Raw genomic sequence first — 72,089 nt, forward strand, 5'->3', positions numbered from 1 at the left:
TTTTTATTAATTTCCCTATCATTATGGTATATCCTGATGACTAGAAGTTCTTCGTTTTCATCATGACAAACTTACTAAGCTTTTCCTTTGTGCTTTGCACTTCTGTCTTTAATAAATCCATTCCTACCCAAAAGGCAAGAAAATACTGTCTTTTGTTAACTTCTAAAATGTTATAGTTGTATTTTTCACATTTAACCTAACTGGAATTGTTTCTTTTCCTTTTTTGGATACATTGTGAATTAGCAATCCACTTTCTTTCTTATTATTTATTTTGTTTTGATTATCAAAAACACATTTTTCTCACTAAATTTTCAGTGGACCTTTTGACAGAGTCCAAGTTTCTATATTTGTGGGGTGTATCTTCCTTTAAGATCACTAATCTCTTGCATTAATCATCTTGTCTGTACTGTGTGTGTACTACACAATGTTTAAATATTAAAGCATCTTAACAAATCTTCACGTTTGATATAGCAATTTCCACCAACTTACTCTTAGTTTTCAGTTTGTTATTACATAAAAGACATTTGGGATCAATGTGTCCATTCCACATAGACACACAAAAATACACATAAGTGAAATTTTCTATAAAATCGCATTGAGTCAGTAGATCAATCTGAGGAGAACTGACATGTTTACAATATTTAGTCTTTGAATCCATGTACTTGGAAAGTATCCCTCTTCGGTTTTTCTTAAATATCTGGAAATAAAGTTTATTGTTTTATGTATGAAATCTCTGTACATTTTTGCCTATATTTATTCTTAAATACTGCACATTATTATAGCTATTGTTAATTGCTTACCTTTTTTTTTTAAAGATTGGCACCTGAGCTAACATCTGTTGCCAATCTTTTTCTTCTTCTTCTTCTTCTTCTTCTCCCCAAAGGCCCCCAGTACATAGTTGTATATTCTAGTTGTAAGTCCCTCTGGCTGTGCTTTGTGGGACGCCACCTCAGCATGGCCTGATGAGCGGTGCCATGTCCATGCCCAGGATCCGAAGCGGCAAAACGCCAGGCCGCCATAGCAGAGTGGGGGAACTTAGCCCTTCGGCCTCCAGCCGGCCCCCTATTTACCTTTTTAACTTGTGTTTCCTAATTATAGTTTACAAATGTGTAGAAATTAAATGACTTTTTATATATTGATTTTTGAATCACACAATATTGCTAAAATCTCATAAAATTCTAATAGTTTCTCTTAAGAGTCTTCTATGGTTTCTATGAAGACAATCATATCATTGGTGGATGAATATTTTGGTTTATCTTTCTACATCCTCATATTCTTGCTTTCGCATTTCTTGTAATGTTCTGCCAAGAATCTCAAGGTAAATACAGAAAAGAAATGCTCATAATGGCCATCTAAGACCATGTTCTTGCTTTTTGGGGAAATGCTTTCAATGTTTCATCACATAATATAAATCTGTTGTCTAGTTTTTGGTATGTATTTTATCATTTTCTATGAATTCTTCTCATGAATGGGTATTGAATTTTATTGAACACTTTCTTTGAATTTAATGATATTTAGTCTATGGGTTTCATTTTAATGTGAATTACATTTCTAAATTTTGCAATGGAAAACCATCCTTGCATTAGAAAATAAGTACAGCTTGATAAAATGTACCATAATTTTATACATTGCTGGATTTGATTTGTTCATATTTTGTTTGCGGGTTTTGCCCTTATATTAATGAGTGAGATTGGGGCCAGCCCCGTGGCAAGGGGATAAGTTCTGTGGCCCACTTCGGCAGCCCAGGCTTCACCGGTTTGGATCCTGGGTGCAGACCTAGCACTGCTCATCAAGCCATGTTGAGGCAGTGTCCCACATAGCAGAACTAGAAGGATCCACAGCTAGAATATACAACTGGGTACTGGGGGACTTTGGAGAGAAGAAGAAAAAAAAGAAGAAGATTGGCAACAGATGTTAGTTTAGGGCCAATCTTTAAAAAAAACAAAATTCAAAAAATCAAAGGAGCAAGATTGAGCTGTATATTTCATGTCTCTCACTATATGTGCCTTGTTTTGTGACAAAATGTATACCTTAGCCAATATATTTTTCTGGAATATTATGTACAAAATTGAAAATGTTTGTTTTAAAGAAGTGTTACCTATACAAAACCTGGGTCTGATATTTTGTGAGGAAAGGAATACCTTAACTACTAATTAGATTTTGTTCGTATTTGTGTGATTTATTTAGTTTATATTTCTTGTTTCAGTTTGGGTTCCATTTTTGTAGAGGTTGTTCACTTCATTTGAGTTTTCTAATGTTTGGCAAAATTTCTTCATAATAATATCTTTCAAACTCTGCAGCCTCTGTAGTTGTGCCCTTCTTCCTAACATCCTTTTTGTGCAGTTACTCTCAATTTTCTTACTTAATCTTTTCTACATTTGGCTGATTTTACTGGTTTATTCAATAAGCCAGTTTAGCTTTATGATTTTCTATCTTAAGTGTTCATTTCATTTTTCATAGTGTCTTATTTACTTTTATTATTTCTTTTCTTCTACTTTTTTAGAGGATTTCCCCTCTTCTTCTAATGTCTTTCCTTGGAAATTTCATTCATAGTTTTCATCATTCTTTTTTTTTAAATATAGCAACTAAGTCTATAACTTCCCCCGTATAAGCTTAATCTATATCCTATAAATTTTGATATGAATTATCTATAATTTATTGTTGAATATATTGTAGTTTCCATTTTGATTTCTTTTCTATCCCATGAGTAATGTAGAAGTTGATATTAAAACTTAAACATATATGGAGTTTCCATATATACTTCAGAGATATAATCTTTGAAATTTGTTGTTATCTGGAGGAAGGATCTTCTAAACAGAGGGAACAGCAAGTGAAAGTCCCTGAGTATGAAAGTACCTGGCGTATTGGTGAGAAATTCAGGCTAACTAGAGGAAAGTCAACAAAAGAGTAGAAAATGTAATCAGAAGAGTAACGCAGGGTCAGATCCTGTCAGGCCTTGAAGGTCATAAAATTCTAATAGTTTCTCTTAAGAGTCTTCTATGGTTTCTATGAAGACAATCATATCGTTGGTGAATAAATATTTTGGTTTATCTTTCTCCATCCTTATATTCTTCCTATATGAAGGCCTTAGCATTTTCTCTGAGTGAGGTAAGGAGTAGTGAAACGATTTTAAGAAAATCTACATTTTGGCAGGATCACTGTGCAGTGTTAATGGTAGGCAGGAGTGGGTGGGGTAAGGGCAGAAGCAGAGAGACCAGTCAGAAGCAAAATGCAATAATCTAGATAAAGGATGCCGGAGGCTCTGACCAGATGTGGTGGTACAGACAGGGTAAAGATCAAAGTGTGGCTATATCTTGAAGGCAGACCTGGAGAGATTTTCTGCAACACTGGAAGTGACTGTGATAGAAAGAAAAGAGCCAAGGTTGACAGCAAGATTGTTAGATCGAGAAACTAGAAGAATATAATACTAATCAGCTCAAATGGAGAAGACTACAGTGGGGACAGCCCAGTGTTCTGAGGTAATAACTTTGAAATGCTTTGGACATCAAATGGAAATGTGGTGAAAATCATTGCACATGCATTTCTGGAATCCAGGGCTTGGGAGTCATCAACATTGAGATAATGTGTAAAGCCACGTGACTGAAGTAGATAACTTAGGTTGTAAGTGTAAATAAAAGAGAGAAGATGTTCGACTACTATACCCTGGGACACTCCAATATTTAAAGATAGAGAAGGTGAAGAGGAGCCAGCGAAAGATAATGAGAACCAGTGGCCACAGCAGTGAGAAGAAAACTGTGCAAGTGTGGTGTTGGAAGCCAAGTGAAGAAGATGTTTCAAGACAGACATAGTGATCAATTATGACAAATGCTACTTGTAAATCAAGAAGAGTGAGAAATGATCATTGGCAATTGAAGCTCACTGCTGATCTTGATAAAGTGCAGGTTTAGTGAAATGGTATAGGAAGAAACCTGATGGCAATGAATTCAAGAGAGAATGAGAGGCGAGCACAAGCAAGGGCGATTATTTTAGTCTTTTTCTTTTAAAAGAGGAGACAAAAACTGATGTGATAGCTGGAGGGAGATACAGAGTCAAGACAATATCATTTTACGATGGTAGTAAAAAAAATCATATTTGCATGCTGATGAGAACGATCTAGAAAAAAGGGGAAAGTGATGATGCTAGAGAGAGGTGAGACAATTGCTGGAGTATTATCCTTGAGTGAGTGAGGGAGAATAGGATCGCGGGCACAACAGGCAAGTTGACCTCAGTGAAGAGTGTGGAGGGTTCATTCACAGTAGCAGGGGCAGTGTTGTCTCCATGAACTGAGCTTTAGTCACCTGAGTAGACGTGGTGCTTGGAGCTCTTGGAAATTTTCTCCCAATTTCTTCCATTTTTTCAATGAAGAAAGGAAAACAGGTTATCAGCCGATAGTGGGGATAAGGAAAACAAGTTACAAGTGTGAAGAGAGGGGAGAAAACAAGGAGTGTGAGAAAAAGAAAATTGACCAGGGATATATATTCTGATCAATAGGGAGCATGAAGAAACCTCTTAGTTTAGTGATCATAAATTTAAAGTGAGTCAGGTAAGCATCTTTTATTTTGTTTTCTGTTTCTTCTCCAGTCACAGTCCAGGCACAGAGTATGCAGAGTGGTACTTAAACAATGATTTGGTTTTCCAAAGTGAGTGTGATAAAGAGCAAGAAAGTTGAGGGTTTGTTATATGCTGCTCCTTTTCAAAGGTCTTTGGTTGGTGATATGATTTTTTAAATTACAAATTCATTTGCAACCATCATTAAATGGAGGGAAGAGTTTTTGACATTACACATTTTCTTCATTAGCAAAAAGTAAAACAAATATCATGGAAGACAAGGAAATTATTCTCAAAATTACTTTGAATCACAATATTGAAGCGTATTGAAGACTAAAAATAAGTAACTTGTAACATGAATGGAAATTTCCTTTTACTATTTCAAAAAGAGTTTATATAGTAATAATAATAAATGATACAATCCCTGTGACTTAAAGCATAAAATTTAAAACACTATCACAAAGAGATGATTATGGACTAATTTCGGTCTCTATCAATATGAAGCTGCAAATTTATTTGTTTTGTACTTCAGAAATAAAATTTACTTAGCATAGAAGTCAAGAAGATGAAATTCTTTTATCAGCATGCAAGAACACATTTTAAAGTGATGGATACTAGAGACAATGAATTTATTTCAAGTAAGTTTTTATGGGTAAGATAAAGTATATACCACGTTTTTGAGTCAAATGACTGTAATAGATGGGTCAGTAATTGCCAGCAACTTCCAGAAGCCCCCAGCACATGTTCTCCCCCATAATTCTCTTATAGCCTCTCTTGTCTTCCTTTTTTATACACCTGTAAGAACGCATTCCTAAACACAGTGGTTTATTTAACTTATTTTTGAACTTTATGTAATTTGAATCATATAGTGTATATTTTTTGTATCTGGATTCTTTCAACAATATGTTTATATTATACATCTATTTTATGCCATGTTTTTGTCTATAGCTTAAGTTCATTCATTTTCCTGAATAGTATTCCATTGCAATTGTAAACCACAATTCATGTGCCCACTACATGATAGACATTTACATTATTTCCAGTTTGAACCTGTGATGAATAGTGTTACTGTGAAGATTTGTGTGCATACATTTCTGGTGAAAAAATCCAAAGTGTAGCATCTATGAGCATTAAGGTATGCATATCTTCAAATTAATTGATGTCAAACTGGTTTCCAAAGTGGTTGCACCAATTTCTACTTCCAGTAATCCTGTAGGAAAGTTCCTGTTGTTCCATACCCTTGCTAACACTTGGCGTTTTCAGGCTTTTTAAAATGTTGGACATTCTGGTGATGTCTAATGGAATCGAATTGTGGTTTTATTTTACATTTCCCAACTACTATTAATAAAAGTAGTACTATGTACTCTACTGTGTAATTATTCCATGTGTGATCATCTGTTTTACAAATTGCCTGTTCAAATTCATTACACATTTACTACTAGGTAGATTTTTTACCTAATTTATTTTTATGAATTACTTATGAATTCTGGGCTATTTATAGTTATATGGGCTGCAAATAACTTCTATTATTTGGCTTGATTTTCACTTTCATAAAGGACTATATTAAGGAATGGAAGTTTTACATTCAATGCAGTCAAAATTATCCATTTTTTAGAACTTTTTCTCTTCTCTTTCATGGATTTTCCTAATTTTCCAGTACAATATTGAAGATAAGTGATAGTAGCAAACATACTTGCCTCGTTCCACTCACTCTCAAAAGGGAAGCTATCAACATTTTACCATTAAGCATAGCGTTGGCTTTAGAGATTTGGGTTTGTTTGTTTGTTTGGATACCCTTTATTGTGTTAATTAAATTCCCTTCTTGATGTTATAAAAGCTTTTTTCGTGAACAAATGTTTAATATTATCAAAAGCTTTTCTACAGCTGTTTCAGTGGCTATGACATTTTTCTCCATAATTTTGTTAATAGAGCGACTGTAGAGAATAGTGTAGAGAATGTTTAACATTGAACAAACTTTGCATTCCTGAAAAAAATGTAGGTAACCTTTCACATGATATAGAATCATATGTTGTTAGATTCGGTTTGTTGGTATTTTACTTAGAATCATTGCATCACTGGTTTTGAGTCAAATGACTGTAATAGACATGAGTCAGTAATGTTCCTGTAAAGTTTTGTTCTCCAAGTTAGGCTGACCTCATCAAATGAGCTCGAGGGTGTTTCACACTCTTCAAGCCTCTGGAAAAATATGTATATGTTGGGTATTATTTTTTCCAAAATGTCAAGAGCTTTCTCCTCCCTGGATCCACCCTTAAGATTCCGCTGACCTCAGCCTCTGTGGAATCCAGGCCCTGTCTCTTCAGCTCAGCCAAATGGGTAACGATCTGCTTTGAATCCCCTTGTCAGTAGGCGCGTAAATTTGTTCTCTGTTACTCCGTCATGACCAGAAGCAACAGTCAAACTATGTAATAGTTTGATGGAGATTATTTTGTGCATTAAATATTTGCCAAGAAAATTATAAACATTATTTTTGGAAATGAGCTTTCTCTCCTTATACTCTGTAAAGAAAAAAATATGATCTATTTCATCCAGTCTCAAATTTTCTAACATAGGAATAAACAATTTAATCTCCTAACATTTGTGATACTTCATCTTTTATTTTGTGCAATCCTGTTGTCTTTCTATTCCTTCTTAAGGACATTGGTGTTTTTAATGAAATTTTTAACCCAGAGAGAATCTGAAAATTGTTTAGAGATTATAATTTAAGACACTTCTACTATTTTTTTCTACATTTTATTTTTTTCTTGTCAATTTTGGTAATTTATATTTTTCTAGAATGAAATTATATCTTCTATTCATTTAGAATTTATTTAATATTTTTTACTGGTCATAAGATAATACATACCTTTAAAAACAATGTTAAGACTGAACTCAAAAATGTTTAATCCTCACTCACAACTAAAATATACAACTATGTACTTGGGGGATTTGGGGAGAAAAAGCAGAAAAAAAAAAAGATTGGCAACAGTTATTAACTCAGGTGCCAATCTTAAAAAAAAAACCAAGTTTAATGCTTTTTCTGATTTGCTGTTATGTCTGCTCTCTTTCCAAATATATTTTCTGCAATTTCTCTCTAAATTGATTAGATTCACCAGAATACATTATGTTGTTTGCTATTTCATGCATTTGAGAAGAGACAACTCTTGGAATTATTCATTATTTAATATACATTTCCATTTTTTTAATTACTTAATTTTTTCCTTTTCTTTCCCTTACATTGCTTTTTAAAAATTTCTCTTGATTCTTCCTTTTAATGCTTAGTTTATTTATTTTTATTCCTTCCATTTACATATTGAAAATATTTTACCATGCATTTATCTATGAATATCACTTTAGCACTGCCATATATTTTTTGAATAGCAATATCCTAATCAATTATTATTGACTATGTGCCATTATCTGTGATTTTAGTTTAATCTCTCCTATTAAGAAGTGATAATTAAGGAGTATTTATGTAGCACAAGATCACTGTGTTTTTTGTTTTTTTAAAGATTGGCACCTGAACTAACGACTGTTGCCAATCCTTTTATTTTTCCTGCTTTATCTCTTTATCTCCCCAAACCCCCTGGTACATAGTTGTATATCTTAGTTGTAGGTCCTTCTAGTTGTGGCATGTGGGATGCTGCCTCAACGTGACCTGACTAGCGGTTCCATGTCCGCACCCAGGATTTGACCCGGCAAAACCCTGGGCCACCACAGTGGAGTGTGCGAACTTAACCACTTGGCCACGGGCCGGCCCCTGTGCTTTGTTTTTTGTCATTTTATTTCTTGATTTGTTGAACTGAAATTAGAAATTGTCCATAGTACAATTGAAATTGTTTCTCAATGTTCTAATAATGATTAATTTTAAGAGTTTTATGATTATTTAAAATTATATGTTTAATTCGACATAAATATATTAGAATATAAATTCAAAATTATATGCATATATTTTAGTTCAACATTTTGTAAGAATCTGATCTTCAATGTCTGTATTTTTGTCATTTTGATATACCCCTAAGCAAGAATGCTATATTAAATTATCTCACTATAATCATGATCTTATATGCTCCACTTGCATACTAACTGATTGGTTTTGAGTGTGTGTGATATTGTGCTCATAATTTAGAATAAGAAGACTTTTATTCCCTTATTTTTATTGTGTATTTTACCTTTTTTCAGTATATAATTACACATTATACTCATCAGATTCAAGTAGGAAATAAACATACCATCAAATTGAACAATTTGAGGCAAGTTTAATTAAGGGACCATTTGAAAAAAAAAAAGTTTGGTGGGGGCAGGCCCAGTGGCGCAACGGTTAAGTTCTCACATTCTGCTTCTGTGGCCCGGGGTTCACCAGTTCAGATCCTGGGTGTGGACATGGCACCACTTGGCAAGCCATGCTGTGGTAGGCATCCCACATATGAAGTAGAGGAAGATGGGCACGGATATTAGCTCAGGGCCAGTCTTCCTCAGCAAAAAGAGGAGGATTGTCAGCAGATGTTAGCTCAGGGCTAATCTCCCTCAAAAAAAAAAAGGCTTGGCAAGGTAGGAAAATCGCAAAGGTTAACACAGACTCCAGAACTAGTAAAAGCAAGTTACAGCCCCAGATCTGAGGGAAGAGAAAGCTGTGTGTAGAGAAGGCCCTGTCCAACAGGGCTACCATCTTCAATGGTGGTTCACAGACAGCTTTCTACAAACATGGACAAAATTGGAGGCTTCTCCTGCTCTTGCTGCCTGATCTTTTGGCTATAAGGATGAGAAATTATTCCTTAGTTAGCTGAAGTTGTATGTAATTCCTCTTTTTCCAAGAAACAGGTGAAAACTAACAAGTTCACCATGCAGACCCAGCTCAAGTATTGCATCCTTAATAAAATTTTCTTTGAACTACCTAGTTGTTTTAGTCACTATTATCCCACCACTAAACTTTAGTGAAAATAATTTTTTGAGGATACTGGAACAGTGCGTGACAAAAGAGCCTGAATCCCTGATTTCAGAGCCATATGCTTGACCTGAATTCTTTCGTAAAAGAAACACTCTACATCTTAATTAAACCACAATTATTTGGGTCTTTCTTACAGAAGTTGAACCTATAACTCATTCAATAAACTCTTTTAGAATTTATTCATCCTTGTCCTTCATAAATTATTGTGTTCTATTTTAGTATTTCCTCCATTTGAAATGAAACTATCTTTATGTAGAAACAGAACAGTAAGAAATGATGCAAATCAATATTTAAAATGTCAACAACAAAAAAACCAACAACCCAATTAAAAAATGGGCAAAAGATCTGAACAGACATTTCTCCAAAGAAGATATACGGATGGCCAACAGGCATATGAAAAGATGCTCAACATCATTAGCTATCAGGGAAATGCAAATCAAAACTACAATGAGGTGTCACGTCACTTTGGTCAGAATGGCTAAAATTAACAAGACAGGAAACAACAAATATTGGAGAGGATGTGGAGAGAAGGGAACCTTTGTTCACTGCTGGTGGGAGTGCAAACTGGTGCAGCCACTATGGAAAGCAGTATGGAGTATCCTCAGAAAATTAAGAATAGATCTACCATACGATTCAGCCATTCCACTACTGGGTATCTATCCAAAGAGCTTGAAGTCAGCAATTCCAAAAGTCCTATGTACCCCAATGTTCATTGCAGCATTATTTACAATAGCCAAGACATGGAAGCAACCTAAGTGCCCATCAACAGATGAATAGATAAAGAAGTTGTGGTACATATATACAATGGAATACTACTCAGCTGCAAAACAGAACAAAATCATCCCATTTGCAACAACATGGATGGACCTTGAGGGAATTATGTTAAGTGAAATAAGCCAGTTAGAGAAGGATAATCTCTGTATGACTCCACTCACATGAGGAATTTAAAAACGTGGACAAAGAGAACAGATTAGTGGCTACCAGGGGAAAGGTGGGGTGGGGGGTGGGCACAAAGGGTGAAGTGGTGCACCTACATACATACAACACTATACAAACATAGGTGTACCTACATACATACAACACATACAAACTTACAACACGAATGACCAACATTAGTGCACAACTGAAATCACACAAGATTGTAACCTATCATTAACTCAATAAAAAAAAATTAGTTAGAAGTAAATTATGATTTTTGTTTCCCAGGCTTTCTATGCTTTTCATGTCATAGCACATACAGACAATAATAATAATATATGTACAGAACACTGGGGTAGGTGGAAACAACTGGTTTAGCTGCAAGGACCGTGGAACTCACGCCACCCTGAGACCCCACTCAGCAACTTGAAGGTGGAGGGCACACTCATAACCCATTTATGGTGCACAGTACATCACTGGTTAGAAAGCTCTGATGTGGGGCACTAAGCACCAAGTGGTTAGAAAATCACTCCAAAGGCAAAAGTAGTTTTAACAGGAAGTTGGATGAGTTGAATCAAAGAGAGAATCATTTAAAACATACTATTCATGCACCTTCCCAGAGGAGAGAAACTGAGAAAATTAAATTCACAAAATGTTATTGTATCTGCATCCATTAGCATTTATTGAACAACAAAATCATTAAGGGAATCAGGACATATGACTTTATACTAGAAATGGTTTATTCCCTAAAGATGCTTTCAATTTGTTTAGCTCATATAACCCTGATATTTTGTGACATTTCAAGTATGTAGTAAGCACAACAATTAAAATTCTATGTTGACATTTTCATGGTTTTTAATGAATTTCTCATAAATTTATTTGAAATGTACATGCAATAAATTAGAATTTAGTGTAAGTAAACCTTTGCAACCTCAAGAAGTGGCAAGTATTACTCGTGTTTCTGGCTTAAAGACTGAGTCAGTTTTACAAATTTGAGACATTATCTCCAATAATGAGCTTCTTACTCAATAAAACTGTATTTATAGCTTTAAAAATTTGACGAGAATGTAAATGTGTATTCAGGCAGAGTGACAGCATAGTAATGAAAGGTTCATATCAGATCAAACAAGCCTTTTATCAAACTATTATATAAACATAATTGTCACTTTATTACAAGTAGAAGTAGTAAGGTAATAATAGATGCCATTTAATGATGCCCTACTAGTCCTTGACAAACATCAGCTCCTTCACTTTAGTCCTTAAAACAATCCTTCAAGGTTAGTTTATTGTCCCTGTTTTACAGATACATGAGGTTTGGAGGGGTTGAGAAACTTGCCCCAGGTTACTGAATTACCACCACAAAGTAGTAAGCTAATTTACAATTAGTCCCCTAACTTTATGTGTCCGAATATCACAGCTCTGTCACAGCTTCTTTAAATAAAAGTAATTTTGTGTCTGAGCCCCCATCGCACTGAGCTAAAGGACATCGCACCTAAGTTTTTCTTGGTTTCCTCCAGAGTTGTAGTCCAGGGGAAGGCGGGTGTCTTCTGTTATCACATAACTTCTTCACAAGTTTCCAGGAGCTGTTCCAAGGGCTCCACCAGGAAGGAACAGGGACCTGCTATTCCCAGATCCACCATTTCCCTCTCTCTTGTCCAGGACTTTTGTTTCCAACCTCAAAAGAAGCCCTTTTTCTGTCCTGCAAATTCGGTTATTTGTAATAAGAATAATTTATGGGGAGGAAAAGCCAGGAATTCTATCCAACTACTACATTCAGCCTTATGCATTCCTTTTTTGAGATAGTGAAACACAAGTCAAGTTGCTTAGATGGTGAAATGAAAATAGAATGAGAAAGAAAATACTAAGTGTACTTAAGAAATTTTAACAGTTAAAAATATGATCCAGCCATACCATGTTCTTCCCAGAACACAACTAGAGGTTATTAAAACATTGCGATGCTGTGTTATCTAGCCTCTGACCATGAACATCATGCAGATGGAACAAGATGAATTACCACCACCAGCGTGACTCATTCCTCGCCCGACCACATCCCATTGTAGGAGAACTAAAGAATTTCATCCTATACTCATAAGAAATTTACTCCTTACCCCAATGTTAAAAGCCTTTTTAGGATAACAGAAGCTTCCATTAAAGGGCAATATAGTTTGTTTATAGAATCGGAAAGAAACCAAATGCTGTTGTGAACAATGGCAGTGCTTTGCTACTTATGGAAACGTTTCCATTCCCAACATGGGGTTAGACCTTACTTCCTTCTTTTCTTTCTTTTTTTTAAAGATTGGCACCTGGGCTAACAACTGTTGCCAATCTTATTTTTTTTTTTGTTTTCTGCTTTATCTCCCCAAACCCCCCCTGTACACGGTTGTATATCTTAGTTGCAGGTGCTTCCAGTTGTGGGACGTGGGACGCCGCCTCAACGTGGCCTGAGGAGCAGTGCCATATCCACGCCCAGGATCCCAACCCTGGGCCGCCACAGCGGAGCATGCGAACTTAATCACTTGGCCATGGAGCCGGCCCCTCCTTCTTTTCTTAAAAAAAAAAAAAGAAAGAAAGAAAGAAAAGAAAAGAATGAGCACTGTCCTTGGGAAATGTGCTGTGCCTGCTCTGCTGGAACAAATAATAGGCTCCACAGATAAGCAAATAGGTGTGCCCACTCTCACACCTGTGGGAATATTGAAAAGGATGAGCAATCTCTAAAACCTGTGGCAGGGAAGAATGCCACTCTTTGTGAGGTTTTTGTTTGTTTGTTTTTTCATTTTGTTTTTTGTTTGTTTTGGTATGAGCACTCTCTAAGGAAGCAGCATTTAATTGCATTTTAAGACAGAGAACACATATAAGAAAAATACAGCGACGGGTTGACTCAGCGCTCAGCCCCTTTTTAACTGACTTCTTGGGAAGAAAGTCAAAGACATTGGGAAGCAGAACAAACACAGAAATTATCTATGATTCACATTAGTGAGTAAACAATGCGGCCTAACTGTAGCCATTCCCAAGAAGTGTCTTCACTCAAGGTAAATGCTAAGTAAACAAAATGCCAACCTGTATATTTGAAGGAAATGTGATGCTGCGATGCTTTCCTGAGAGACATCACAGCAGAAGTCTTAAAACACTGTTGTCCTAAAAAAAAAACCTACGTGGAATTACCTAGGAAAGCCTTCCTCCTCCATTCCATATTTAAAAAGAATGAAATGCTGCTGTGAAGCATTGGATCGGAGACCAGGATCCTGTCCTGTGCACAGGGATGAGTTTCCCATGGGTAGAGATTCACAAAGAGAGCTCTCTAGAAAGGGGCGTGTGGTGGAGGGGTGAGAAGCTGAGGAAGGGTAGAAGGTTAGGCATATTCACAATGCTCCCACTGCCTTTGGATGCTTTCCCACTAGGACACTTGGGAAAGTCCAAGTTGTCTAGAACTTTAGCTATTCATTCCTAAATCGTCATTCTACTATAAAGAGGGAAAATGGTAAGAAGGGAAGTGAGGCATGCTCCCCCTGATTCTTTTTCTGCGATCTTGTGGAGAAGAAAGATCTTTAAGTCAAGAGGTCTATTGGGTGGTGTGATAGTTGTTGACCAGCAAGTGATCAGTATACGGTGATGCTGGGAAGAGTGAGCAGGGACCACAAGTTCCTGAGGAGCACTGTGTGGAAATGCCAGAGAGACAATAAAACTGAACATCCTGCTTATCCCGCCCACATTAGAGAAAGCTGTCCTCCGAAGAGACATACATGCGAACGGGGGTCAGAAATCAAAGTTGCACTTGTTTGCACAAAGGTTATCCAGCAACTCATTGTAACTTCAGTATTTCATTTAAGCTTTCAGCAAAAATGTATTTGGCACCTCCTCTATGCCAGACACTGTGGTTAAAGAGAAAGGACTTCAAAAAATAATCTCTGCTGTACAGATATTAATATTCTAAGCGAGACATAGTTAAACAAGCAGAAAGCATGGTAAGTCCTGTGGTAGATGTATTGTACTTGTTGCTATGGTAGCACATAAGAGAGCAATCTCATTCAGCTGGGAGAAATCGTGGAAGGCCTAACAGAGGAGGTGACACCTCAGCTCAGCCTTCAAGGAGGAGTACAATTTATCCAGGCAAAATTTAGGCATGAGGAAGGTGAGATGGAGTGAGAGGAGAGTTCAAGTTATAGTAGACAATATGCAAAGGAATGGAAGACAGGAACATCATGACTTAAGTGGGGAGTTAAATTTGCCCATCATGATGGAACATAGTTGTAGGCGTGGAATAGGGAAGGATTAAGCTGGAGAGCTCATCAGGGATTGAGTTATGGATGAACTGAGAAGCCACGGTATGGATTTTGGACTTTGACTTATAGTCATAAAGGGATTTGTATGTTCAAAAAGGGTTACTCTGTCAGAAATATAGAGAATGTATTGGAAGCGAATAAAAACTAAAACTGTAGTAATAAGCTCTAGAGGAAATTATGAAGACTTTAGGCAGAGGCAGTGACCACTGGGATGAAGGTAAGGGTAAGATTGGAGAGAGGTTAAAAATCCGAAACTGATATCAACTTGTGATTGATTAGATATGAGTAGTAAAACAGGAGAGGAATGATTGCCTCCTGGGTTTATAGTTTTATCACATGCATGGAGGTTGGTGAATTTAACGAAAATGATGAACTTAATTTTGAACACTTTGAGTTTGATGAGTCTGTATTATGTGTCTGTAGGGCCAAAAGGAAGTTTAAGATGAAAACTACAAGAGACTGCATATACAGACAGAGGCAGGACCATATATGACAAGAGAAGTGTGACCTGCAACCGGTGCAGGAAACCAAACCACAAGCTCTACAGTAATCAGTCCAGAACAGCCAGGGCTTGGGTAATGAGTGTCAGCTTCGCTATTTATTGCTCCTATTTCCAATCCAGGCTAAACTAGAGAAAGTCAAATCTTTCTCCAAACCAGTCCGATAACATGCCCAATTCTAGTTAACCCACCTTCAGCTTTTCCAGGCCAACAACCTTCAATCAGAGTATACCTGAAGCCTTCTCTTTTTCTCACCATAAAGCTTTCCTGTTCCTCTGGCTGCCATTGACTCTCTGCCAAGTGCAAGTGATGGCCGACTCCCTTGCTATAGCAAGCTCTGAAGAAATGGCCTCTGTTTGTTTTCATTTGAGTGGTTTTCATATATTTCCACAGTTTTACTAGAAGTTCCATCGAGATATGGTATGTACTGCCTGCTGCTGCTGACCCGGGCATTTGACTAGGGGCAGTATCCATAGAGGTTCCTTATGCCTTGCTCCTCATGGCTTGTTGAGTCTGTGCTGATGTGATAAGTCAGAACTGGGTCTGAAGTCCACTCTCTTTGGGTTGAGTTCCTCACTAGTTATTCTCAGTTTGGTACCAAAGTTTTGTTATTGGTTCCAATTTGTTTGGCCTCGTTGGTGGTACCAGAACATTCCTTTTCATTTCTTTTTGCACTCTTCTGTGCTTCTGATTTGTGTTGTACTACCTATAAGAGTCATTTGTCATAAGAAGGAGAATCACAGGTGGAAGACAGGCAGAAGAAGACAATACATGTCCTATAAGCCTGTTGTTCAAACCAGCCCCACAGATAGATAAGTTTGTGGTTCTCACTGGCCATTTGGACAAGCTTTGCTATGAGTCACCAATAAAACTGATCAGTTCTTGTTATGCCTCGATTTTTGCCTTGAGAGTTTCTCTTTGCTCCAGAGAGCAGGTTTTCTTTGGTTTTCTACCTGCCAGGGGTGCAGATTTTTGGTGTCGATGTGCAGAGGCAGCCAACCCTCAGGTTGGGGGTCCAAGACATGAAGTGTATACACATCACTTTCACTTAACCATTGCCAGCTCTCATGAGGTCATCAACGTCCAAATCTCCTCACAGTGAAAACTCCTACACATTATATGTGCTCTCATTACACTCCTAGCGCTCATGCCTCCCTCCGTAAAAGGCATAACATTAGCAAGGATTACTGAGCCTTCCATGGCACCTCTGAGGAACATTTGACTTAAACAAAATTGTTCCTTTAAGAAGCACCTTAAAAAGCAAGAGGAATAAGATATCTCAGACTCAATGGGCAGCATTTTTCGAAACAAAATTCTGATTCAAAAACTGCTTCACTAAAAGATTCTTTGGCAAAAGCTAATGAGGAATTTGACAAACTTCAGCAAAAACAAACTTGACTCATTTCTCCAGTAAAGCCCCGTCCCTGCCCTCCTGGTGGCTCCCTCTATCTAGCTCTTCCATCCCCCTTATCCTTCCAGTCTGTCTCCTCTGTACCTCCATCAATTCCTCTCTCCTTGTACCCTGTCCAGACTTCCTGCATTTCCTAAAGCGCTCTCTTAACAACTCCTAAATGCTATTTGCTTCTAAAGATCCTTTTTTTCCAAAAGCAAAGTATTCAAGAAACTGTAGAATTTAAACCCTAGGTCTCAGATGAAATAAGAACTATAATTAAGAATTTACCTAAACCAAGATAAGACTGCTAACTATGCATAGAATAATTTAAATTTGGGGGAGGTGTATACTACCTGGGGTTACCTGGCTATATCAACCTGTGCACATATCGGTCGGAACCACAGATGCTAAACCTGGTGGGCAAAAATTGATTGAACTGACCCAGAAAGGGACCTACAGGATGCCTGTTTCCAAAAAATCAATGTGGGTTCACTGAGGGCAGCTTCCACCATCACCCAGATCACTTGCCTCATTCGCCGGAAGTATTGCAAGTGGATACACAAGCTACATCTTGCCAGAAAAGTGTCCAGGGAAAGGGAGTATAATGAACTCCTTTGTGCCTGAGAATTACTCAAGGAAGATTTACCGAGCAGAATAGGGCAGAGAAGAGCAATCCATTGTCCAGGAGAAGAAGGGGTGGGGACGGGGCATCAGTTCATTCGTATTTTGATGGTTGAAAATGGAAAAGCTGTTCCAAACTGGAAGTCTGAATTTCTGGGGAGGTTAAAAGTGAGGAGTTCCTGGTCCATAGGGAGGGGACACTGCTCCCAGTCCAGGCCCAGCACTTGGGAAAGCTGGGGCCCTTGGAGGTGGATGCTTGTGGGACTGAAGAGCTGAGCCTAAGGATACCCTTGTCTGAATTCCATACAGAGGGAGTAGGATCACACTTCCTCAAAAGACGCCAGCAGTCTGGCACAGCTCTGGATGGCATCCCTGGGAGACTACAGCATGAGAAGCAACCACTATAGCAGACAGAGAGCTCTCCACACTCAGTGTCCACTTCAGAATTTTGGACTTCTCTGGATCAACTGAGGGAAGGCAGTAGCCTCTTTACCTATTTAGTGGGTTGCTTGTTTCTTTGTTTAACAAACACATATAGCATTACTATATGTAGATACTTGCCAGTGCTTTCTAAGTATTAACTTGTTTGATGTTCACAACAAGTATATGAGATAGTGCTATTATTATACCCATTTTTCAGATGAATAAAGTGAGGCACACAGAGGTGGAATGCTTTACCAAAAGTCAGAGACAGGATTCAAACCGGGACTGTTTGCCCAGATTCCATGCTTTTCAACTACAAGTAACTTATTTTTTTATTATTACTTGTTGGAAAAATGAAAGCATTGTCAGGAATCATATCCCAGTTTAATGGAGCATTTCATACCAGCTATATTTCCCTTAATCCTTACAACAACTCTGTGACATAGGTATTTTTATCCTCAATTTATAGATGAGGAAATAGGTTCAGTGACTCATCCAAAGTCAAATAGTTAGAAGGACACAGTTGGCGTTGAAATACAGGTTGTCTGATGCCAGTCAAGGGTACTTTCCACTGCACCACAGTGTCAGTTACTAGAAAGATCTAGGGAGAGTAAGCAAGGAGGCTGCAAGGGAGACAAATAATCTTAAAAAAAAAAAAAAAAAAACCAACAGAATAAAAATCATGATTCAGACCTGCCTGACTGTTGCTGACTGCACACCAGCTTGCATAACATATCATAATCAGCCCTCACAGTGGAAAATGAGTCAATTTGTGTATTACTGTGGCTTTGTCAAAGGCCTCTCAAGGGAACTGGAAGAATTTGCTGAATTCATGTTGCAATCTAGCCCATTATAAGATCTCTACGATCATTAGACTCAGAACCAGAAATTGCATGTTGTCCATCAGCTTGGGAAACAGATACTGGTGCATTACCCAGTTAAGCACCTTCAGTTATTCATCTGTATCATCTGTAACTCTGAAGCCAACAAAACAAGAATCAAACAACTTCATGCTTTTCCAATACACATAGAAATAAGGAGACTGTTGAGAAAGAACAATTCTGACAAGAACAGATAAAAATTAGTTCAAATATTTGAAATAAATTCGACTAAACTCAAAAACAACTCCACACAATCATAATTCTTATACAACAATATCATCTTGATGGTATAGGAAAAGAAGTTTGTAGTCTTAAAGAGTAAGCACTTCCACATTCTTTTCTTTTCTTTGTTCAACATAGATGATTCAAAGCTTTTACTTTCAAAATAATCTTATCACGCTTGTTCTAAACTGGGTTTTTCATACTGTAGTGTCTTTTTCCTTTTCCCTCTGTTGTTTCCTAATTTATTTTTCAATGCCAAAAGAGGCACTTGGTGGAATGGATGAATGAGGTCGTATTTTGAATTAGCCAAATAATTATGAATTTAAAAATCATATATATATATATATATTATATATAATATAAATAATAATAAAAATCATATATATATACATGATATATAAATCATGTATATATAACCTCTGTAAAGAAGAATATTCATTTCAGGAACTATATTAAATATACTTCAGGAACTGCATTAAAAAATAATAAACCACATACCATTACAAATGACGCTAAAAAATATTCTATCTGAATAATAGAAATAGATAACTGGAGGTTTCTCAACCAAAATAGGAGCAAAATGGCATGCTTTGGGTTGGACATCTATAAAATGGCAGAAATTCTGAGAAAACTAGCTTAGGCAAAATACGGACTTCACTAAAAGGATATCAATGAGCCCATGAAAACAAAGAAAGGTTGCAACTGGGACTCAGAATAAAGTGAATCTAGACTCAAACTCCCGGATCATCTCTCTGTCCTCTGCCTTTCTCTGCGCCTGTGCTCCATCAGCCTCGCCTGCAATAGTCTAGACTGGTGTGCTCTGCTTCCCAAAGCTCATGATGGAAAATAGCCACTACAAACCGCCCCCACGTGTGTATTTTCTTTGTTCAAAAGAGTAGCCACACTGGGCTGACATCTTTTCATCCCAGAGCTGCAATCCTCTCTGGGCTGTGTACCAAGAAGGTGACTCCTTTGAGTCCATGTGGATAGAGGGAAGAGCTGTTCCTCAAATGGCAAGACAAAAGGTGAGCAATAGATAAAATAGACACCTACCTACCCTTCAAAGTTTGAAAAGAAAAAGTTTCATAGTCAACCTGGTGAGCATGTCATATTGAAACTCGGAAAACATAATTACTGCTCTAAACGACAAGCACACATATTAGGGAAACTATTTTCAGTCAGTCACACTTGGAGAGCACAGAATACCACATATTGAAGAAGTGTAGACAGTAAAAATGAAAGAAAACAACCATCCAAACTTTTTAAAAATGAAATGCCCTATACTCTATATTCCTTAAAACCTTTGTCTGCTTTTTCCCATTCTCCCAACCCACCCAAATTTCCTACCCATCTCCAAGAAGTCGATTTCCTAAGAAGAGTCACTGTGCTTTGAGAGAAATTACAAGGACATGATGTTCCCTGATTCTTCACTCTTGAAATTCTAATGTAATAGGGAATCACTACTTTCAAAGAAATCCTATCCAACAGTTAATAATATGTAAATGGGCTATCAAAGGTACTGTAATGTATGCAGAAGTAATGTATACAACACGTTAAGCAAAGTTCAGGATTTCATTTCCCAGGAATAAAAAGGTAATATTCAAAATATGTAACACCAGCTATAATCCTTCCATTCCAGAGAAAAAGAGACTGAATTTCCAACCCCTAACAAAAAAAAAAGCCCAAACATCATTATGCCAACGACAGTATATATTATTAGAAAGTTTCCACTCTCGGGTCTACAATGTAAAATTTAATAAAGCAGCTATTTGACACCATAATACTTGCAAGGACACAGTAGTGGGAGATGAAAACAGTGTAAAACCTAATAACATGTGCAAAGTTCCATAAGAAAAATAAATATTCTTGTGTCAAGATGACAGTTAAAATTCAAGGTTGAAGGTACGTCCTTGTAATAATGTGGTGTTATTCATCCACAAAACATTTGCTGCAGAACAACTAGAATTAGTTTCAGTTTTCAAAGAAGAAAAATATAGAAAATATTTTTTTAGGGCCAGCCCAGTTGCATAGTGGTTAAGTGCGCACATTCCTCTTTGGCGGCCCAGGGTTCCCCGGCCCGGATCCCAGGTGTGGACATGGCACCGCTTGGCACGCCATGCTGTGGTAGGCATCCCACGTATAAAGTAGAGGAAGATGGGCAGGGATGTTAGCTCAGGGCCAGTCTTCCTCAGCTAAAAGAGGACTGGCAGTAGTTAGCTCAGGAGGAATCTTCCTCAAAAAAAAGAAAATATTTTTTTAAGTTGTAGGAAAAAACCCTACAGTGAAATGACTGATAAATACATATTCTGTTACTACAGCTAAGAAATTATTCAAACCAAAATTAATTGAATAATACGTTGAGCATCTTAACCACAAATGAACATGAGCATTAGTCTTGGGCTTCTATGTCAGCGATGTTACCTGCTTTCTCAATGTTTTAAGAGTCAAGTGACTTTTAGAGTTTGAGAAATTACATAGGAAATGCAGGCTCCCCAATAAATTTGCATTTCCAGCATCTAAATAATAGAAGTATTTTAGTAGAGCTTTATTTATTTTCTTTATAATAATCAAAATATGATCAGAAAATCTGCCCAGGTTCAATCTGGGAGATCAAGTCTATGAAGCATGAAGTAAATAAATCTTTGGGCTTTAAAAATAAGGAAATTAATACACTGTTACATTTTTAAAACATAAGAGTATTATACAATATTAAATTGAGTATTCCCACTTTTCTCAAATTTAACCTTTACTATGTCTCCCTTTACATGAAAAGAGCAACATTAAGGCATGAATTTTATTTATTTATTTATTTTTTGAGGAAGATTATCTCTGAGCTAACTGCTGCCAATCCTCCTCTTTTTGCTGAGGAAGACTGGCCCTGAGCTAACATCCATGGCCATCTTCCTCTACTTTATATGTGGGACGCCTACCACAGCATGGCTTGCATCGTGGTGCCACGTCCGCACCCAGGATCCCCGCCTGCGAACCCCAAGCCGCCAAACCGGAACCTGCGCACTTAACCGCTGCGCCACGGGGCTGGCCCCTAAGGCATGAATTTTTGTTGACTGATACATGACAGATCCCTAGAACAGGGACAGTTTGGCATGTAGTAGAGACCCAATAAGTTAATATACTTTGATTAATATAGTTTGAATTTTAGGTCAACTCCATTCTTGTTCAATGCCATATACCAGAACAGTATTGTTCACCTTTTTTTCACTACACATTCCTTCTTAAAATTTTTTTTCCAGCTTCATTGAGGTATAACTGACAAATAAAATTGTAATATATTTAAAATGTACAAAGTAATGATTTGCTGTATGTATACATTGCAAAGGGATTCCCACAATTATGTTAATTAACACATCCATCATCCCACATAGTTCCTTTATTTTGTTTCTTTTTGATGAGAAAGCTGAAGATTTACTCTGATGGCAAATTTCAAGTGTACAGTATAGCATAAAGTATAGTTACCATGCTGTATATTAGATCCTCAGAACTTATTCCTCTTATCACTGAAAGTTTACACTCTTTTTATAACCTCTCTCCATTTCCCCGACCCTCAGCCGCTGGCAAACACTATTCTATTCTGTTTCTCTGAGTCGGCCTTTTTTGGTTTTTTGGCTTTTATTTTAGATTCTACATATAAATGATACCATGCAGCATTTGTCTTTCTCTGTCTGGTTTATTTCACTCAGCATAAGGCCCTCCAGTTTCATCCATGTTGTTGCAAATGGCAGGATTTCCTTCTTTTTAAGGCTAAATAATATTTTATTGTATACATATATATATATATACACATACACACACACACACACACACATATATATATATATATATACACACCACATTTTCTTTATCCATTCATCTGTCAATGGACACTTAGGTTGTTTCCACATTTTCTTTATCCATTCATCTGTCAATGGACACTTAGGTTGTTTCCATATCTTGCCTATTGTGAATAATGCTATAATGAACAGGGAAGCACAGGTATCTCTTTGAGATAATGATTTCATTTCCTTTGATATATCCCCAGAAGTGGGATTGCTGGATCATATGGTAGTTCTATTTTTAATTTCTTAAAGAACCTTCATACTGTTTTCCATAATGGCTCTACCAATTTAAATTCCCACCAACAGTCTACACACTCTTTCTTTTAAAACTGTCAGTAGGAAATTTATTTTAAATGGAAGGAAATACAAAATTACAACTCATAAACAATCTCATTATTTGCTATTGCTAAAGTTCGTTAGGGTACATCAGTTGCTTGCTGACTGAGGGCTGTGGCAGAGGTCACGTCATGTGAGGACACAGTGAGATGGCAGCCACCTGCAAGCCAAGGAGAGAAGCCTCAGAAGGAACCAATCCTACCAACACCTTGATCTTGGACTTCCAGGCTCCAGAACCATGAGAAAATCAATGTCTGTCGTTTAAGCCACCCAGTCTGGGTGACTTAAACTGGGCAAACTAACACAGCCACTACGTTTTGGGGTGATTTGTTATATAGTACCTGATAACAAATATAATGACGTTTAACTATAGTAGTAGATATGAAATTATCAAGAAATCCTTGATCCTTAGGGACCTACAATAAAAAAATAGCCTTGATGTTAACAGTTAACTTAGAAATATTACAGTGACAACAAGACTAAACAAATATGTAAACATACAATGATTACTTATATGCCTGCCTTAGGGCAAACAGATTGAGAATTCAGGCTCTTTACAGATAAAGAATCATAAAAGCATGCCATAAAAATGTCTTCAGTAATAAATATTTCTATCATCATCTTTACTTAATGAATGTTATAGAGTTTGCCTTATAATGTAGCAATATAATTTTGAAAATACTTCCACTTTAAATGCATGTGTAGCAATTATCCAGGAATCATTGAAAATATGCATAAATGATGAAATACCTTCTCTAATATCACTTCAAAAGATAAAATCTTCCTGTGGGAAGCAATATCAAAGAGAGGCAATTTTTGTATGCAGAGCTCAGAAATACAGTGGCCAGATTTTAAAATGATGTCTGGAAGAATATGCTGAGACTTCCATAAATCCAAAGAAGTAAAATAAAGAGAGTCAGTTGTTAATCCAAAGGAATGACAGCTACCAATCATTGAGAACCATCTCAGAAACAGAATTTATACATTTTTTTCTGATATATACAACAGTTATTTCCACTTTACAAAGGAAGAAACTAGCTCAGAAAAATTATGTAACTTGTGAAACGCCACACAATTAGGAACTACCCAAACTGTTGCCATTATTACCATCATTATCATGATCACTGTCATCATTGTCATCATGACCACTACCATCATCATCATCCAGGATGAGGGCATGGATTTTATATTTATATATGGGCCAGTTAGCTATAATTTTTCCAATAACGGACAATATACATAGTCCCATTCACTTATCTTATATATACGTGTACCCTAATTATTAGTGAATGTAGCCCACAAAATTTTATGGCCCAGAAATATTCTTTGCTATTATTGGAAAAATAATTTTAAATGTGGGGCATAGTGGATCACTAGAATCATCTTCAGATATGCAAGGAAGCATGATAACTTAAAGTGGCAACTGATTCTGAGCCCAGTACTCCTGCCTTCCTTTCTTCTGATACAACACAGCCTTCAGGCCTTAAAGGTAGACAGGATGACCCAAGTTAGATTAACCAGCTTCTTTCTACTAGGAACCTTAACTTTAGTATATCATCTGATGGCATCTAACAGCAGGTCCTAAAAGAGAAAAGGTTATAAATTCTTGTGCCGAGATCTCCAGAACTACAATGGTCCTGTATATTCTGAGACTTGGTGGTTCAGCTCGTTGTTCAGTTTGGCAGCTACCAGCCAATCACTTTTATGAGAGGCTTAGTTAGAATCACTTTTTGATGCTTTTATCCAAAGAATATTAGATGAAAATTGGTACCAGGGAATAGGTTCTAGGCAATAAAGCCACAGAGAAAAGTGCAGAATTCGGGTCTGGTCATCAGGCCAAACAGTTATGACTCCTATAGACATCTCAAGTTGGGAAAGGAGCAGTCCACGGTTTTCAGTGCTCAAACATCCTCTCATGTTATTATCTGTGGTTGGGTATGGATCTAGGGGAATTGGTATCTTCTGCCACAAACTTAAAGGGGATAAAGAGCATCAGAACAATGGATATGACAGTTGATTCCGATAGTATTTGATATCTTACGGTGATATCCTATGTCAAAAATCTTGCCTTAAGACAGAGAACAAAAACTCAAGGCCTTTTTGCTGTGACTTGAAACCATAGCGATTAATGCCCAAAAACAAAATTTAAAGAGTGTACTGCAACACCTCTGTCAGCAAACTTCATCCCCTCTGAGTAAAGAAATGGCCTCACAGTTGGAGTCTTCGGGCGTTCATCAACCGTTAGCAGTCCTGGTCTTCTAAGTCATGACATTGAAGCACAACTCTGTAAAATGTTGTAGTCAGAGATGGAATTCCTCCAACACACCGTTTCTACTCATTTACCTTTTGCATTATAGGAGGAATAACTTTTCACACATTCCATGCCACCTTACCCAACACCTCAGCCCGTCTCAGGGGTCTTGTGTAGACTTGGAGAACAGAGATATTCTCATATCCAGTTCTTTCCCGTTCCCTCACACTGTGTGCTGTTCCCTCTTCAGGAAGAAGGCCAGTAGTTTTGGAATTTTGATGTCTGAAATAGGGGCCTTAAAACCTTCTTTAATATCCCTCCTGTCTCAGTATCCTCATGCATATTCCGAAGAAATTTAGCATTTTAGCAAATAAGGCTGTATTGAACCTCTCCTCACTCCTAAACCTTCTGACAACTACTCTATTTCTGCATTGGGGTTTTTAAGTATTTTGTAGAATCCCTCCAAATTCAGCTATATCACAGTCGAGTGATAATCTTCAAACAAGGAGAGATATTTGAGATGCTGCTCTTATCTCTGCACACCAATTCCCCAACAGGGTTATAACTGTAGCGGCAGCCCGTGGAAATACGTGCTGCAAAAAGATTCTTGATTTTCTGGTAATTTGGGTAGGGACTCAAAATATCTGTGCCCCTGGCACACTTCTCTAACATGCTTAATCAAATAAAACCTGCCTCTAATTAGCCACATGTCTGGCTGATATGTCATCTAATATCCTTTCCCACTTTATTAAATCAAATGATAATCCTGAATCTTTAGATGTATACCCATAAACATTGATAATCATTTTCATTGCTTCTTATGCTACAAACAGTCTATAATCCTAGATAACCATAATCAGTGAGCACTATCAGGGCTCTTTTTGCTACACTAAGTGTTGGTAAGCCTTGGCCTTCCACCATTGTCTAACATGGCTGCACTTGGCAGCCTACAGAGATGTTCCACACTGCTCTCATTTCCCCCAAAACCCAGGTTCAACCACAGAGATCTCACAAGTCTTCACAGTAGAAGTTCTAACTCCTCCTAGGAAACCATATGAGACCAGAGGCCATATTCCTCCCACTTACAGAAACTCATACATATACACATACACACACACACATACATATACACACACGTGTATATATGTACATACACACATGCACACACACACACTGGTTCTGCTTCTCTAGTTTAACCCTGACTGATATAACTACACTTGCCCTCTCTGGAAAGTCAAACTTCATGCACTGAGGGGTTGACTTTATAAGCAAGGGTCTACAAAGGATGTTTTCTGTAGGACAGTCCCTGAAATACTAGTATTTGAATGTAGGACAGGATTCTATAAGACAAATGGTAGATATCTGTCACTGCCTTCTTTTCAGAAGGAAAATGGGTTTTTATCATAAATTCAGCATCCAAAGGAGGATATGCTTTGGTGTCTAAGCAATGCTCATTTTTTTTTTTAATCAGGCTAATGCTATGGTATATAAAAAGATTCCCAAATAAGAAGTGAATGTGATAATGATTTAGTCCCCAGCAGGGACTGTATTCTATCCTTTGCAAATAAATAAAGGAATAAGTTCCTAAGTAAGATGACTCCCCCATCTTCACTCCAACAACCCACTAACTAACTTATATTAGGAATAGGGGAATACAAAAGGTAGGGGGCCCAGAGAGAGATGTAGGATGAGTGCGTGTGTGTCCTGAGGGGATTGTCAAGAAAGATCGCAGAGGATCTTGTAAGTCATCTTACAGATTTCGGTTTTTATCCTCAGGACAATGGGAAACCATTAAAGAGTTTAAAATGTGGGAATGACGTAATCGACAGCATTTTGTGTGAAGATTACTTTGGCTGCAGTATGGAGAAAGGATTGGGGGAGTAGACAAGTATTTCTTCAGAGAGACAAAGAGGGTGGCTAATACACTAGCCCAAGCAAACATGATTGTGACCTAAACTATCATGGAGATACTCAGAAGTGGTCTTAAAAACACTTTATCAACAGGGCTTGATGAATCCAACATACTATTACACTCCCATCAGTCTTTGACCCACATATAGTCCTATCCATAAACACACACTGTGTCTGAATGGTCTTGCACGTGTTCTCTTATCTACCTGACATGCTCTCTCCCACTTTTTTCTTCCATCTAACATTCTTGGTCATGTATGTTCTTTCCCTGAAAGGAGTTGTTCTGCCTTTGTGCACCCTGCCATGCACCTCTGTTAGAGAAATTTGCATACCATGTATATTCTTTGTCACCTTGCTTCTCCCTGAGGACAGGAACTAGATGATGCTAGCCCTTTCCCTAGAGTCTGTGTTAACCTTGTCACATGGTAAATATTGTTTGTCTGCTAAATAAATCAATAAATGCATATCCTAATCACTTCTCTCAAAGAATGAGCAGAAAATTTACTCTGATGGTGTCTGAAACTGACCAAAAGAATTGTTCTCTGTTTTTCTGCAAATGGAGTGTGTATTTTATTTCTCCAACCATAAAAGGAGACAGGAAAAAAACAAATCAGTAAGAGAAAGTCAGCACAGAACCTTAAAATTCTGACAAGAGAGAAATGACTTTTCCTCTTTTATAGGTCATGAACGTGTTAGAAAGAAGCAGAATCAGAAGTCAGAACACCAAAATTCTTGTTTTAGTTTTGTGACATATTTTTTTCTACTTCCCTCTCCAGTAAGTGGGATCAGACTTGTCCTTCTGCCTTCACATTGTAAGGACCTTTCAGTCAAAATTGCTTTTTGTGAATAAAATATATTACTTCAAAAATTTTTTCATTTTGAAATAATTTCAAACGTATTTCATTATAATTAAAAGAAAAACTTGAAACATATGTTAAACCTCATTGAGTAACTCAAATGGGGAGCAAAAGCATCAGTAAAGTTAAATAAAAAGTTAGTTCTCTTGGGCAAATGTTCATATTTGTTTATAATACGTCATTTACATGTTCTAATTGACTTTCCTAGTATCCTAAAGGTAAATTTTAGAATAATGTTCTTACTTGAAATTTAATTTGCAAACTATTGTGTCCTTTTGCATATTTGGATACAATTTGCATAAATAGTATAATTACAATTATCCGCTTTTCCCAAAAGATTAGAAAGGAAAAACTACTAATTAATCTCATTTACATGTGGATAAGGTTAATTGCTAAGACCAATTTTTATTTTCCCTTGCTAAGCTGTAATAAATGCTGTCATGCTTATTAAGATACAACATAGATATTAAACTTGTATCAAATTGGAAAATAATTATATTTATGTAGTATCTTTCACTCCCTGTTTTTCATAATAATTTTCTCCTTATTGAAGAACACATTACCTAATTAGATGGATACTTTCACCCTGACGGAAAGATTTCAGTCCAGCCTTTCTAAAACTGTGTATACCTATGTTTCCTACCTTACTGTCATGATATTTCTCCTTCTCTTCTCACCAATATAAATAAAACTACAAAATAAACATTAACAGCCTTCTCTCCGCAAATGACATCTGTTTCCCTTTATTCAGTCATTATTGCATTCCTGCTTCTTTGTCTAGGTTCTTGTCCATTCTACTCTGTGACTATTTTTTTTTAATCCATCCCCTCTTCTCCCAATGTTCAGGAATGCTGTTTAATTTTAGTCTATTTTAAATAGTTCCCAATAACTACTTACTAAAGTTACTGCTCTGGACTTCTACCGAAGCCCTAAATGTTCCAGAGACATCTTTCTAAATTTAAATTTAGTCATGTAACTTCTTATATAAAATCCTTCAAAGCCTCCATTTCCTACAAGATGGTCCAAGCTCCGTAGGACAGCATACAAAATCCTTCATCATCAAGTTTTGCCTATGTGTCTAACCTCAGCTCCAACTGCAATCCAGAATAGCCTGGGTGCCAGGGAGACAAGCTACTTGGAATTCCTGACACCCACAACACCATTTCACACCCCAAGGCCAATTGTCCCTGAAGTTAGTGAAACGTAAGCTTCCAGTCTGTGCCTGTGCTTGCCAAAAGTGGCTAAGTATTTTAGAATGTTCTAGGAAGAGACAAAAGGTCAAGTTGCAATATTTCTATGTAAGCGTTTCTGTTAAATTGCTTAAAGGGATCTCAGAAAAAAAGGACTTAAATTTCCAACACTCAAATAATTTGTTATAATACGTTTCCTCATTTTAAACATATTCACTTACATATATTAATTTTGGATTCATAAATTTATATTATTTTTTTTACAAAGAGGGCCCCTGGATCTACTCCTGTTCCAAACTCTTCCTTTGCCATGATCCTTGTGCCTAAGTGTTCATCCCCCTCCTGTTCAATTAGAAAAATCCAACGGAACCTTTATGATCCAGCTTAAAATTCACCTCCTCCTCCCCTCACCCTCAAGCATCCCAGAAATGATTCCAAATTTCATTCTGTTTCTTCTACTAAAGAATTGATCACATTCTATAATTATTTGTTTACCTATTTATTCTCTATTTCCCTTAAAGAAAGTGTGGTGGACTTGGGTACCAGTTTGGACACACAGAACATGTTCTCCTTCCCTAAAAACATCCCAGTTACTTTCTGGGGAGTTTTCTTTCCCCTGTAGGTGTCACTCATGGTGGGATGGTACTTTCAGTTGCTCTGTCCTCTCATTCCATTACCTGAAGGCTCCTGGAGGCTCCTTTGCCCATATCATTTATTTGCCTTCCCAGCACAGCAAGCACGTTTCCATATGACCTCTGCTCAGCTAATTGGAATCGCACTCCTGGGACTTTCACCTTTGATTTTTGAACAGCTGTGGCCTCTTTGAAGTACCTCCTTCCATTGAGAACATCTATAATTTCTGGGATCCTGAGTCGTCAACATTTCCTTCTGAGAGGGAAACTTGTAATCATCTCCAAATCAATATGCTCCTTTTGCCAGGCCATGGGACCACCTGGCAGGAGACTACATTTCCCAGACCTCCTTACAACTACGTGTGGCTCACCACTGCAGTGAGACTGAAAGTGATGCACGCAGCAGCCTGACCTAGGTAGTAAGTCTTTGGACTTGCCTGCTCACTCACATTCCCTTTTCCCTTCTTGCGGGATGGAGCTGCGTGTGGGCAGGATCTCACTTGCACAGGCCCCTTCCTAGTATCTTTACCTAAATTAAAGATATAAGGTTGTATTATTTTACTTGAAGAATACTCCCCAAATGATGCAAGCTCTAGACCCTACAAAACCCAGATATGCTCCTATGAGAGACCCAGCTACTTCAACCATGGAGAATGAGAAGAACTTGGTTTACCTCAAAGCGTGGAAAATTTTCATTAGAATTCATTGCTTACTAAGTTTTATAGAGAAGAGAGGTTTTCATTTCTTACCACCCCAATATCTTGCATAGTGCTCAAAAGATGATTGTTTAATAATATAATTAAACAAGGCTTAATTTTCCAACTATGGGCTATTAAATACTTGGTAAATTTATCAAATTAGTATCCTCTATTTCTTTCTTTAAATATAAATCCATGAATTATAAAGGTTAATATATGATTAACCAATTGTTAATAATTGATTATGATTGATCAGTTAGTCTGTATTTAACATATTAATCAATACATACGATTAATATTTTTCAAGTTGTGAATAGAATTGCTTTTCCCTAAAAATATAGTTTGTAGCATTTGCATTGCAATTGCTCAAAATTTCACTGTTTGACATTAAAATACTTATATTTCATAGCCTATGTGACTCAGGTTTGTCAGAGCAACAAAATGCTTTGTGGATGAACATGACTGTTCAATGTTTCTATTTTGCATGCTTGGGGAGACTTTCCAAATAACGAAATTAGCCCTGTAGTCTATTTTTAACAAAACAACATTAAGAGTTGAAACTAGCCAGTAAGAATTTGATAGAATTAAGACTTAATCCAGTGATTCCAAACTGATTGCAAATTAGAGTCACTTAGAGACGTTAAAAAAAATTTTCATGCTTGGGTGCCACATCCAGATGTTTTGATGTAATGGGCTTCCGGAGGAGCCTGGAAATCTGTATATTTTTAAATCTCTTCAGGAATGTAGTGTGCAACCAGAGCTGATGTGCAGACTTGAGGCCATGGGGCTCTTAACTTTGCTTTATTATGCTAAAAGTTTTGCTGATAACAGAAATGTCACAGCTTATTACTTCCATTACACACACTAAAAATAAGAAAAATGGCTAAAAACATAGAAATACTGTGTGTTTACATACATCACATGTACAACAAATACAGAAACACTTTGGGGCTAATAAAAGAAACTAGAGTCCTTGGAGAAATGGCTGATGTTAGAGTTTGGGCACCGATCTTGCAAACTGAGACTAGAGCATCTTGTGCCAGAAGCAAAAAAGGGTTCAAAGTAAAATAATGGGAGTATGTCATAGGGACACAGGAGCCAACTGCAAGAGCTCCCATGGCCAAAGTTGAAACAATATGAACAATAGACTAAGTGACATACAGTATTGGACTATAACCCAAAGTATAAAACAGACATCCTTGAGCCTATACTCACATGAATAAAAGATTAAACAAATAAATGAGAGAGAACTGACAAACCTCACATGCAGCAGAATTCCAAACAATTTGTATAGAAATTCCTCTCTCAAAGGGGTGGAAGATGACTCCCTGCCCTTGAAATGTGGACTTTCCTTAATGACTTACTTTCAAAGGATATAGGATGGAGAGAGAGGTGGGAGAGAGGTAGCTTTATAGTGGAGAAACCTAACAAACACCATCTTAGACAGGCAACCAAGGTTGACATCAGCAGTGAAAAGTCATGTTGATAGCACGTACCCCTCATAGGACATGCTGTGGTCTTTCTCCCCAAAACTCATAACTCCAATGTACCAGTGAAAAAAAATCAGGCAAATCCAAATGAAGGATCATTCTACAAAACACCTGACCAGTACTTCTCAAAACTGTCAGGGTCATAAAAACCAATGACAGTCTGAGAAACTGTCACAACCCAGAGGATCCTAAGGAGACATGACGATTAAATGTAGTATATCATTTTAAATGGGAACCTGGAACAGAAAAAGAGCATTAAGGAAAAACTAATAATAATGAAAAATGAATAAAGCATGGAGTTCAAATAATAAAAATACACAATGTTGGTTTGTTAGTTATGACAAATATAGTACAATAATGTAAGATGTCAACAATAGTTTCAAGAAGGTGCAGAGATAGAGGAACTTTCTGTGTTATCTTTGCAACTTTTCTGTAAACCTAAAACTACTCTAGAATTAAAAGATTATTTAAATACTAAGAATATACATTGGGGACTTAGGCATATACATATACACACAATAAGAGCATTCATAATGAAAAAATCATTTGAAACTTGGCATGTAAACTATAAGAATATTTGTTATCACCAGAATTATGAGATCTCAAAATAATAATACATTAGGATTTTGTCTACACAGTGTTATTAATTCCAAGTTTTTGGTCAAAATAGAGAGAAAAGCAACGTGGATTTTCAAATATACCCTGAGGGAGTAAAACCTAAGTATTCACGTAGCATTACATTTCCTAGGGTCGAGAGATTCAGAGTTAAAGCTGAGAATGTAAGCAGATGATAAGCACCCACATAGTCTAAAAGTGAGGGGCAAGATCTTCTATCTGAGATTTGCAAACAGTTGAACAAAAATGGTTTTGCCAACATAAGTCCATCACCCACCTCCAGGCTAAGAGAACTTAGAATTAGTTGCAGAGGTTGAAAAGGTCAGCAATGGAGGAGAACTTAGAAGAGATCATTATGAACGTGCTATTCCTGTCCTCTGATCACACACTGAGAAGCCCTTGTGTCAACAGAACAATAAGGGGTGGAGGTGGGGTTATCTCTGAAAGAGTCACAAAATATCCCATTTTTTAAACAGAATCAACATTTGGGATCTACCACATAAAGGAAGCACTAACTTTAGATTCCAGTGTGGTTCATCAACAGAACCTACTCCTTATCCTCTGTTCCAGTTACAATTGCTGCATAACAGATTATTCCAATCAGAGAGGTTTAAAACAACCATTTTATTATCTTCACAGATTCTGAAGGACAGAAATTCAGAAAAGGAACAGTGGGGATGGCTTATTTCTGTTCCATGATATCTGCGAACTCAGCTGGAAGGACTGGAAAGTTAGGGTTTGACTCCCTGGCTGAGGAATGGAGTCAACTAAGGCTCATTTACCCACATATCTGGAACCTCTGCAGAGATGACTCAAAGACTAGGATTACTAAATGGACCTACAGACATGCACATGGCCTCTCCTTGTGACTTGGCTTCCACATGGCCCAGGGACGTCAGGGGAGGCAGAGGCCATAAGTGGAAGCTTATGTTTCCAAGCATGAGTGTTCTGGTAAGCAAGGTGGAAGCTGCATGGCCTTTTATGACCCAGCCTCAGAGTCACACAGATCACTTCTGCCAGACTTCATTGGTTGAAATTATGACTCCATCTGTTTATGGGAAAGTGGCAAGATCACATTGTAGAAAAGCTTGTGGAATGGGAGACACGGGCCATCTTTGGAAAATACAATCTTCCAGATTTCCCTTCCTCCCCCTAAGTCTGGAGGAGCCAAAAGAGCTGTTAATAGGGGAAGGAGGGAAAAAAATCTCAACACGTCCTCTTGGCCTTCCCATTTCAAGCTTCCCAGCCTAAAAAATGGGTAGGAGAAAGGAAGAAGATTTAAATTCAATGCAGTTTGAAGTTCGAGATATTATACCTGTTGGATTAGACATCTTGAAACTTGAAAACAGAGATAGTTTATTACCTGAGAGTGAGAAGACAAGCTGTAAGAACTGACTGAAGTTTCATCCAGGGAAGGGGTTGGCTGTGTATGTGCTTCAGAGTGGAGGCATAAAGTTGTTTTCCACCTGAACCCTACTAGGCTTAATTCACTCAACGTGGCTGTAGTAGGCCTGCACATGCCTTACAATATGCCATTTGTCTGCATTGTAAAGAATTACCTGTGTAGGAGGCCGGCTCCGTGCCCGAGTGGTTAAGTTCCCGCGCTCCACTGCGGCGGCCCAGGGTTCGGATCCTGGGCGCGGACATGGCACCGCTCGTCAGGCCACGTTGAGGCAGCGTCCCACATCCCACAACTAGAAGGACCTGCAACTAAGATATACAACTGTGTACGGGGGGGTTTGGGGAGATAAAGCAGAAAAAAAAAAAATTGGCAACAGTTGTTAGCCCAGGTGCCAATCCTTAAAAAAAAAAAAAGATTGGCAACAGTTGTTAGCCCAGGAGCCAAAAAAAAAAAAAAGAATTACCTGTGTAGAGTTTGCACGATCATTGGCCTTTCAGGGAATCAGTTTCAGCCATTTGTTATTCAGGTAGAAGTCAGAAATTAGTTGCAAGAAAAAATAATCTAAAATCTAGGCTTTTTTTTGCTTGATTTTTAGAAAATTCTTTGGTTTATCGATGACCTTCACTTATCCTAGCTATAGAGCCTTTTTCTTTCAGGAAGCTTTAAGTTTCTTTTTACCCCAATTCTCAATTTTGAAAAATTTAATGTATTAAAAAATTGAAAGAATATCCTATGAACACACTCATATACCCTGAACTTAGATTCATCAATCGTCAACCAATTGCCACATTTATTTATATCTATACTCATTCTATCCATATTCACATCTACACGTACCTATTTGGATGAATCATCTGAAAGACATTACGACGCTTCACCCTTTCAGCATGAATCTCCCAAAAACGAGGTCATTTTCCTACACAACCACAGTACTATTAATGCACTCAAGAAAGTTAACACTGAAATAGTAATATTATCACATATGCATTGCATATTCAAAATTCCTCAATTTGGGGGCCGGCCGCATGGCAGAGTGGTTAAGTTTGTGCACTCTGCTTTGGTGGCCCAGGGTTTCATCCATTTGGATCCTGGGCACGGACATGGCACCACTCATCAGGCCATGCTGAGGCAGCATCCCACGGAGCACAACCAGAGGCACTCACAACTAGAATATACAGCTGTGTCTGAGGGGCTTTGGGGAGAAGAAGAAGGAAAAAAAAGATTGGCAACAGATGTTAGCTCAGGTGCCAATCTTTAAAAAAAGAAATTCCTCAATTTTCCCTTCTTGTTTTCACCTCATTGAAGATCCAATCAAGGACCACATATTACGTTTGGTTGTCATATTTCTTTGGTCTCATTTAGAGCAGTTCTTTCCTCTTTATTCACATATTTTTATAGAAAATATTTTTTAGCCAGTTGCTTTATAGAATGGCCCTCAACTGAAATTGCCTGATTGTTTTCTCATAAATAGATTCAGACTAAACATTTTCGGCTAGAATATTACATAGGTGATGTTGGTTCTTCTCAGTGCATCACGTCAGGAGGCAGTATTGTTTATTTCTCCCATTAACGGTGACATTAGATTCACTTGTTTTAAGATGAAGTGCGCCAGATTTCCTTATTATAAAGGTACTTTTGTGCCTCTGTAATGAATTAAGTATATGACATTTTGATACTTTGAAACTGTGTAAACATTCTGTTCTCAATACTTTCACCCAAAGGTTTCAGCACCCATTGATGATCCTAGCCTCAATCAATTATGACATTTGTGGCAGCAAAGTGGTGATTGTTTTTCTAGTCTATGACTCTCATTACATATATCACATAGAATACGGCAGTAAAGAAGAGTCTTCTCTCTCCTCCTTCCCTTTTTTTAACATGACTATGGACTTATGAACTATTTTTTAATTCAATGCATTAAAGTCATTACCATCATTATTCTTTTGATGCCTAGTTGTCCCACTTTGGCCAGTGGGAAGCCCTTCAGGCTGGCTTTAATGTCCTTTTGATATGCCCTTAACAGTTTCCAAGTCATTCCTTACTTCCTGACACAAGATGTTCCAGGCTCAACATGAAATTGCAGCCACAAACAAGAAATCAGCCATTTATCCAAAAGCTCGAGTTTCTTTTAGTAGGAAAAATCTTAATTAGAAACCAAGATCTGGGGGCTAAGAATGCTGATTGCTATTTGGAAGTCAGTAATGTTCATTGGTACGTTCAGTAGACTGTGCTAAGAAAGGTGTTCCTTTTTTTTGTAAAGCTAACTGTCTTTTAAAGAGACCAAATCCTTGACTTTAGTTAACATTATTTCAAGTACTAACAAACAATCACCAAATTCCACCCGTTGCTCTTTTTTTTTAGTGGAGATGTAATTCATATATAACATTGTATGAGTTTAAGGGGTACAACCTATTGCTTTGAAACATTTATATATTGCAATATGCTTACCACTGGAGCTTTAACTAACACCCATATCTCGTCGTGTAATTATCATTTCTTTTTCACTCATTTCTTTTTTAACTTATTCTGCTTTATCGCTTTATGCTGAAGGCCAATGCCATTTACTTTTATTTACCACTATCTACTGGACTCCAGGCTCCTCGAGAGAAGTTCTTTAGTCTACTCATTATTCCTTCACATATTATGTATTCATTTATTCAACATATTTTTATTGTCCCTTCTGCATGGAGTGGAGTCAGAGTAAGCTTCCAGAGGAAGTAAGCTCATAATGAATAACTGAGATATGCAGGATGAATAGTAAGTAATTACTATTAGGAAAGAGGAAAGGAGGACACAGATGGAAATACAAAGATAATGCTCCCAGCAAAGTGTACCACTTTATAGGAAGCTCTACAGGCTGTGAAGTCAATTATGATTGAGTCAATAAATGAATTAGTTCTCCAAAATCTGGTAGAAATCACACAGAGCTAGTCTAGGTGTGTCTATAAAGGAAAACCACCAAGAGAAGCAGATATTGAAGAAAGTCTTTCCAAAAACTGCTATTGAAAAAAATCATTGGCATTTTTTTTTATGCAGTACATATTTTTTAAAACACTGCGGACAATTTTTAAAATACCACTCAGCAAATGAGTAGATATATCGAAATTCTCCTCAGCACATTTTGCTTTTATAAACTATTAAATTAAATATTGAATATGTACAAAATAATCTTTTTAAATATGCATAAGGCAACACAAACAAGAAAACACAATCATCTTGGTGTCCATGACCCAATTTAATTTACAGAAGGTCACCATTCCCTTTGAAGTCCTGTGTGTCCCAGGGCATCCCACTTAATTGCCTGATCCCTTGGAGGTAACAACTATTTGGAATTTAGTGTTATTATACATTTACTCTCCTCCACACACTTACTTCACCACAGTGTTTGTATCCCTAAAATATAAATTATTTAGTTGCACATGGTTTGGAACTTTATATAAATGTAAACATACTCAGTGTATTCTTCTGCTGCTTTATATTCCAAAGAATCATTGAAGTTTTTGCTTCAAGTTTTAATTCATTCATTTTCAATGATCTAGTATTTCATCAGATGAATATACCACAATTTACCTGTCTATTCTAATGTGAATGGATATTTGGGTTGTTTCCAGTTTTTTGCTATCTCTAATAGCATTGCAGTAAACACTCTTGTACATGTGTCCTGGACGAAAGCTTCTCCGAGATAGGCAGGAAATTGCTCAGTCACTACATATGTGCATCTCAAATTAGCTAGACAGCGTCAAAACGATTTCCAAAAAGATTTTGCCGATTTACCATTCTACCACGTGTATATGTTTGCAGTTGCTCCACATCTTCACCAATGCTTAATATTATCCAATGTTTTTCATTTTTCCACTGTGATAAATATGTTGGTATTTTATTGTGGCTTTTAATTCGCATTTCTCTAACTGCTAGTAAGACTGAACAAATTTTTCATACCTTATTGACCATTTGGGTTTTCTCTTACATGAAGAACTGCGTGAGCCTTTTCCCTCATGTGCTGTTAAGTTTCCTTTTCCTTTTTTGTATGTAGGAGTTCCTTCTATATTCTGAATACTGATATTTTGTCACTTATGTGAAATACACACATATTCGCCCTATCGTGGTTTTTCTTTCATCAAACTCTTTACAATGTCTTTTGATGAACAGAAGCTCTCAATTTAAATCTTTTTTTCTTACTGTCCATGCTTTTTTTCTGACTTGGTTAAAAAAAATCCTTCCTTATACCCAATATATTTATAACCCGAAGGTTTATGAAGAATATCCCATGAACACTCATAGACCCTTAACTTAGATTCAACCCAAAGGTTATAAATATATTGTTTTCTTAGAGTTTTATAATTTTGGTTTATGGTGTGAAGTAGGGTCCAATTTCATTTTTTCCTGTTTATATGATCATTTGTCCTGGCATCATTTCTTGAAAAGTCCATCTTTTACATCCAACCTGTACTGAGAGCTCAATCACAGATCAAGTTTCAATATCTGGGTAAACCTGCTTTTGAAAAACAGACAAAAATCCTACTAGTCAATCTGTCTATTCCTTTGCAAGACACTAAATTTATTACCACAACTCTATAATAACTCTTGATTTCTGGTAAGGCGATCCCTCTAATTCGTTCCTCTTTCACAGTGGGCCTATTCTTGGCCTTATATTCTTCCATGTTAATTTTGGAATCATGTTTTCAAGTTCCACAAAAAAGCCTATTGGGATTTTTATTGGAATTACAGTGAACTCATAGATGAATTTGGGAAGATCACCATCAAATTCTGTCAGATATATTTCTAGCCGCTTTGTACTTTCTATGTTATTATAAACGTTACCTTCATTTAAAAACACATTTTCTAAACTACTGTATTGTAGGAATTCAACTTATTTTTATACACTTATTTCATATCTAGCAGATTTCATATCCAGTAGATATCTTATTATTATATATTGGTTTTTGAGTATTCTTTGTACATAATCATATTGTCTAAATAGTGAGAGTTTTGTTTCTGTCTGGCCCGTATCCTTTTATTTTATTTTATTATTTATTAATTTATTTTCATTAATTTATTTCTTGCCTTATTGCTGGGAACTCCATACATTTTTAAATAGAAGTGTTGATACTGGACACAAACGCTTTGGGAAAATTCCTTTAACATTTTAACTATTAAGTAAGATAGTTGCTGTACATTTTTGTATTTATGCTTTGTCTTGCTGGAAGTTTACTTCTAGTCCTAGGCTTTTTCCCTTACTTTTTGTTTGAAAACCTTCGAACATCAGAAAGACTGGAATAATAGTACAATGAGTGTTCGCACATCCTCTGCCTTAAACATATGAAAATATTTATTTTATATTCTGTACCAGATAATTTCAATATTTGATGTATTCTGAACTCCTAGGTGGTATTTCTGCTTGACCTTCATATCATAAGTATGGCTCTTTATGGTCCCATTGAATTTGGTATATCCCTTTTTTTTTAAATAGATGTGGCTATGAACATCTTCCTTTATTTTATTATATTTTTTTTTGCAGGGAAAGATTCATCCTGAGCTAACATCTGTTGCCAATCTTCTTCTTTTTTTATTCCTCCCCAAAGCCCCAGTGCACGGTTGTATATCCTACTTGTAAGTCCTTCTAGCTCTTCTATGTGAGCTGCTGCCACAGCATGGCAACTGACAGACAGGTGTATGGTTTGGCGACTGGAAAACAAACCCGGGCTGCCTAAGCGGTGAGAGTGTCAAACTTTAACCACTAGACCATCAGGGCTGACTTGGTATATTCTTAACACAACACTTGGAATCACACACTAACACTAGTCTTCCTTAAAGCTAATTTTCCCCTTTCCTTCCTGAGGGCTTCTGACACAACAACTAAACATGTGTTTCTTTCCCATCTTTCACACACCATCTTTATTAGCTTCTCAAACCCTCCTAGTGTTTTAAGAGAGGTTTCTGGCCTCACATAGCTATTTAAGCCAAAAGCTAAACTCTAGTTTCCAGAGATGAACACAGGCTCCCTGTTGTGAAACTAGCAAAAGTGAGCTGTCTGGATACAAAGAGTTTTCAATATCTCCACCTTATCTCTGTGGGGATTTACAGCTACTGCATGAGGCAGTCTGTTTTGACATAGGACAACTTGTTCTTTTAAAGGACCAGAAGCTTTGTTGCTTTTAATTGTTTCATTTTCTAGCCACTGCTACCTGTTAAAAAACACACCCCATAATTATACTAGCAATTAAAATTAGATATATTTGGACAAGAGCATCCTAACCCCCCACATGTGCACTCTTACACACAGGTTTCTTACACTAGCTGTACGGTTCAATAGCACTGAACAAGGCAAAATTGTGAAGGACCTAACATTGGTTTTCAGGACTCATCCTGTGCTTAACTGCCCTCCAACAAGGCCTATCATAGCCAGTGTCTGTATCATTCTCTGAGTCAAGAAGAATACGGAAACAATGGGGCGATTCTGCCCTCTGAGCATCCCCTGCCTTTTTTACACTTTCTCTCTGCTTGTCGTGCCTATCTCACTGTGTGCATAATCAAGTTCAAGCGGTGATGTCACCCACTAAGACCAATGTTGGTTGGCTATAGATGAGGCCAATTAAAAGTATAGAGTCAAACATTATTCAAAGAGCAATATGAGTTTATATATTAGTTTTCTGTTACTGTTATAACAGATTGCCACAAATTTAGCAGCTTAAAATAACAGAAATTTATTCTTATGCCATGCTGGAGGTCAGACATTTAAAATAAATCTTCAAGAGCTAGAATCAAGGTGTCTGTAGGACAGGGTCTTTCTGTACAGAGGCTTTAAGGGAAGAATCCATGTACTTGCTTTTTTCAGCTTCTCTAGCCATCTGTAAGCCTTGGCTTGTGGCCCCTTCCTCCATCTTCAAAGCACATTGCTCCAATCTCTGCTTCCACCACCACTTCACCTTCTCCTCTTACTCTGCCTTCTCCTGTATCCCTCTTATAAGAATTGTTATGATTACATCGAGGCCACCTGGATAATCCAGTGTAATCTCCCAATCTCCAGATACTTAACTTGAGTATCTCTGCAAAATTTCTTTTGCCACATAAGGTAACATATTCAAAGGTTCCAGGAATTAGGATGTGGATGTCTTTGGGAGGGCCACTATTCAAACTTCCGCAGCCTGTAAGGTTGAACAGTCTCTCCTATGCTCTTGAATTCCGCCTCCCTATGCCAGTCTGCAAGGCTGCTGTCACCTGACCTTGGAACTGAGGTCCTTCTTGCTAGTCCATTTATACTTTCTAGGGAGCCGTGGATCGTCACTATCAGTTATTTCATAGATTAAAATTATTCCTAACATCCCTTATTCTAATTAATCATTCTTCGGTCATAGATTTGGGATTCCAAAGCCTTATTTAGAAATTTCTACAGTCTGGCCCTCAAGTTATGGCAGTTCATTGGTTAATTACCCACCAGGAATTTAAGCTAATTTACATACACATATATAATACTGTTTAACACCAAAGTGTTTTCAAATACACTGTAGGCAATATAACAATGGATGTGTCACAATTTATCTTCTTTTTCTTCTGTTGATGAACATGCTGATAATGTCATAATAGGTTTCATTTTTCTCTTAGATAATATCCCTCAAAGACAGTAATAAAAATATCCCTCATAGAAAATCATGGAAATATGACTTCTTTCAAAGGCATAAAGTAAAGAAATAATACAAAGAGAGCTATTGATAGTCTATCATGTGTTAGGTATTTATACATGTTTCCATGGACTTTTGGAATGTAACATTAATGCCTTATTAATAATGTTAATTATTAATGTAATATTAATAACGTTAATAAAAGCAAACCGTTTAAAGCTTTACTGTGGTGTCAAATTTCTTCCTTACAGCAGCCCTATGAGGTAGGTATTATTAGCCTATATTTTGTACAATTAGCAAGAGGCTAGAAGGAATTCAATTCTAAATGCAGACAATGTGACGGAGAGATGGTGATATTGGGGTAGCTCATGGGAAACATAACTTTGAACATGAGACCTCTGCAAACTGCCTTTAATCACATTCTCCGGGCTTAAAGCAGAAGCCACAGTCAGTTCTGTGCTAGCCCTTCAGAGGCTGAGCGCTGGGAACTAATCCTATCTGGACTCTAATCTCAGCCCCGGGGACAGTCAGGTATTTACTGAAAAGGTTAAGGAAAGAGGTAGAATAAGTATTTTGAAAATGTTTCTCATCCTGACACCTTTGAAAAGACTGCCCTTTTAGACAGAGCACATGTTTTGACACCTGTAAATCTTCTCTCTCGGCATCATTTCTGAAACGTTAGGTGCACTTGAGGTATTGAGACTTCAAGTTTTCACCTAGAAAATACTTAACTGAGTCAGTAATTCATACAAAAAGAAACAAAAGTTTCCTTAAGCTAGGATTTTTATAAATGTAGTTTTTAAATGTAGTTGGTTCTGACACCTAAAACACAAATTGTGAGAAGTAATTCATTTTAACATACAGTATCGATTAGAAAAACATATCCAGCTAGGATAATCCAGGTATTGAATTTCTTTTCAAGGCAGAGAGAAAGAAAAGAGGGGCAGAGGCAAGGGTGAAGAAAAAGGTATGAAAAACCAAGAAAGAAGAGAGACAAGGAGCGTGGAGATGCTGGCACGCGGTCCTTACAACCCACATTTAGGGGTAGAACTTTTAGACTATGAGAAGTTAAAGACCATTGAAGCAAGTCAGGCAGAGATTACCTAGGTGCTCACAATCCTGCATTTTTTGTTTTGCTTGGCTACCCAAGAAGACTAAATTTCCCAGCCCCTCCTGCAGTTAGGTTGAGGCCTTATTGATCTTCTAGCTCATGTAACATAAATGGAACTGTTGCCTGGGCCTGCCCCCAACATCATCCTGGACATCTTCAGCTCACTCTCTTCCACTTCTGCAGTGACTCCAAAGACATGGCTTTGAATGGCAGCTGGACAAATTGGGAAGAACAGAATCACTGAGATACCCCTTGGAGGAGAGCTACCAAGGAGACCCATCAGACGTGTGTCTGAATCTAACATGACCAAGAAATCACCCTTATTGTTTTGAGCTTCTGAGATATCGGTGTCGTTTGTTACAGCAGCCAGCATTAATTGTCCTCACCAACATAGTAGATGAATGACACGGTCAGATATGTGTTGTATGTAAATCTCTCTGACTGCTGTGTTAGGAAGACTGAAGACAGAGATTAACTGTACGACTGCAGAGGTGGCACAGGCAAGACAGGAGGAGCTGAAATGTATAACTGCTGTTGAGGGAAAGCAGGCAAATTCTTCATTCATTCAGCTGATATTTATTTTGCACCTTCCATTGTAAACCACTGTGCCAGTTGTGGGGACAAAAGTATGTTAATGATGTTAGTGCTTTGCATTTATCGCGGTTGAGGCACAATCAGTCATTTCAGTAAAAATAAAACTTATTAGCTGGTGGCATGTCGACAAAATTATTGGCTGTGTGAAATTTTCCCTTCTCAGCCTGTTGTTTTATTATAGTGGTACACACAGGTTTCCTGCTTTATTTCTCAAGTTAAAGCATTTAGTGTGTTCTCTCGCTGACCTTCATTAAATAAATCACAGTGAACCTGACAGTGTGGAAACAGGGCTGATGAAATCGGGCAGTGAGAGAGTCTGCATACTTCTCTAGCCCTCTGTGGCTCCATTTCCCTCCTGAAGCAGAATTTTCTCTTTTCCCATTCCCTTTCCCTCACAGGCTGATCTCCACATAAATAGTCTGATAAATGTGTTAATTTCGCATGGCTGTAAAGCTGAGAATTCCTCTTAAAGACACTGTTCGTGTACTTGCTCATATGGTTGGGGGAAGGGTTGAAATCGGTTTTCTGGAGCTATCAAATTAGACCCCAAAAGGCCTGCCTGCTCAATACATATATTAGGCCAGATGTTGCTGACTGCTAATAATATTTAAGCTATTTCATTGTTTGATTTTTTCCCCAAAATTGAAATCACAGCCTGAAGATGATAAAGAGTTGACCAAATCTATTGGCTAGTGAGAAAAAGACTGACAATCATGCCTCATTCTCAATCAAATAAGTTTCCACTGAATATAACTATCCAGACAACATGCATTTCTCATTGTATTCCAGAATGTTAGTGACTTAATTTTATCAAAGTGGTTTGGTTGGTCTCTAAAGCCATTGAGATTTTTTCAGATACCAATGCTGGACACAATTACAGAAAAAGTAGTATGTCAATAGTTCACAGATAACTTCATTTTCTATATTATTGAGTGTTGTTTTGAGAATGTTAAGCGAAATTCCATGTTAAGATCTGCAATTTGCCAGGAGGCTTTGGGGGAAATTATTGGACTATAGTGGTGATTTTTGCCCTGTCTGTCTTATCTACCTGCTCCATTAGTGAATCAACTTGAATGACCAGCGAATTATTCCAGTGAAACAGCAGAATGGTAATAACAGTCAATTAAACTAATTTCCAGCTTCACCTACTTGCTTTTACCAAGGTCATCCAACCAAACAAAAATTCAGAAAAATTAATATTCTGTCTCCTTTTTATTAAATCATCTCAGAGGGCTTAGGAGAAAGGAGTGTTGAACGCCAGTCTGGTTTTATCTTTTAAATCCTCCTCATCTACTTAACTGAATCCACTGTTAGGCTTATTAGAAAACTGACAGCCTGGGTAGCCCAAATGATGCAGAAAAGAATAGGATACTTAAACAATTGAAACAACTGCATTTGATACTATGTTTTTCTCTTCAGCACAAAATGATTATTTGCAATCTGGGTTTGTTCACTTTCTTGGCATTGGAAGTTACTCATTCACCCTATGCACCACCCCCTTGACATGGCTGTATCTGTATAACTAGTGCTATTGTGCTCGAGATGGAAGAAAAGCTTTGGAACAAATACTTCCCTGCATTCCCTCTCTATTAATATTACATTTAATTACTGAAATTGACACCACTGTAAGTTTAATTTAATTTTAAAGAATATTTGCATTTTAAAATATTAATATGCCATTTCCATGCACATTATTTAGATTCTGCCCCCGACAGATCGATTTTTTGAATCTACATATTTCACTGAATCCTCAAGGACTCTAACTTAATCCAGGTCACCATTGTCACTTGATTTACCACAACATCCTTCTACTTGGACCCCTTCCTCCAATTCATTCATTGAAATTTCCACCACGCACTCAATAAACATTTTTTGGTTACCTACTATATGTCAGGTACTATTATAAGCACTGAGCAGAGATCGGTAAACAGCAGAAAAAAATCCCTGTCATCTGGGAGCTTACAAGGTGATCTTTCCAAATTGCAAATCTGCTTATATTATTCTCTTCCTTAATATCTTTCAATGACTTCTTACAACACTAATGAAAATTCAAAATATGTTAACATGGTTTAAGAACTCCTTCACAAGCTGGTTCCTATTTACCTCTCTACTCTAATCTCCCTTGATCAGTCAGATTTCCTAGTTGCAAACAACAAAAACTGACTCTAACTGAAGTCATAGGAGAGGAGTTTATTAAAAGGACACAGGGTATCCCCTAGAACTGTTGGTGGATTGGAGAACTAGGCATGAAGCTCCGCTTTGAGGAATAATATCCAAAAACCTCACTGCAGAACTGGCCTGATAGAGAAACATCTGTCACTACCAAAAAGCACCAGATCTAGAATTGTTCTGGTGCCACTTAAGCCTTAGTAGCTCAACCCTGCGGCCACTGCTAAACCCAAGCTGGATGCATGTGCAAGAGAGAGAGAGAGACAGAGAGACAGAAAGAGAGAAAGAATGGGGATTGAGAGTAAGAGACTGATTCCTCTCCTTCCTTCTTTCATCACTGGATTATGAGTTGAAGTCTGGAACGAATGTATCTGATTAGTGGTAATTAGGCCACATGCCTGTGCCTTAGCTGGAAGAAAGACTGGTAATACAAATATCTACATTATAAACCCATTTAGGGAAGGGATTTTTACTTCTTACCAAGACTCATAAAATGTGGCAATTCCCTAAACACGAAACTGGGCTTCGGATGGTAGATGGACAGATGAATAACAAATGTCCCACATACTCCTAAAATTCTAAGCTACATAACAAACAGATCAGCGGAAGAGAACAGAGAGTCCAGAAATGAACCCACATAAATATAGTCAACTGATCTTTGACAAAGGAGCAAAGGCAATAGAGTGGAGCAAAGATGATCTTTTCAAGAAATGGTGCTGGAACGACTGGACATCCACATGCAAAAAAAAAAAAAAAGCGAATCTAGACACAGACTTTTTATATCTTTCACAAAATTAACTCAAAATGGATCATAGACATAAATATAAAACACAAAACTATAAAACTCCTAGAAGATAACATAGGAGAAAACCTAGATGACCTTGCATAGAGTGACGACTTTTTAGATAGGACACTAAAGTCACTATCCATGAAAAAATAATTGACAAGCTGGAGTTCATTAAAATAAACATTTTCTGCTCTGCGGAAGACAATGTCAAAAGAGTGAGAAGACAAGCCACAGACTGGGAGAAAATGTTTGCAAAAGACACATCTGATAAAGGACTATTATCTAAAATGTATAAAGAATTCTTAAAACTCAACAGTAAGAAAACAAACAACAAGACTAAAAAATGGGCCAAAGATCTTAACAGACACCTCACCTAAGAAGATATCCAGATGGCAAAGAAGCCTAAGAAAAGATGCTTCACGTCATATGTCATCAGGAAAATGCAAATTAAAAGAACACTGAGGTACCACTGCACACCTACTAGAATAGCCAACATCCAGAAAACTGACAACACCAAGCGTTGGTGAGGATGTAGAGCAACAGAAATTTTCACTCATTGCTAGTGGGAATGTAGACCAGCACAGCCACTTCGGAAGACAAGCTTGCAAGATTCTAACAGAACTAAACATACCCTTACTATAAAATGTAGCGATCTTGCTCCTTGATATTTACCCAAAGGAGTTAAAAACTTAAATACACACAAAAACCTGCACATAGATGTTTATAGAAGCTTTATTTATAATTTCTATAACTTGCCAAAGCAACCAAGATGTCCTTCAGTAGATAAACGGATAAATAAACTGTGGCACATGCAGGCAATGGAATATTACTCAGTGCTGAAAGAAAATGAGCTATCAAGTCACGAAAAGATACATAGAAACCTTAAATGTGTATTACTAAGTGAAAGAAACCAATCTGAAAAGGCTATATACTGTATGATTCCAACTATAGGAAATGTTAGAAACGGCAAAACTATGGAGACAGTAAACGCGTGAGTGGTTGCCAGGGGTTGCAGAGGAGGGAGAGATGAATAGGCAGAGCACAGAGGATTTTTAGGGCAGTGAAAACACTCTGTATGATACCATAATGATGGATTTTTGTCGTTATAAATTTGTCTAAACCCACAGAATGTACAACACTGAGAATGAACTCTAATGTAAACCATGGACTTTGGGTGATTATGATGAGTAGGTTGATCCATTGTAACAAATGTACCAGTCTGATGGGGGGGTATTGATAATGGGGAGGCTATGTGTGGAGCGTAGAGGGTATCTGGGAAATCTCTGTACCTTCCTCTCAATTTTGCTATGAACCTAAACCTTCTCTAAAAAAAAGTCTTAATTTTTTAAAAATCTAGGCTATAACTACATGGAACATCTTTCAGTTCTTTCAACATGATCTCTCGTTCACATCGGGGCCTATTTCTTCTGGGCCTCCCTTCTCTTTACTTGGACAATTTCTACCAACAGGCATCAGTTTTAACACTCAGCTCCTCTAGGAAGTCTCCTCTGACCTCTCCTATACCCCTTTAGATCAGAGGTTCACAAATTATAGTCCAAAGGCCAAATCTGACCCACTGACTCTTTCTGTAAATACAGTTTTATTTGAACACAGACACATCTATTCTTTCTATATTGTCTATGGCTGCTTTCACAGAGTTGAGTACTTGTGACAGGGACTATATGGCCTACAAAGCTTTAAATATTTTACCTGGCTCTTTACAGAAAAACTTCGCCAACCTTTGTTTTAGATACTTCTGTTTTGCGCTCCTGTAGCATTGTACTGACCCTAACAACACTCGTCTCATGTTTTGTGTATCGTCCTTGCTAGGTTACAAGCTGCTTGAGGGCAGGAATATATCTCTCTTGTTAACCATTGAACATCCAATATGTGGCATGGTGCTTAATATGTGCTTAATGTATACATGTTACAAGAATGAATTTAGGATCTAATTAAGTTGTGGGTCAGCTGCACAGCTGGTCAACTATCAGGTTGTAAGAGGCATGAAAATGTCACCTGAATTGTGACAAAACAGAGAAAAATGTAAATACCAGATCTTCTCTCAAAGAAACTAAGTATTTGGAATGAATACTTGGATAGCCACTCGGACCGAGGCTGAGGAAATGGGATCCCTCCAGGCGTGTGTAGATGTCAATAGGTGGTTCCCAGTTTGCCATGTAAGGAATGGTAGTCCAGTTAGCTGCAGAGCCTTCATTGTTCTGAGTGTAGTAGGCCTGCTAGAACATAGCTTAATCCCTCCTCCTTCTCCATCCTTCTTTCAGGCAGTGCTCAGCTTCTGCTCCAAACAAATGGAGAGCAAATATTTTATATGTATAGACTTGAAGGTTCTCCATAATCCTAATCTTCCTCAAAGCACTTAGGTGGCTCAAGAAGACCATGAATGAGTGAACACAATTTTTCATAAATGGAATAAAAAAACATTACCTAAAGAGTTTTAATTCTGTTGCCACCATAATCTGTCATTTTTTTTTTTTTTACTAGGTTGAGACCTAGTAGTATAACAGGAAATGAAATTTTCCTTTATGGAATAGAGTGAATAGAAATATAGATTAGAAAAATGCAAATTGCATCCACAGTTATAGTTCATGACACCTTTGTTTGAGTTCATAAAGTGTCCTGAAAGGGTGAAGTGAGGGCAAGGAGATATGAGAAATAAAAACCATTCCCCTCCTTTTAAGATCAACCAGGAGTCAAGGGGTGGATGCTGTTAGTGGATCTGCCCAGCATCACCTGCCCAGACCTACTGAATTAGAATCCTTATTTTAACAAAATCCCTAGGTGATTCATATGCACATTAAAGTTCGAGAAGCACTAGGTAGTTGATGCTTTTCCTGTTCTGCCCAGCTCTCTCAGTATCACATTTTTGCACACACCAGGTACCAGTTTGATTTTAACCCAACACTCAGTGCCTTTTGTACCTTCAGGCAGCCAGTACAGACTTTGCCTGTGAGCAAGAGGCATCCAAAGAGATTAAGAATATACCTCCCACCTGGGCACCCCTTAGCCAGTGATGGACAGGTGAGGGGAATAAATAATCTATCGCCTCATCCCTCAGTTCTGAAGTATGACCTATGTTTTTCCATGATTGTCCTATAGGATCAAGCCAGAGTTACGCTCTGGGGACTTTGCTGGATATCACATCCTTGACTGGCCTCCTTCCCTTTACTTCTCCAATGTCTCCGCCCCGCCCAGATTTTCCTGGGGACACATTCTAATAAAGTACTTTCACCTGGATCCTTAGCACAGTGTCTGCTACTGCAGAACCCAGCTGAGATACAAGGCAAGGTAGAGTTCATAGACCACGAGCTAATAAGTAATTTCCCCATATTTTTGCTCTATCTTGGTATTTACCAAGTGGAATGACATGTAAAATGTACTGGTTTCATATTACACTCAGAAGCAGTGAAAGTGATTTTTAAAAAGTTGCTGACAAGGATTTCTACCTCTGACCACGATGGAGTAACAAGGACCAAATGTACCTTCCCACTAGAAAGAGCTAAAAAAAAAGCAGACAGTAATACATGGAATAACGATTTTCAAGACATTTTACACCAGGTAAGAAAGGATAGTTATCTCTGAGAGACAAGAAAGGGTGATCGCCCAGGCTTACTGCCTTTGGAGACGTTCCAGGCTGCAACCGAAGGAGAGGTTACCTAAGCAGGCCTTCATGGACTCCCAGATTGGAGGTCTTGAGGAGACCGAAGCAACTACAGTTTGCAGGAAAGATGCCGTAGAGCTGCACAGAGAGAGGAAAATGATAGCAAATGGAAATATGGATCTACACAAGAAATAAAGTGCTAGAATTGGTAACTGCATGAGTAAGTATTTAAGACTTTGTCTTATTATTTAAAAAGATGATGACAAAGTTGAATTAAGTGTAGAGTATAAATGCATGTAACGAACATTTTATTGCTTAATTTGTCTTTTTTTTAAAGCTGAGCTCTTTCTTTTCTTTTCTTTCCTTTCCTTTTTTTTTTTTGGTGAGGAAGATTGGCCTGGAGTGAGCATCTGTTGCCAATCTTCCTCTTTGTTCTTTTGCCCTCCCTCTACAAAGCCCCAGCACATCATAGTTGTATATCCTAGTTGTAAGTCATTATTTAACTTGTCTTAAATTCCATTTTCAGTGTGTATTTTTTCAGAGACTGATATCTACTAAAAATGAGATTATGTGGTATCATTCTGATTTTTTGTAATTCTGGCCATTTTATTTCCACAAAAGGAGTACAGCTTACTCTCTCTTTTTTCATTACTACAATGAATTGCCATCTTATTTAAAAATTAATATTCTGTCCCATAAGAGAAATTTATGAAAAATATTCAAAAGAGTTGATTTTAAAGTCTTTGATAGGATGAATAACTTGCTTGACTTTCTTTTATACTTTTAAGATGTGTGAACTTTTTTTCTCAAGAAATCTGCAGCTAAGATGGTTCTCTTCTTAGTATCTATAAACATTTAGAAAGTTCAATTATCATGCTTAAAATTGCCAGAGTTGGATTATGCTTAGCCATTTAAGATATTGATTTGCTTAGAGGTTCTTAAATAAAACTATCATGATGAGTTGAATTTAATATTATTTCATAGTGGACTTTTAACACTAAGTAATAAATGAGCCTTTATATAGATAAGCAGTTTTCTCAATCTTCTTTGTCTTAACTCTAAGAATTTGTTACCAGGGAAATTTTAGTACCTAATTGGCCCCAAATTCACAGGAAACATTCAATTTTGAGCAACTAGATAGGTACATACCATAAAACAAATGTAACACTATGAAAATACTCTAGCACTTTTCCAAGAATTATTCCAAATGAAAAGCACAGAATGTTCAAATAAAATGTTTACTATGTATAATATGGCATTTATGTGAATTTATAGACAATTCATGAACAGTATCAGTTAGGTATCTTATAGCACAGAATTGTTGCATTGTATGTATGATGGTTTTCCAGTTTTGTGCCTATCCTATAATTTTGGAAGGTTTTTTAATAGAGAAAAAATTCAATTTTTAAAATTAGTTATTTACCTTTCTCTCAGAAAGCAGCTTATTTGTATATTGAATGCACAATCAGCAGTATGGAACTAGTCAATTACAAGAAGAACGTAAAAATAAAAATTCAAAATTCTTTCTAATCACTTTGGTAAGATAATCTCTATGTGTGGTAAAAAGTGAAGTTCAAAAGAAACAACAAGTATATAGAAATAAAATTTTATCAGAAATGTAGTTTTCTAAGAAAAAATTGGTGCAAAGTATTTGTTAACATAGTAACTTTAGAGGGCTAAAAATCAAAATACAAACTGAAATGAATTCAGGACACAAAGGTAGAATGCAAATTTGTAATTTCAATTATCATATAGTTATTTTTCAGATTTTAAAAGATGTAAGTAATTAAAATTAATTGATTAATTAAAGTCAGACTTGAGGAGTGATAAAATTTGATATTGTACTTGGAGAATGATATTTATATAGTATTACAATTTTGTTTTTTGTAGGAAGATTAGCTCTGAGCTAACATCCACTGCCAATCCTCCTCTTTTTGCTGAGGAAGACTGGCCCTGAGCTAACATCCGTGCCCATCTTCCTCTACTTTATATGTGGGACGCCTACCACAGCATGGCTTGATAAACGGTGCTCCGTCTGGCGAATCCCCTGCCGCCGAAGCAGTGCATGTGGACTTACCCAGTACGGCACCGGGCCGGCCCCAGTATTACAATTTTTATAACCAAAAAAATCACTTTTTCACACTCTCTATAATGAAATTTGTTCGTAAGACAATGGTTGAAATGTTTTCAGGTATTTAACGTTCCAATCAATCATTTTTGTGTAAATCCTGATTAATAAAATTGATGAATAGCAAGTTCTACTCCTCAGAGTCTACCCATTAAGAAAGGTAATATGTGTTATAAAATTTTAGTTATCCTCTCATCATCTTACATGTTTTTCTTCACCAAATTCCTTAGCAGGCTCTGCACTTTTTCTTTGATAATAAAAAATACATATTTTTAGTATCTACTACCTATTATAAAAGATATTTTGTTAAGCCCTGTGAATACAGTTTGTCTCTTAAGATGCTCAAAGTCTAGTGAAAAGAAATACAGGAATTATTACGTAATGCATAAGTATGAACCAAGTGCAGAGGGAGCTGGTAATGTGTAATTTTTAAGTAGTTAAGACCGTTCTTCTTATTCAAATATAAAATGAACAGATGTCAAAGATTTTTATTTAGTTCATTACTTAAGGAGTGCCTGGAAGATGTTAAAGCTGTGTAAAGGACAATGCGAAGGACAGATCTATGTACATGTCGATGTTGATGTTGACGTAGATATGCAGACACACTCAAGTATGTTGGAAAAGCTGCTCACAGACGCACAACTAGGGAAATACAACATAGTCTTTGACATATATTTTTCTCTTGGGCAGATATCAAATATATCTTTACTGGAAAAACTCATTTACATTTCAGTAGACAAGAATAATTTGTAGCACTATCAGTTTTCTACTATTTACAGAGTTGTAAGTAGCCCAGTCAAAGATGATCAAAGGTTCCACCCGATTCTATAGCCCACAGTGTCAGCCGGACAACAACCAAAAGACAGCTCTTCTGACTTAGGAGGCATTACAATCTAATTTATTAAAAGCCTCCAGAAATAGGGAAACATTACATAGTCACATACTGAGAAGTCAAGGTCTTTCTCATGTACAGGATCACAGATATACAGATACAGTAACACAGAGAGAGCACATAGCTTCAGTTTTATAACCTTAGGCAAAGATCAAAATGAAACACAGAAACACAAAGACTCACTGATTCAGACCTTTAAAACCTGTTCTCATGATATCAGCCTACAGAAAATTCTTGATTTGAGCACACAAACAGACAAACACAAACAGAAAAGACTCACATACCAGATACTCTGTCATTTCTCATTCATCAGAGAATATATTTCCATCTTACACCTGACAGAGATTATCAAAAAGTCACACCATAAAATCAATTTTCTAATCATTGTTATCACCAATATGGAATAAATTGTCATAGTGTACAACCCCCTCCCACATACACACCCACACAATTAGTAGAGGGGGGAAACATAGTGAAACAAAGTCAGCAAAGTTTACATTTTATTGCCACTTGAGATTTCCTGTGGGAGCCGAGAAAATACGCATCTGGTACTAGATAGCCCATGAGGTACACTTCTCCAACAACCTGGTAAATGTATTGTGCAGATCTGTGGACCCTCCAAAATTGTTGAAATATAATTTTTAAAAATATAAATCCATGACTCATACAGACATAAAATATTTTGTTTAGCTTATTTATTAATGACGGAAGCAGTAAGATTGTAAAACTGGTTCAAAAGAGAATCCAAATTTTATATGTATATATATTTATATCATCAACAATGCTGAAAAGACTTTCCTAATAGATGGAAAATGGGTTAATACTCTGTAGGACAATAAAATAGAATGTTTGAAATCACCTTTTCTACAAGGCAGAAGCCAATTGTATCTACTGAACGAAGTTGCTTTGTATTTGTATGGACAGCATTTGTTTGCATTACTATAATTTTTGCACCCTTTGCAGAGTCGTAAAATAATCTAGTCAAGGGCACTCAAAGTTGCCATAGAATGGTATATCTCCAGAGGGTCAGCTAGAAAATGCCAACATTCCATTGAAAGGCTACCCAGAAATCTTTCATTGCCCATTTTAAAGTCTTTCATGGTTTTTCCTAACAGAGACCAATAGAAGAGGCAAAATACTGACCCAAGGAAACAAGGTAACAAAGACAGAGGATGAGATTACGTTAAAGCACCAAGGAGGGGCTGGCCTGGTGGCGCAGTGGTTCAGTGTGCACGTTCTTCTTTGGCAGCCTGGGGTTCGCTGCTTCTGATCCTGGGTGTGGACATGCCACCATGTGGCAAGCCATGCTGTGGTAGGCATCCCACGTATAGAGTGGAGGAAGATGGGCAGGGATGTTGGCTCAGGGCCAGTCTTCTCGGAAAAAAGAGGAGGATTGGCAGATGTTAGCCCACGGCTAATCTTCCTCAGAAAAAAAAAAAATTAAATTTAATTAAAAAAAAAAACACCAGGGAAAAGATTGCGGAAAGGTGGAGCTGAATAAGACATGGTGTCACAAAAGACTGTAAGGTATTTAGGGAATGTTGATAGTCCAATATAGTTGGAGTGTGAGGTTTAAGTGAAGGAAAATAACACTGGAGAGGTGCATTGAAGCCAGATTTTGAAGCAACATTGGCACCCCTGTTTTTAAGTAGTGAATAATGTTGTAATTGGTTTCTTTCCCCCTCAAAGATAACTCTGTTTGTGCTATTGGCAGTGAAGTGAAGTTAAGAGCGATTGGAATCAAGGGTATTATGTATGGATGGAAAATGATGTTCTGGAATGAGGCAGTGTTGGTAGAGAAGGAGAAGAAACATCAAAAAAAGAGCAATTCTAGAAAAAGGATCTTGAGAATCTTTAGAATGAAGAGAGTAAATTATTTCCCTCTTGGTGATTTGCCTGCTTAAGCCCAAGAGTTGAGATAACTGTTTTTAATTTTGGATTATTGCCTTAGTCCATAGCAAGTACACAGGCAGGATTGGATTCAGTGGGTCAAATCTGGGTCTCAGTGGAGGCACCTGAGGACTTGGGCCTGATTTAAATGCACGCACGAGACACGGGCCGTTGATAACCACCAAAGGGGCCTCAGGATAGTCTGGGATCGTTTAGCACAGTCACAAAGGAAAACACTTTTTTACACTCAAAATATATTTATCCAAATTTTAAAAGTAGCACAATACAAATTAATAGGCACTGGAATTGAATCGATACATTTTTATTTCATACTAAAAAAGAAAAATATGAGTATCTTTCATGAACAGATATCAAAATTATGAATTCAGTACCATTACTCTCTTTTTTGTTTCTATCTTCTTTGTTTTAGAGATTTGGGCTTTTTTTTTCCCTTATAGAAGTTTGAGATGGATTTTAGACATTTCACAATTTATGATGGTTACTTCTATAACAATAGCTTTGATAGTATAATGTACTCCCATCTATTTTTTAAATTTGCTATATATATGTAAGCTTATATATCAATCTTTAAAAAAATAAGAGGCAACTATCATAGACTGTATGCCTTTTTTTCAGCTGGTAGAAAATTATGTTCTGACACAAATGACATTCTTTTGCCTCCCCCAGAATGTTTTTAACTGAGAACTCACGGGGGAGATTGTAGTAATAAAAACACAACCTAGCAATGAATTTATTACAGTAGATTTTTTATTATAAAGATGTTAAGTCAGGAGAAATGGTTTACGATACTGCTGATTCTTAAAATATGAACAGCTTTCCCCTCCCTGATTTTAGCAAAGTCTGAAATAAAAGACAAGGAGAACATGCTGAAAATGTAGTTATAGCTGTTCTTTTATTTCTTTGATCTTGAATCATGAATTTAGGATATGACTTTGAAATATAGAGCACATTTCACTAAAATAATTTTTATCATTGAAACCTCCCATTCGAAAGGTTCCGTCTCCTGTTCCTTATGATAATAAAATGAATTTCCATTTTGGCAATTAGAGAGATGCGTTAATCAGTTTGTTCTGTCTTAATAGATAAACTGATTTTACATTAGAAATGAAAATTTGAGGATTATCTAACTAGCAATCTAGATGAGGGAGGGAAAATATGTAGCATGAATGCCACTACTTGCCTAATGCTTTCTCGTGACAGACATTACTAATCTAGCAATGCACCTTTTTTCTCAAAGGCTGGAAATGACCTCAGAGCTGTCGTCAAATCACTTGGAGTTAGCATGTAATAGAAAAGCCATTTGCCAGCCCTGATTTAATGGTCTGGCAAGAATCAAATAACTTAACTATGAACATTTTATTTCAAATACTATTTATTGCTACTGTAATATAGTTCGCTATTTCATTGATGTTGCTACACCCCTGGGAAAAATAAATGGTAGCCAAAACAACTATAATAAGAAATAAAAGTTCACATATAATGATTATAATAACAGCATTCAATCATACATGTTCCTTGCTTTTGATACTTCCTGTAATTTACTGAAGATATGGATGATTTCTTTTCCAAATATCTCTAATGGAGATATTAATAGATTGATAGAGTTGTACAGTTTCTAGTTTTTGTGTAATTAGTTCAAAATGCAGAATTCCCAGGCCTACAGGATGTATTCACTACGAAAACTAAATAAAAGCAAGAAATCAAAACACTATACATTATACATATATAAATATATTTCTGTTAGTTACTTATGTTCATGACTGTATAATTTTAGCACAGCAGAGACCAACCTTCTGGACCCTTAAACTTCTATAATGATCCTAAATGTGCAAATAGTCAAAACTGTCAAAAGATAAAGTAGACAAAAGACAAAAGGTTTTCTAGAGCCAAGAAGCCATTCTTGACATTGAAAATATGAATCCTGATTCTTGCAACATGGTGTAGTGGTAAGAGCAATTCCAATATTGATTTATGTTTACTTCTCAGGATTTTTATTTGGATGAAAGAATATATATAATGGCAGGAAAATTTGAGTTACTCCGCAAATGTTATTTGCCATTCCTCCCTCTTTCTGTGAGAACTAGACCATAAGTTCTTGGGAAGCAAGAAGCATATCTTTACTTATGTTTAAATCTTCATTCTGAGGACAGTGCTCCTTTTGACACAGGTCTTCGAGAAGGAATGAACTGTTGATTAGTTTACCTAGTGGACAGATAAGAACGTCCTGATTGATTCCAATGCCTCTGTGTCCGCCTGATGTTAATGTTAGAGTAGGGATGGGGCTATTAATTGGTTTGAAGAGAGCATCACCACCTCTTTTTCGAGACAATGTACCTTGAAGTCTGTGAACATGTGCATATCCTTATCGTTTCCCAATAAACTTACCATATTCCTTGAATATGAATTCTGAGAGCATACATTAATTCATTTGCAAAATTGGGGCTTTCTTCCTGACCCATAACACCCTTCTGAAAATCTATGATAAATTTTCTATTCTAACTTAAATTTCATTGTCTTGAAAGGTTATGATCATATCATTGCTTTTGAATCAGAGTTAATATCATATTTTAAAATATAAGAAACTGATGATTTTGGTTCTTTTGCACAGTAATAGTCAAGAAATGAATGTTGATTCTGGTAATTATGACCAGTTAGAATACTGAACTCCATTATTAAATTAAAATTTTCTCCAAAACATATTGGAAAATATTCAATAGCTTCAAAATTACCTTAGTCTTGGTGGGGTTTAGGGGTACATGAAGCAGATGGTGAGTGTTAAGGAGGGCAGCTAAACCCATTTAACTGATCATTTCATGTATTCTAAGGTCTATTAGTTTCTCAAGTCCTAATTGAGTACCAATTACAGGTAAGCCCTTTTTCTAGGGACTGGAATAATCAAATTTAACAAACAAAACCAAAAACTGGGTTTTCTGAGCCACTGATCTTTCAATTAAAGTGTACCAAAGTCACCATTGTAACTGTAGCCAGACCCCTGCTTTGATTGCTTTTGGGAAAGTTATATAAAGAAGCCAATTTTCAATCTATAAGACATAAATCATAATGCAGCCCATATTTACATTAAACTATATTATGCAAATTAATTGGATAAGCAGTACTTCTTAAGGAAATAATAGTAAAACCTAGATTTTTAAGTATGCCTGAGATTGAAATTTCTAAAGACATGGTCTTTATGCTTCTTTGTTCTTCTCGAGGCCTTCTATACCACCTCTTGCTTCTTATGTGATTCCTTTTTAAAAGATTTAAATTTTAAAGAACCTCAGCTTAATAGAGCACTAGACTGGAGGTTCATGAGGGCAGAGACACAGCCTGTCTTTTCACAATTTCATCACACATGTTTCTAGCACAATATGTGATATAGATATTCAATAAATGTTTTTGTGAATGAATGGCTGAAGGAACAGCCTATTCAGAGAATTCAAAGTAGTAACAAATTGTGGAGCTGAAGTGATGCACAGAGGAAGAATACTATAACCTTCTCTGCACCTGGGGCAAATGTATAAATGGAAGTCCATAGACAGTGTTGTCCATAAACTTGGGTAAGCAGAGCCCCTCCCTCTTCACTTTCCTGCACTACTAGGCCCCCTGGGCTTTGAAGAGTCTTTTTCAAAATTTTCTAAGTCTCTCTCCAGTTCCCGGGATGACCAGGACTGGCATATCCCACTGGGTGGTGTGTCCCAAGCCTAGACCTGGACATGCATAGGCTCTGCCCCCCTTTGTCCTATTTGGGCTGCTCCCCAAACTCATACACACCCCAACTTGCTTGTCCATGCGTGCACATATGCATGTACACACACACATATACACAACACAAAAACAGATACGGGGTTGGAGATCAAGAAATGATCTCTTCTGGGGCTGGCCCAGTGGTGCATGTTCCTCTTTGGTGGCCCAGGGTTCGCCAGTTCGGATCCCGGGAGCGGACATGGCACTGCTTGGCAAGCCATGCTGTGGTAGGCGTCCCACATAAAAAGCAGAGGAAGATGGGCACAGATGTTAGCTCAGGGCCAGTCTTCCTCAGCAAAAAGAGGAGGATTGGCAGCAGATGTTAGCTCAGGGCTAGTCTTCCAAAAAGAAAAAAAGAAATGATCTCTTCCTTTAATTTATAAACTCCCTGCAGAGCACAGAGTTCTCTCTCTCTCTCCTCTCCCTAGAAAGCATAAAAGACACAGTGTGGGGATTAGTGGGGCTCTTTAAAATTTAGATGAATGAATGCTGCAGTCACTTTTTCTAAGCCTCTGCAGCGAATTTAACCACTAGGCCATGGGGCCGGCCCCCTACAAATGTATTGAAAACTAATTGAGTAAATTGAGGGCGGATCATGAATTTTATCCACTCCACATTGAGGGAAATGTTACTTCTCCTTTTTCAACAGCGTGGTTATCTATATCCCATGGAGTACTGCACAGTCTTACATGGGCCCTAGAACATAAGCTTGTCATCCATACCGGAATATCAAACTGGCAGGTTCTCAATAACTTTCCCGCTATAGAAAGAAAATGTACAAGCTGGGCCTTTGCTTTAGAACCTGTACCAAATTGGAGTTGATTCTGTTCTCTAGCTCATCTCTGTGCTTTGGCTCTTTTCATTGCACAAGAAAGAAATTTCAGGAGATCGAGAGACACAAGGGACTAGGCAAAGTGTTCCACCTGCTTTATTCTATACCAGATGCTTCAAGTTGCTCTACAGGATCATTCTGGGACCCTGAGTGGGCCAATTATGGTTTATTGGAGAGTCACTCCCTCCTGGGAGCACCAAGAGCCTCAGTCTGTGCCTGCAGTTAGTGATTCACATATAACTCAAGGGCCTGAGAAGAGCTGCCCTGGCAGAGGCCATGTTGGGGGATGCTGATGGCAGAGATTCTCCTGGCGGTGGTTGCCTCGGACTGAGATGCAGGAGCTGATAAACCATCTGCATCTCACAGAGACCAAGAGGTTAGGGTACCTCTTACTTTGAGCTGAGGAGACATGCTGAAGGCAGAAGTGGCAGGTGACCTGGATCCTGTGTGACTTACAATCTTCATCCATTATACACTCACCATGTTCTACCCCCGCTCCTTCCTTCAACTATTTGGAATTTGAAAGTTGGATCTCCTTTCTGGAACCACAAGGGATCACAAACTTAGAAGATGAAAGGGTAGGCAGGAAAAGTCAATATGTGCAGTGGACAGCTAGAGACAGGAATGGGAGGGGGGTAGTTGCCAAACTTGAGTTCAGACCTTGAATAAAAGAGGCTGCCTAACTTGCCTCAGCTCCAGCCAAATGTAGGCTCCATCCTGCCAGATCTTTGGAATTTTCAAGACAAACACAAAATTTAAATTCCTTTTGTGATATCTCCCAATTTTAAGTGGTGGTGATGTTTCAAATTATTTAAAGGCCAGCAAAACTCATATGTGTGCCAAATCATTCCCCAGAACTGCCATTTCATATTTTAGAACCTCAAGTATTAAAAGGGCTGATTTAATTCCCCTATATCTCCTTAAAGCAGTGTGATAGTGTGATTTATAATAAGAAATATATATTTGGTCTCCATCCCCATTTCTGGTACACAGTTCCTAAAACCATAAGTGGAATTCCTAAGTGATGAGAGCAACAAAGGTGTCTCTTGTTATGTTAATCAGATGACTTTTGGACCCCACTTGGTTTTCAGGAGAAGCAACCATGTGATCAGAGGGTTGGATCTTTCAGTCCCACCCCCAGACCTCCAGGGAGAGGAGAGGGCTTGGAGATTGAGTTCAATTGCCAATGGCCAATGATTTACTCAGTCATGCCTATGTAATGAAACCTCCATACAAACCCCAAACGGCAGGGTTCAGAGAGCTTCTGGATTGGTGAAGATTGGATTTTGGGGGGAGTGATGTGCTTGGAAAGAGCACGGAAGCTCTGCACACTTTCCCCAAACCTCGCCCTATGTATCTCTTCATCTGACTGTTCATTCATAGCCTTTGTGATAAATTGATCTACTGAGTAAACGGGTTTCTTGAGTTCTGTGAACTGCTTTAGCAAATTAATCGAACCCAAGCAGGGAGTTGTGGGGAACCTCTAGTCTATAGCCAGTGGGCCAGAAGCACAGGAAAGAACCTGGTTTTGAGACTGACTTTTGAAGGAAGGGGAGCAGTCTTGTGGGATTTAGCCCTTAACCTGTGGGATCTGACATTATCTCCAGGTAGATAGTGTTAGAATTGAGTTGAGTCGTAGGACACCCAGCTGGTAGCTGGAGCATTGCTTGGTGATGTGGAGAGCCTCCGCCCCCACATTGGAATTGAGTGATTAGAACCCTACAGGCAGGTTCCCCAAATACCTATTTAGGGCCCTGGGCCCTCCCACTCCCCTAGAAACCGGAGGTGGGGATGGAAAGTAGCTATCTTTAGTGACTCAGAGTGATTCATTTTCCTTGGGTGATCAAAGGAACTGTCGAGCACATCTCCCCAAAGCAGAAAAATACACAATTTAATCTCTAAGAGGGAAATGTGCCATACGCCTCTCCTACCTAGCTCTACTTATCTCACCAGTGTCTTGAGGGTCCCTGACAGGCTTGACTTGAGCTGCTTAAAGTCTGGAGCCAGGCTTTGTTAACTGTAGGGCAGTGTACTCATGCACTCAATCATTGTTTGTAGGACACTTACGTTTGTATAAATGAATATATGAAGAGTTTGCAGGAAAGCACTTTTAAAGTTGTTTAAAATGTTATAAATATAAGCTATCATTTCCTTCAAAATCCTTGTCCATATTACTTTGTGACATAATGTACAATTAAAAAATATCAGAATTAATTATTGGTTTTTTTTGTTCTGTAGCATGTTTTGTTGTCCTGACAACTTCCACCCACTTGGTCAGTGTATATGCTTTCAGCTGAGATAACAAACAAATCAATTCTCATCTGTTAAATTTCTAAGAAATCTCTTATACTTAATGCAGGGGCAGCAGTCTTGATAGGCATGGCTTTTCATTTATAAGATCTAGAAGTTTCTGGAAGAGTAAGGAGCGCTTTTTAGTTCCAAGAAGTCTAAGGTTTGAAGGAAGCAAGCTCTGTAGTATAGTCCATAAGCAATAAATTAGAAAGAATGCAAAATAGATGAAGCAGGAGCCATTTTCTTGTCCCATTCTAAATAAAAATGCTGGGTGAAGGGAAAGAGAGAAAGCTGGAGATGTTGGAGTTTGCCTGTGTCCTCTCTGTGGGCTGAGCCCTGATAGGATTAGGGCTTCCATGGGGTGGAGATATGTATTCTGACTCTTCTGTCTGGAGACACTGTAGCCTGAATTCTGTCTGATTTTCCTTGTACTACAATGGAGGGAGTACAGTGAGGCTGATACAAAAAGGATGCAGAAATGGAGTGACAGAACCGCAGAGAGGTGTAGGAGGGCAGCCCAACCTCCCTTGTGCAGCTGACCAAGGGGCAGAGACTAGTAGAAAGAAAGCTACCACTACTGGTAAGTTCGCACACACTGGTGTATTTGCAGGATTCTAGGTGAGAAGGGGGCTAGCACAGCCTAGGATGTAGTGTGGACCATGTAGTCAGGGACTGGAAAAAGATCTATATCTATATATCTCAGAGAATGCCGGCCTAGAGGATAACAGTGACCAACAACTAGATGATCTATTTTCACCAATGCCTGAAGGTCTCACCATCTCCATGTAGAAAAAATGAACCCTGCCTCGGGAGGGAGATAAGCCTGAAAAAATTCTTCTGTGACTAAATTTACCTTGAATTGGGCAAGATTAAATTTTCTGCTGCTGAGTAAAAGAGACTTAAAATAGAAATTAAGTTCCATTATAGGAAAATAAAGGAAGTTCCATTCCTTCCACCTGAGTTTGTGGCCTGTGAAAATTCATAACCATTACACAAATATAAAATTTCCATTTGAGCTGCTACCAATCGCAGTGAAAAATTGTTTGGCATGATGGTTAACTAACCCTTTAAGTCAACTTGAACAGCAACATGTTTTACCCGAAAACACAGAAAGAAAAAAACTTTAGAAATCTTCTTGCCAAAGTCCAAAGACTTTTTATAATGAATATTTCAATTCAATGCTCTGATGTCCTATATTTCTGTTGAATGGTGAAGTATGTGTGATTCATTAAGCTCTCATTCATTATGAAAATAGACCAGCAAATTATATTCTTTGTAAGTGAAATCATTATGGAAGTAATTTACAAAATACATTAAGTCCTTTCACGATCTTTCTAAAGGAAAAGCCAAATAGTTTTAAACACATTGCAAGGTCATTATCATTTTAAAATCTTAGATCTTACTTTTCATTAGTTATTTTGTGAAATATCTCTTGCACAAATATCTATATTTGAGTATACTTTGCACAGCTCAAACTACTTCTTATGTGTGCCCAGGAGAATCATGGTTCAACTATGTTTTTGTGAAGTTTAAAGTAAAGATGAAATTCTAGTTTCTTAAATACTGTGTTCAAATGTTCTTTTCTTTTCCTCTCAAATTTGTGTAAGCCAGTCTTGCCCTTTAGAGACTGTAACATGATCCTTCATCTCTTCAATTTTTGTCCTAAATCATCATTTTAAACTTATAAAAGCAGCATATAAGCCAGGCAGCATGTTACAAGTTTCAAATAAGATTGTTTGACCCTCTGTGGGGTTTCAAAATCAGTTATCAACTTAAATTAAGGTAGAAGTCAGAGCAATGCAGTGTCCTTTCTATGCTATACACACCCACAATACTGTTCATTACCACGAACATGCCACTACATGTTTGTTTCCCAGGAAAAAATAGAGGCCTATTCATTATTCATAGAAGTCCTCCCGTACAGTAAAGACATTCATTCTTTAATGGCTCCATGACTAGAGTGTTGTGAAGCTTGAAGATGTTATTTTTGGAAGATAGTTTACCAATTAAAAGCAAACAGCACCGGATTGCTTAGTGATGTCCTCAACATTGATTGGCTACGATTGCAAATGAACATCAGAAGAAAACTGAGGGCGCATTGCTACCTCCCTCTCTGCTTACTTCAGACACCTCCCTGGAAACAGATCATTAGTGGATGGAACTTCCAACTTTCAAGCTTAGACTTTTTCTTTCCTCTAAGTAACTTAACAAATACACTAGGTTTACTCTATCACAAACATTTAATTATTTCCCCCTGAAATGTAATAAAATGTGTGAAGTTAATATAGAGGTAAGTGTTAGAAATGATTGCTTGGAATGAGTTCAGACTATAAAGACAAATAAGACCATATTCCTCAAGGAAAAAATGATAATGTTTTATATGAAATTAAATATATTCTAGTTTTTCATGGCTGATAAAGAATGGAGGATGTTTGCCATAAGTGTGTTTTATATAAATTCAGTGGAATTAAGTTTGTTTAGATTTTGACTTACCAATAAACAGCATAGATCAAGATCAGTGCTATTTTCTTAACCATAGATCTAAAACTTATTGCCAGTTTGTATTTGTTATGCAGGCAGTAAACCTAATGATTTATTACTCTTTTCTTTAGTGTTTACTGATTTTGTAAAATGTGACACAGTTGGGCATAGTGTAGCCAGAGGCTGGTTAAGAAACTACTCTATGTGGGAGATGAGAAGACATTTGTGAACACTGTACGGAATCTAAACTCAAAAACACTTATGCATGAAACTCTTAATTGAAAATATTAGCATTGACAGAGAATATGTTACAGGCGTTGTCTGTCCAGGTTCAGAAGCTGTTTCTCTAACTTAGTAAGGAACACATTTTATTGCTAAATTCAAGAATTTTCAGAGTACTTATTATTCAGAGTAATGACAAAGTTGAGAGAGCAATTTTCTTTGTACTTCTGATGTCCATGTATATGCATTCTGACCATGAAGGTGAATACAGAGTTGGAAAAGCTATATGAATAAGAATTATTATTGAAAACATTATCCTTGTAACTTGCCTAAGAGATGATATTCACCATAAAGAATCAGTTATTTTTTCAGGAATCATCCTGGCCTCTTCAAATGAAATCACTAAATAACATAATCATAATCTTTGTCAAAGGATAAAGCAAAATTTATCAATGAAGTTATTGTATGTTACTGTATTGATACCATTTACCTGGTTCCATGAGGACTTTAGTTTTTCTTTGTAGAATTATATATTAGTATAGCCTGGCTGTTTTCACCTACCCTCTTATGACCGATAGTCTTGGTACAGTTTCTAGCTGGGATGTGTATGACTGTCGTCACTGAATAGAGAAAAGCTAACTGCTCTGCTTGGCCTCAAGAACACTGCCTGTAACCCCCTCCATCAGCTTTCTATGGAAATAAATAGTACTGTTTTAAGGTTTAACAGTCAACAAAGAAATTTTCTTGACTTGTGTGTACCAGTGGATGAAGCAGAATCCATTTAAAATTTTCACTTCCTTTTTTTTCTTGCTAGTATCTATGCTAACTTACAATAAAATTGAATGAATTTAATCATTGCATTTTGAAGTTATTAAAAAATTCCCCAAATTAAAAGCTTTGAATATGTTGATTATTGAATTTTAGAATATTCAGACTGTATCCCATTACTGAAAGTAATTTCATACCAAAGTATGATCATAAATAGCAGAGGTTAACCACATTAATGTCTTTTAAAATTTCTTTGGATTTCTTCTGATTCTAATCCAACAACTTTTGTAATTTATCTAAGGAACTTTTTGTTTGTTTTCATCCTCTCCTCATTTAGAGATAATAGGTTAAAAAAAGAAAGCTTAATCAGAAAATTATCTTACTGTTCCTTCAGAGGAGGGTCTTTCTAAGCTGAAGTTAAAAGAGCAGAGACCTGTATGTCGGAAAATAGTTAATAACAGCAATATTTTATGGGGTCATCATCAATTTTTTCCAAACTCAAGCCTGTCATACTGCTTATTTAATGTTGAAATAATTAACGATAGTTAATTAACCCAGGGCATTTAAAATTTGAGAAATCGTTTTAGTAAAGAGAGTTAAGGTGTTCCATTGATCAAAGTTAGCAACATGTGAAGAGATGTTGTCTGCCAAATAAGCCTGTGTTGTCATCCGCTTGCCTTAAGAAATGCCATTGTTTACGGTGCCAGACGATCTGAAAACTATGCAAAGCTCAATTCATCTTTCAGCAAAGCAAAAGAGATAGAGGAATGACTGCCAAGATGTATGGTTCCACTAATCTAGGTATGTGCAATTACTGCTTAGCTACAGAGCCATCTCTCATAACATGAATATCTGAATTTGCAACAAGTAAGACAAGGTTAAATGATCTTCTTTTATGAACTACAAAAATGAAAGTTTATTAATCTGCAATAGGATTTTCATTTTTGTCACTCTTCTACATTTACAGATCTGATTTGGAAACACTTCAAAAACAAGTGAGCTTTAAATAATGACATTTTTGAAGGCATCTATTAATATTGGGAGCCATAAAGTCAAAATGTAACTCTCTTCCTAATGCACAATTAGCTTTTCTAATGATGGTAGTAAACAATACGTAGTGAGTATTCCATCTGCCAAGATTGTTCCAAGGCAGAGAGTGGTCTTAACACCAATTTTTGAAAGTAAATATTTGTCACTTGATATTCAAATATAGTTAATAACTTAAGATGTATTTCCAAGCATGAAACTTACTTAGAACCAATGGAAAGTAGATTTCTGGATCATTAGTAAATATGAAAAATTAAAAATAGTATTTTAAGTCATTGTAATACCTTAACATATTCTCTATTTATACCTTCTTGATGATCGTAATATTTCAAATAAATATGAGTAGTGCTTACAAATACATGAAATACTTCCATTGTCTAAGTTTCTGGCATATATGAAAACTAAATATAATTAAATAATTAGAGCTCTTTTAATTCTCTTGGCTAAACCCTGACATAACTATTAAGCAAAAATCTGATTAAGCAGATTACACAATTCCCTCCTCTGAAGCCAAAGAGCTCTGGCATCAGAGTCTTAGAAGAGTATTGCAAGACAAGGAGAATCTGTTGTCCCTTGGTGTTTAGCTTTCCCCGAGGGATCATTAGCAATGCAGCTGGTTCTCAGCTGCCCTGAAGATATTATTTTAATTGGTTTATATTACTATTAGGTATACTCTTAAGGCTCAATAAATGTTAAATAGACTATTAGGATTAGGTTGGGTATAAACCTTGATAAGAAAAATGAAACATTATTTTTACCATTTCTGGTTGTGATTCACCCAAGTTTACCTTTTTTTTCCTGTAACTCAGCAACCTTCCCATTATCCAGGCACCTGGCAGAGCTACTGTTGTTAAATTTCTGACAGCTTTTTCATTACAGGCCCTGTTTTTCAAGAGGCAGTTTAACTAAGCGATTTTGATTTGTGCCAAGCTGAGATGTGGAATAGACACTTGAAGTCCATTCTCTTGTTTTCACAAGATTTCATTTGAACTTATTTGTCCTGCTTAGTCTAAACACACAAAGAAAAAAACCCTAAAATTCATCCAGTTTCTCATTCATGAATTGGTATAACTGAGCAAAAGAACAGTACATTTTGTAATCATCTTCTTTTTTTTATTCAAGGCTTTAAAAAAAAAAACAAAAAATGTCATACCGCAAGTTGTTACTTATTGAGAAAAGTATTAACATCCAGTTGTTTAACATATATGAGTTTGTGGTAAGACCTCTCTACTTAGTAAAGCATGACACAAATGTTATCATCATTTGCATTTGTTAAAAGTGTGACATTCATTTTAAATCAATACCTTTCTCATCATAAAAAAGAACTCACATTTACTGTAGAAAACTTACAAAATGCAGATAAGAGAAATATTTAAAATCAACTTCCCAAGTAATGTCACACTGAATTTCAATTTCTTTCTTTCTTTTTTGTATGCTTTTTGGTGAGGAAGGTTGGCCCTGAGCTAACATCTGTTGCCACTCTTCCTCTTTTTTATTTTTTCTCCCCAAAGCCCCAGTACACAGCTGTACATGCTAGTTGTAGGTCATTCTAGTTCTTCTGTGTGGGATGCTGCCACAGCATGGCTTGATAAGCGGTGCATAGGTCCGTGCCCAGGATCTAAAACTGCAAACGCCAGGCCACTGAAGCAGAGCGTGCGAACTTAACCACTGGGCCACAGGGCCAGCCCCTGAATTTCAATTTCTTTCTATGTCTAGTCTCTCATTCTTCCCTGCAGTCTTAGAAGATTCTTCTGGAAAGCATTCTCTGACCACCACTTTGCCCTTTCCACATAGAGTTACCACACCGTAATCTATTACACCTGATGTTTCCATATTCTCTCCACCCACTTCGTATACAATTCCATGTGGTCTGGCATCCACCCCATTACTTTACTAAAATATTTCTGTTGAAGTTTCCAATAAGCCTCTTTCTTATCATCCAAGTACCATTTTCTCCATCTTCCTTGTCCTTGATGTCCACAGCGATTTGCTCCATGTTTGCAAATCTCCTGACTTGGATTTCATGACTCTACCTAATTTTTGTACTCTTCTTACATTTGCAACTAATCTCTGTGTCTTGCCTTCACTTCTCTTGTCCTTCCTTTAGTTTGCTATGGATATTTACATTGCTTTCATTTGTAAATAGTAGAATAACCAACTGACAGTGGCATAAACTACAAGGATATTTAAGGATTATTTACCAAGAAGTCCAGAGGTTGGCAGTCCCAGGGCTGGTTCGTTGACTCAAACAGGAAATTAACAATCTAGGTTCTTTCTAGCCTTTGTTCTGTCATTCTCTGTCTGCTAGCCATGTCTTGTCTCCTAGTCACAAGATGGCCAACTAGCACTAAGAAGGCAGGAGGCTGAGGCAAAAAGAACTTTCTGTTCCTATAGTTCTTGCCTTTAATCAGGAAAACTATGTTTCTCACAAATCTTCTCCTTATATCTCACTGTCCAGAAACGGGTCTTGCGCCCACCCCTACATTATTTAATGGAAGAAAGAAAAGGATCACCATGACTGGTTTAGATCAACTGTAATTCATTCCTTGGCATTGATACAATGCTTCTCAGACACAACCAGGCTTAGAGTAGCCCATGGAGTAGGCAACTGACAGGGGCTGCTCTGCTTACCTATCAACTATGGCTCCTCCTCAAGACTGAGTCATTTTCTCTCTACGACTCAAAATTTCTGAGGTTCCATTCATCCTATGCCCAGAAGGGGTTGTGAAAAACAGCTGGGATGTGAAAGTGCTGTATAAACAAGAGTCTTATTGTCTTAGTAAATATAGTACATTTTCCCAACGAGACTCAAATTTTAAAATACATTTTTTATAATTTGTGTGTGTGTGTCTTGAACCAAGGCCCAAATCATGCTACTCCTTTCTGCAAAATTTATCTTCCCCTTCTTTACATTTACAGTCCTCCTATTCTGGTCTCCATAATAAGCTGAAATCTTTACCATTGTGGCAGAGTTCCATCTGTTTCTTCTTCATGTCTTCCTCTTGCTTCTATCTGCTGACTTCCTCTGGTATGATGTTCTGCAATGTTTTAACTGTTTTCCTATTACATACAATATTAACCCTATTTCTGGGGTTCAAGTCCTTCACTAACCTATCTAAACCATGTGCCAACTTCTCCTTCATATGACCTCTCTTCCTTCCTGTGAGGCCTCTTCTATGAACTTCCATCACAGTCAATGCTCATTCCAATTCCTCATCTAGGTTCCTGCTATTGCCCTCAGCTGGAATGTTTGACTTTGTCTCTTACGCCACTTCAAACAGTGCTATATTACCCAACAAATCGACCTAACAGGGTTGAAAGCACCAGTAAAGCAAGTTACCTAATTCCCTGGTCTGACTAGAGTTCACAAACCTAGCCTCAACGGTTTCACCTTCCTGATGGGATTAAACTAATCTATTAATGCTTGATTAAGTTATAATTCTTTCCATATACTAGCCTTGCCACAAATCCCAAGGTCATTTTATAAATGCAGGAGCTATGCATAATAACCTAGTGCTGCTGTATGGTTGCATCGAATTTTATACTTGATTGATTGATTTTCAAATAATTTAAACCACACATAGTATATTTTTACTCATTCTTCCTCCATCTCATACGTCCTTTTTATGGTGTTATCTGCTACGTGCTGCTATGGCCAGGGTAAGTTACAGTTACAATGACTTCTGGTGTGGGATGATAGGATAAGTTATGTGTGTATTTACCCCTTCCTCTGGAGTATAGAATGCCTACCACCTGCCTATGACAGAAACAGAAGTTTGAAGGAGGTCATATCAAATATTATAGAAATAATGACTTGGCTACAGCAATTCCTAATTCTACCAATTTTACCCTTTATTCACAAATACGCTAAACTATATTTTGTTCTCACCTTGAGGTCAGATTTTGAGGAAAATAAGTTCAATGACTTAAGGTCTGTCAGCACAACATCATGAAGGCAAAAACTGTGCTGAAATTTTAAGAGAAAAAAATATGTACTAATATGACTGTTGTTTTCTGAAAGAAATGTTTTGCTGTGAAGTTGTGAAGAAGAAAAAGTCACTCTAGGGACCGGCCCTGTGGCCGAGTGGTTGGGTTCTCACGCTCCGCTTTGGTGGCCCAGGGTTTCGCCAGTTCGGATCCTGGGTGCAGACATAGCACTGCTCATTAGGCCACGTTGAGGTGGCGTCCCACATGCCACAACTAGAAGGACCTGCAACTAAGATATACAACTGCGTACCAGGGGGATTTGGGGGAAGAAAAAAAAAAGATTGGCAACAGTTGTTGGCTCAGGTGCCAATCTTCAAAAAAAAGGAAAAAAAAGGCCATGACTCGAGGGTGGTCTTTAAAAAAAAAAAGGAAAAAAAGAAAAAGTCATTCTATAAATAAGACAACAACATTTTTAAGCATTTCCATAGCTTAAATGAAGTTAGATCTTAAACGTGAGAGTCTTTTTGGGGGAGCAAGAGCGGAGGAATTAACTGAAGAGAGGAAGAAGATGTTCCTAATGGGTTGTGATGATAATTATGACTGTGATGGTGATAACGAATAAAATGACAAGTTTCATGAGTCATTCTGGTCATTAAAAGCCATCATCAGAAAAACATCTTTATGTGTAGTCTTATAGGTGAGCTCCATAAAACTGGACATTACCCTCCTAGTAATTTCTGAATAATACACTAACCTCAGATACAAATGGCCATGTAAGTGAGTAAGCATTATCATTTTTTTTTTTTTTTGTCTTGGATTTAACTGCCTTAGTAGTTGCAGGAGGTTTGGGTTTCATTAGACACTTCTGCCTAGAAGACTTCTTTAATATAAGAAAGTCAATAAAAAATTAGCCTATTCTGAATTTTCGCTTTTATCCCATTTCACAGAACTCGAGTGTAAGATAGGAAGAAGAAAGTGAACTGATTCCCCAGTTGAGAATTCTGTTAACTTGGAAGAAAGCGCTAAGTCTAGTATGTGAGAGCATTTGGGGAGAGGAAAGGAAGAACTTCCCATATCTTCCTTCATGCACCCCACTGATCCCTGCTCCCTCATTTGCCCATTGCTTCCGTGTTCTGGTCCTTCTCCCCGGCTTTCCTAAGAAACCTAAGCATAATGAGTTCTGATCCAAGATCATCGAATATTTGAAATTAAAAACGGGGACACGTTGAGTCCAGAACCAAAAATAAAAAAAAAAAATAAAACGACTAGTCTCTAATACGTGCACACATTACCTCTCTTTAGAAAATAAAAACAAACAAAGCCATAGGAAATTAATTAGAGCGGTGATTGTGCTCTGCTATTCAGGGGTTCCCCTAGACGTTTATTCTCCGCTGGCTTTGTATTTCAGTAGGTCATGAATTGTTGCTCATATTTAGAGCAACAATTGGAATTGCGTTTGTCCTTCACGTCCACAAAAAATATAGTTTAATCCATATAAGTTAATGTCTTAAAAACATTTTTTCTTTCTAGATTGCTTGCTTATGTCATTAAACGCAGCATTTCGGATCTGTATGAACGATGCGAAAGGAATGAGAAAAGAGGAACGTTTCCTTTTTTTTTCCTTCTACCGAGTAGCAAGAGATCCAGTCCAGGTTTTGCCTTCGACTCTGCCTCTGAATTTCGGCTGTGCGGTGTGTAGCACGTTTCTCTCTCTCCCCTTCTTTCTCCTTCCCTCTTGCCTCCAGTGTCTGTCTCCAGGATTTCTCTCTTCCTATTTCAGGAGGACTCTCACAGGCTCTCTCAGCCTGTGTGAAGCTGAGGTTTCCCCTGGATCCCGTATATCCCCAACACATACCTCCACGCACACCCATCCCCAAGAACCCAGCGCTCACACCGACACACACACGCGCGCACACTCACTCGCGCTCGCCAGTCCATCTCCCTCCCGGGAGAGCCGGCGCGCGTTCCCACCTTCGCTGCACACTCCGGCTAGCCGAGCT

General features: G+C 37.3%; 1 protein-coding gene across 2 annotated transcripts in view; it reads left to right on the forward strand.

Moving 5' to 3' along the window:
- The first annotated feature begins 70,909 nt into the window (after positions 1-70,909).
- The window catches only part of GPC6 (glypican 6), a 1,030,865-nt gene continuing 1,029,685 nt past the window's right edge, over positions 70,910-72,089 (forward strand). For both annotated transcript variants that reach the window (XM_070579058.1, XM_070579059.1), the window contains exon 1: positions 70,910-72,089. This exon is cut by the window's right edge and continues 531 nt beyond it. The gene's annotated coding sequence lies outside the window, so the exon portion shown is untranslated.

This window comes from Equus przewalskii, chromosome 16, assembly GCF_037783145.1.
Source record: "Equus przewalskii isolate Varuska chromosome 16, EquPr2, whole genome shotgun sequence".
Taxonomy (NCBI): domain Eukaryota; kingdom Metazoa; phylum Chordata; class Mammalia; order Perissodactyla; family Equidae; genus Equus; species Equus przewalskii.